The sequence below is a fragment of the Alexandromys fortis genome, unplaced genomic scaffold, assembly GCF_014885135.2.
Source record: "Alexandromys fortis isolate MF-2015 unplaced genomic scaffold, M_Fortis_MF-2015_v1.1 scaffold_25, whole genome shotgun sequence".
NCBI lineage: Eukaryota > Metazoa > Chordata > Mammalia > Rodentia > Cricetidae > Alexandromys > Alexandromys fortis.
In genome coordinates this window covers 3294013-3364757 of record NW_026067904.1, presented here as the reverse complement: position 1 = coordinate 3364757, position 70745 = coordinate 3294013, and the positions used below count along the sequence as shown (strand labels likewise).

Sequence of the window (70745 nt, the reverse complement as noted above, 5' to 3'; positions counted from 1 at the left end):
TTTTTTTTTTTTTTTTTTTTTTTGAGACAGGGTTTCTCTGTGGCTTTGGAGCCTGTCCTGGAATTAGCTCTGTAGACCAGGTTGGTCTCGAACTCGCAGAGATCCGCCTGCCTCTGCCTCCCGAGTGCTGGGATTAAAGGCGTGCTACTTGGATTATGTGTTCCTCTGATGACCAATTTCTAAGAGGAATTGAGAACTCTCAACAAAGGAATCTAAAATGGCTGAAAGACACTTAAGGAAATGTTCATCATCCTTAGTCATCAGAGAAATGCAAATCAAAAACTCCACTCTCTCTTCTATTAGGTTCAGTGTGGCTGGCTTTATGTTGAGGTCTTTGATCCATTTGGACTTGAGTTTTGTGCATGGTCATAGATATGGGTCTATTTTCATTCTTCTACATGTTGATATCCAGTTATGCCAGCACTATTTGTTAAATATGCTTTCTTTTTCCATTTGATAGTTTTTGTTTCTTTGTCAAAAAATCAGGTGTTGGAAGGAGTGTGAATTAATATATGGGTTTTTTATTCAGTTCCATTGGTCTTCCTGTCTGTTTTTATGCCAATACCAGGCTGCTTTCAGTACTGTAGTTTTTCTACATTTAGTTGATGTTGGCTGTTGGATTACTGCCTCACTAATAAAAGGTACCAAGCCATGTGGCTAACATAGACAAGAATTATGGGCTAATTTAAGTTGTAAGAGCTAGTTAATAATAAGCCTGAGCTAACAGGCCAACCAGTTTATAATTAATACAAGCCTCTGTGTGTTTTGTTGGGACCAAACAGTTGCAGGACCAGGCAGGACAGAAACTTCTGCTTACATATTGTCCTCTTGGCATCTGCATAGCCATTCACCCAGAAGTCTCTATGGTAAGTGTCTTATCATCAGATTCCATGAGCCTGGCCTGACTTCAGGAAAGGAGTGGCTTCCTTTGTAGGCATGTTAGGGTCTGTAAGAAGTAAGGTGCCTCTGATCTTTGCTCTCTGGTACCAGGAAGATTTAAAACCTCACTGTTTATACACTCAGGGTGGTGATTATTGTTTCTGAGTCTGGGATGAGGATGAGGCAAGAAGCATGAAGCCTTACTTATACTGCTTACTATTTTTTTTTACCCAAATGGCATCATTTAATTATTTTAATATTTTTTTTTGTTAAAAAATTTTACTTTTCATTTTACATACCAACCCTAGTTCCTCTTCCCTTCTCCTAATCCCTACCTCCCCTCCTTCACATCCCCCACTCACTACTCAGAGGGGGTAAGACCTTCCTTGGGGAGTCAAGAAGGTCTGGGATACCAACTTGAGGCAGGACCAAGCCCTATGCTGCTTCCTATTGGTGCATGTGATACACACTAAAGTCAAGTCTGAAGGGCCAGTCAGCCCTCAGCTGGTGGCTGAGTTGGCATGGTAACTTGGTAATCCCAGAGTTAGGGGTTCAATTTCCTTTAAGACTGCAAGTCCATGCACAAAAGACAACAGGTTCTCCACTTAGGCCATCAGGTGTTTGCTTCAAAATCCTAAGACATCCAAATATAGCATTCTGCCAAAGGCCCCAGAGAGCATCCCTATCTGCCACAGATGCCTTAGGCTGGGACATACAGCCAATGTAGCCACAGGAGCAGAACTTTGCTTTGTGGCCTGGGGATGCATATTGATTGGTAGACCAATTGCCTAGCAGGCATCAGTTCTTGGGTTTGGTTTCCAGCACGACATAAACTGCCACCAATAGCCAAGCTCAGTCCATGAAACAAAACTCAGAGTCTGGAATGTAAATTCTTAGCAGGGGAGGCTAAGGGACCCAAAGAGCATGCAAGAAGCTCAGAGGATCCAGACAGCCTCTTGCCCTGAGCTTTTATTAGGAACTACATGCAAAGATAGTATACAATCAGATGAAGGCACTGCAGAATGGATCACCACAGAGAACAAAGACAAGAAAGTACCATAGACAAATACATGGGAATGCAACAAGCCACTGCATCATAAGAAACACCATATGCAAGCTTTCTTGGGGCAGAGATGTTTGTTTTACAGATCATCTCCCCCATCCTTATTGTGTTAAGGGTCAGAGTGCTCTTAGATACTGAATATTTTTGTTTTTGTTTTAATCAGCTAAGGCTGACCTCAACAATAAAGCAGGTGTTATGGCACATGCATGGGGACTTGGGGGCAGGTGGGTAGACACAAAGAATCAGAAATGCAGTATGATCCTTGGATAGTTAGCAAATTCAAGACACACAAGACTCCAATTCAATAGAATACAATACAAATTTCTTCTGGGTTTCACTCAAAACTAGCAGCCTTTTTAAGTACCTATTAATGGCTGGGGTAATCAACCCAAGACAATATTGCCATGACAACTCATGAGGTACTGACCTTGTTTCCCCCAAAGAGGAACTAGATGTATTTCCTCGGCCTTCCCATTAGAAGCATTATCTCAGTGTACTCTAGACTCCACAACATTAACATTTGTTTTCCACTCTGTGGCATATTAATGTTTTAACCATGTGTCTGGAGTCATTGTTGCTTCTTATGAACAAGGTCCAACGAGCATAAATCAATGCAGTGGAGACGCCCTTTGGAAGAAAGGGAGGCCAAAATTCCCGTAAATGAACTCATGAGATACTGCTCATTACAGAAGTGTAATGCTGGCCTTGACAGCTAGAACCAAACTGCTTCTGGTGGTCATTATCCATGGGTAAAGAGGGGAGGGGAAGGTATTTATTAGTTAATCATTATATAGAAGGTATGGGGGATGTGCAAATTTCCCTAAGCCTTGGAAACACGTCTGACATGGCAGCTATAATTTGAGACACTGCCTGGTTAAGCTGACCATAATCCATTGTCATTCTTCAAGATCTATCATCTTACATGTATAAAATGAATACACTTAATGGGGTGTGGTGGGACTCATCAGTCTTGCACCCCCATACTTTCCACCTCAGCAATGAGAAATTAATGTTGCTTTACTATTTTTTTTTTTTTTTTTTAGTTCAAAACAATCCCTAGCTTCCTCTTGGTCTTGTTACCATACTGGTCCTCACTGTAGAGGTCAGAAAGCTGATGAGTGTTCTGTTATTTCTAAGTATGTGTCCAATCATGTCCTCCATATCTAGGTATTGAAATCAGTGTTCTATAAAGGAACAGAGCTGATAGAACGGATGAGGTCTAGGGTACACTGAGGTAGCCCTTCTAAAAAGAAGGTCAACGGGCTGATTTATCAGAGTGGCTTACAGGATGTGGTTGAAGAAATCCCACAATGGCTGAGAGTCCAGCAGTTGTTGAGTCTGCAATGCCCTGTGGTTACTGAAGTCGAGAAGGGTTTCTGGAGATGTGCTGGTCTCCACTGAAATCCTGCAAAAGTTGGAATTAATACCGGCGGAAGCAACAGGGGAGATGAAGTTGCTAGTGAGAGTGAGGGTAAGAGGCAAAACCATAAAGCTCCATTCTTCCAGGTCCTTTGATGTGGGCTGTTTTCAAACAGCATAACCCAGACGTGGGCTGTGTTTTCCTAATTCAAATAATTGGATTAAGAAAATCCCTCACAAAACCAGCTTCTGGGTTTTAGCTAATTCCAGATGTAGCTGAGGTGACAATCAAGAGGCAGCCTGGTTCTGGGGACTGATGAACTCCTCAAGGATTGAGCATGCCACGGACCACCTTTCTCCAAAAGCCCCACTCTGACTAGAGAGACTCAGTGAGACTTGGTCCTCCTGGGGTAAGTCAGCACCTGTGTCAAAAGTCTGTGAGTGTCCAGCTTCTTTTGCCTACTGCACATTGGCTTTGGAGTGGGCGCGGGCGTGGCTTGTCTCTTAAAGTGACGACAATCATAACAATGTCCATACATTTGTCCTTCAATCCAACATAAAGAAATACCTTCAGCAAAAGCATGTGCATAGGCTGAAGTAATGATCAGTTAGTGAAACTCAGACCACACGACCATGAGGATCTATAATCAACCCCCAAGATTCCATGGAAATTCAGGCGTGGCTGCACACACACACAACTAAATGATGGAGAGGTGGGAGGCAGTCAGACACACATTCCCACCCACTCGTACATCTATCCACACATGGATGTGCACACACAGAGAGTGTTCTTTCTGTTCACACTGTTGTATTGTGAGTGTGAGCCTCTGATAACTTCAGATTTCTAGAAAGTAAGAACCAGACATTTGCATATAATTCATAGAATTTTACCAAATAGAATTTTTCCCCCCATTAGACTCAAGGCCTTTGTCCGCTTCAGGAACGGTTGCATGTGCAGCTTTTTAGCTCCTGTGTATTGTTGATACATATTCCTCTCTCAGATACATAGAGAGGGAACTTTCTTCCACTCTGCAGAGCTGGCTCTTCATGCAATGAACTGTTTCCTTTGATGTACGAAAAGCTGATTGTTAATTCATGAACGACTGATACCCTATTCAGGAAGTGCCTGTATCTTGGGAATTTTCTGCCTCCTGTAGGAAATGGACGAAACCAGAGATAATCACATGGACTGAATTAAGCCAATAACAGAAAGAAAAATGTTATTTTTTTCTTACTTATGGCTCCTATATTTTACATAAATACATAAAAACATTTGTATATAATATTGACACAGAAGGGAACCCCATGGAAGGAGGGTCATCTGTCTATGTGTTACTCTCATTGGTTAATAAAGAAACTGCCTTGGCTTTTTGACAGGGCAGGATTTAGATAGGTGGAGTAAACAGAACAGAATTCTGGGAGAAGGAAAGCATAGTTGGTGAGATGCAATGGAGCCAGCTGCCAGGTCAGACATGCTGAATCTTTCCTGGTAAGCCACCACCTCCTGGTGCTACACAGATTATTAGAAATGGGTCAAGCAAATTATGAGAATTAGCCAATAAGAGGCTGGAACTAATGGGCCAGGCAGTGTTTAAATGAATACAATTTGTGTGTTGTTATTTTGGGTGTAAAGCTAACCTTGCGGAAGCCGGGTGGGACGAAAAGCAGGCCTGCTCGTCTCCTCACTACATCTCCACACTGACATCCAAAGGGGCTGTACCAACTTGCATTCCCACCAGCAATGCAGGAGCGCTCCCTTTACCCACATCCTCTCCAGCATAAGTTGTCATCAGTGTTTTTGATCTTAACTGCCTGCAGTCTTTGCTCTGTTGTATTCATCGGCCTCTACACCGCAATCCACCCCTTCTGTGGTGGAATGCTTTGGATTGTCAACTCGATGGAATGTAAAATTCCTGTGGAAAGAAGCTCTGCATGTCTGTGAGAGATTATCTAGATTCAGTTCATCAAAGTTAAAAGAAACACCCTGAACAGAAAGTCATCATTCTATGGGCTGGGGTTCCACATTAAATAAGGAGAAACCAACTCAGGCATGAATACTCCTCTCTCTCTGCTTCCTGACTGAGGGTGTCATATGACCAGCAGGCTTTGCTTTTGCTGCTGCTGCTTCTGCTGCTGCTGCTGCTGCTGCTGCTGCTGCTGCTGCTGCTGCTGCTGCTGCTGTGACTTCGCAATCATGATGAACCGTACTCTCCAGCTGTGAGCAGTCACTCTGCCTTCCGAGAGCTGCCTTTGTCTGGCATCCTGCTGCAGCAATGAAACAGTCAGCTAGTACTCCAGAGAAGGAAACCCATGTCGTAGCATTTAGGGTTTACATGGGATTGGAAGTTCAGGTAGAATGACCTTCTCTTGTGTCTTTGTTAGAGTTTCAATTGTGACAAAACACCATAACCAAAAGCATGTTGGGGAGGAAAGGCTTATTTGGCTCCCACTTCCACATTGTAGACCATCATTGAAGGAAGTCAGGATAGGAACTCAAGCAGGATCAACATCTTTGTGCAAAGAAATGTTAGGCTGGGGAAATATCTTGGTCTGTTAAAATCCCTGCTGTTCAAGCGTGAGGACCTGACTTTGATTCCCATCATCCATATAATGAGCTGGGCATGGTGATACTCCTTCCTTCCTTCCTTCCTCCCTCCCTCCCTCCCTCCCTCCCTCTTTCTTTCTTTCTTTCTTTCTTTCTTTCTTTCTTTCTTTCTTTCTTTCTTTCTTTCTCTTTCTTTCATTTTTCAAGACAGGGTTTCTCTGTAGCTTTGGAACCTGTCCTGGAACTAGCTCTTGTAGACCAGGCTGGCCTCAGACTCACAGAGATCCACCTTCTCTGCCTCCCGAGTATTGGGATTAAAGGCGTGCACCACCACTGCCTGACTGGTGACACACATTTTTAATTTCAGTATCAATGAGGTGGAGGCAGGTGGATCCTTAGGACCCTAGCTAGGCAGCCTATCCTAATTGGTGAGCCTCAAGCCAAAGACAAACTCTGTCTCAACAAAGCAAGGTGTATGGCCCATGAACAATGACGTCTGAGGTTGTCTGTCCTCTGACTGCCACATATACCTGTGCACTTGGGAGTGTACCTTCCCACACATATGTATACTTCACCCCCATTCTCCAGATAAAATATTCAAGACCCCCGAAGTTCCAACCTTTTGGTTTGTTCATGAGATTCTGGAGCGCGGGGGAGTCCACTCCTCCCTCCTAAGTTGTAGCTAGTCAGGGCCCGAGGTGAGATTTCTGTCTGAGTCTAGCCTATTTAAGAACAGCTCTCCTCTTTAACATAGCATCGATATGCTTAGTTGCAAACCTGCAAATGTATGCAGTTCTATTCCTGGCGCGGAGCCCGCTAGAATCCTGTTGGCCCGAAGGCATTCTGAGGCTCTGATGAGAAAATGTTCAGGAAAGGAATGGAAAACAATTGAGCAGCTTAAGTAAGATAAACGTGTCAGGAGTTCTTTCCAAGGAGATAAACTTCTCCTCTGGGATTTACACAGTGCTGGGCTCTGAGCCCTGACCCACTGTCCCACCTCCTGGAAAGGCTGAAATCCACTCCTGGCTTGACAGGATGAATGAACACCATGGAATCCAGCACCAGCAATGGGATTCATGGGAGCGGAATGTGAGCCTTGTTTAGCCTGTGTGCGTGCGCTCATGCGTGCATGTGTGTGTCTGTGTGTGAAGGTGCAAGTACATGGCATGTGTGTGGGGTCAGAGGTGAACCTGCAGTGTCTTATTTCCTAGGTTCTTTGTTTTAAACCCCTATATAAGTCCCTTCTCTATAGGCAAGGAGGAGAAACTCTCTTTGGAGAGTTGACTGTGTGCGCCCCACTTCCTCATTTCTGCAACATCTCTTTAAGAATGGCAGTGTGTTCTGGACCCTCTAATATCTAGGTTCAAGAGTAGCTTTCCTGTCCTTCAGGGATGAGGTAGGGGTGAGGGAAGGAAAGTATAAACACACTGTGTGGGCTGTCAGGAAGTTGGCTGAGTTCAGCTGTTGTATCGGAGCGGCTGGCCGCTTCCCGCCACCAGAGAAGATCTTAACCTGCGTCTGTCTGGAGTGGGAGAATCATGGCGACTCCTTACTCAGCTTCTTTCTCCCAGCATTCTGTTCTGTTTTCTCCGCCTACCTAAGGGTTGGCCTATCAAATGGGCCTAGGCAGTTTCTTTATTAATAAGAAATCACTCCCACATCATTCAGCCTTCATGCATTTGCAGTTACTGTCTGGTTTGAGCGTCAACCTCATTCCCTGTCTGTGGGATTAGCTGGTCTTTCTACTGTCCACAGGTTTTGTTCAAACAGCCATAGAGACGTGGATGCTTCGAAGACACTATTTGACAGCCGTGCTCTTTGAACATGCCTCCTACACTCTTTCACCCCATCTTTCTGTGATTTTCCTTGAGCCCTGGGGTTTGGAGAGTATGGCACAGATGCTTCATCCCAGGCTGCAAAACAAAGCTTCATCCCGCCTCTCTCTAACATGGGTTCTGGAGGTCAAATTTAGAGTCCTCATGCTTGCAAAACAAGTACTTTGCTGGCTGTGCTATTTCCCTACCCTCTTGCCCTCTGTACATTTCCATGGTCCATTCTGAGTCCTGTCTGATTTGGCTGCTGTCTTTACCTTATCATAAATGTCAACCATTATTTTAGTGGCTCCTGATTCATGTGTAGCAAACTCAAACTGCCTTAGCTTGGGCTCGGCTCCTCTATGGTCCAGCTCTTACCTCCTGTTCTGCTAACCCAACCTCCTTCCTCTCTGGGGCTCTTCATAAGCCTGCCTTACTCTTAAACTGTGTCTCTTTTTTTTTTCAGTTTTCAAATTTATCTGCCATCTCTTTGCTTTCAGCATCTGCGATACTTGAGGGCTTTGAACATTTGCACATTATTTATACATATTCTCTGTTAAGCCTCAAACTCTTGAAGGCAGAAATAGTGTTTCCAGCTCTGTAATCCGCAATTACACAAGTACCTAGTAAATGTGTGACTGTCTCTGTGTGCGTGCACACACACCTGCCTTTGAAGTTCCTTACTAAATACAGATGATTCCTGATCCTGGGTGGCTCTTAGTAGTTTTCTGCTGTATGGCCGGGTGAAAGTGAACACACACACACAATTCTGTTTTCTTCTGTTCTTGGCTTTCACTACAATAGCCAAGAAATTGCACACGGCAGTCAACACTTCATTACATGAAGGCACTGGGTTAGATGATTTTACCCAGCTCCGCTGCCAAGAGATGGAAGTGTTCTGAGTGCCCGTACCATACGGGAGGGTCAGCTGAGTGTGAGAGCAGGTGGACAAACTACGAGCTACTTCAGAGAAACCCTCCTCAGAACTAAGGGAATATATGATGTTTTATAAAGGTCCTAAGGAATAGTGGGGAGTTTTACACCATGGGATTTTATGTGACTCCTGGCACATGTGGAGCCAGGTACTTGATAGGACCACAAATTTATACTGAAGCCACTAAAGGGGGGAGCTTCAAGGCTATCACACAACTTCCTAACTATCTTTCCCAGAGAAAAAATGGAGCTACAGGGGCATGGCTTCTACAGGGGCATGGCCTGATTTCTGAGAGAGTGCTAAAGGTAAGTCATTTAAAGAGCCTGTGATGCATGTGTTTACACACATGTATGCATGTATTCTCTGTGTGTGCATGCGTATGTGTGTAGAGACCAAAGGACAATGTTGGGCGTTTTTCATTGGTTGCTGGCCAAGTTGCTATTTGAGACACAGTCTCTTACCGGCCTGGGGTCTATCCAAGTCATCTAGGGCTGGTGGTGAGCAAGCCTACTTCTCTGCCTTATACATCACCAGGATTATAAATGTACGCCACCAAGTGTAGCTTTTTAAAATGTAGGTTGTCTATAATCCACAGTCCCGGAGAGGCTAGATAGCAAGGAGGGCCAAAAGAGGGATGCAATGATTGTCCTGGGAAAGGGAAGCAGAAAAGATCAAGATATCCTGGGTAAACTGGGGGCGGGGCCATCTATTTATCCCCCAAAACACATTTTGACTTAATGAAATCTTCAGTTGACAATGGTTTTACAGAACCAGATCATACAGTAACAGGGCAAGGAGCAGCTGTGGTTTCGTTGCAGGATGGCTGTTTTTCTATAAGTTACACAAGCAGTTTCAAAGAGTTGGCACGGTTGCTCTGCCATACTTCCCATCCAGTGCTCTGTTTTCTTTGAATGTGAAACTGGGCTGGGCTGTCCTTAAATCCTGATGCATGATGGGGAGTTACTGATCCAATAGCTATTGTCATCCTCTTTGTTATACTCCCGGTGACAGCCCAGCTGCCCTGCCTGATGGTCCCCCTCACAGAGAGGTCTCCCACTCTAGGTCCACTCACACCAGAGATGGGAATGGTATCCTAGGATGACAGGTTTCATGGGCAAAGGGGCTGGAGAACAGACACAAGGCTTGGGGTGCTTGGCTGCTTGTTCTAGAATTCCAAGCCCCAGGTGTTCCTGCTCTGTTCTTTGTAGAGCCCCAGATGATCATCTTCATCCCTCTAAAAGAGGAACAACTGGGTCCTGATGTTCCTCTGTTGTTGGACGCAGCCTGACCTCCAGCGTCCATCTGCACCCGACTGCACCTTTTTGTTTGATTTGTTCTACAGTTGTTTTCCTAGGCTGTTGTCGTGTAGCACAGTCTCAGGTGTGGGCAGATAACAGCAGCTGCCCCCAAGCATAGGTCCGTTCTGAAGTTGTAATTACACACGGCCAACTGCCATCTGAGAACAGTAAATCAAAAACTCCAGAAACAATTCACGGTTTCAAGAATCTTTTATTCCAGCTTATGGTTATAATTATACCATTTTACTGTGAGTTATTGCAGTTAATTTCTTATTGTGCCTAATTTATAAATTAAATCTTAACGTAAGTGTGTGCAGAAAAGCCAAATACACAGGGTTTAATACTGCCTTTGGTTTCAAGCATTCACTAGGGGTTTAGCCCAGGTCTCTAGATTAATGGGCAACATCTGTGGCCAGTCTTTTACTTCATAGATGAGAACACAGACATCCACCAATCTGGGGACATCTGGCACTTGGCCAATCCCTGCTTCTCTTCCCCACAGCACTCCCGGGACTTCCAGCTCTTTCGGCTGGTGGCTATACTCGACTAAGCTTATGTCCTCATTAGATTCCCAGGGAACATGACATGACATGGGTCTTTTTTGATGGAGTCCAAGTGGAGATAGCACAGCTGAAGAGACTCCTGAGAGCGCCTGGGTATAGCAGGGGACAGTCTTTAAACTCAGCCACACTGGTCTCAGAGTGACTGCAGGGCCACTGGCAATCTCACCTGGACGGGCTTGGTTAATTAGTTCATTTTCTTCCTGTTGTTCATTTTAAATTGGTGGCTTCTCAGGACGTTTAGAGATGGGGCGAGGATGAATTCTCATTAGCCCACACAGGCAAGCCATGAATCTAGTGAGTTAATGACACAGGAACCCAGTGAGTGCCTGGTATCTGATCCTTCTGTTCCTGCCCACAAAGCTGGGAGTTAGGAAGCAGGGGTAATACAATTAGCAACAGTTCCACTTGAAAAATGCCAGCAAAATGCCAACATTAAGGGCAGAGGGGCCAACTTCATGATTTAAGTTCCCAAGACCAGTGCAGAGGAGCTAGGACCCAAACCCAGGGCTGATGGAGTTCACTCGTGGTTGTTGAACACAACTCTCGTCTTGGAATACTATTTATCAAGAAATCAGTGCTTCAGCCAGTGGCCGGTTACTGAACTTCATCCTTCCATTTGTTTTATATAGCTGGACCAGTGAGGGGAAAAGGTCATCCTTCCTCCTGTTTTCTTGCCAGAACTGGACAATTTTTGCCCCATGCACATAGATACAATGTTATACAAGAGAAAAGCCACCAATAGGTGGCATTTACTGTTTCCTAGACACTTGGTAAAGAATGCTCAGTTACATTTCAAATTTATTTGTTAACGTTTTATGTTGGGTTGATGGGAGATGAAGGTACCTTTTAACTCTGGCACCTGCCATTCTCCCCAAATGTCAAGGACTGACATTTGATGTCATTATCCCCAGTCCACTTATAGATGTCATTCTTCTGTTCATCTTAGGTCCAACCATCTCATGCGCACCGAGGAGAACTTTCATGGAAGTGAGATGAGACCTGCATTGTACAGGGAGACCTGTGTATCCAGATGTTCTCTATTCCTTGTAGAGCCAATGCCAGCCTCTGGGTGGCCATCGAGTCCCTGCAAGAGGTGTTCTGCACCTCGATTCTTCATATCTTTATCAGTTCCTGGCAGGTACCCAGTGTTCTGCAGTAAGAGTTTTGGGGTGCCCTTGAGGGCTTCCCGGTGCTGACAGTGGTGGCACTTAGTGGGTGTGCTTTCCCTCTGACAGCCACAAACACCTTGCAGGGAGGTGAAGACTGCTACCCCTCAGATGAAGTATTCCTTCTTGCTGTTGTCCCCGGCGTCCTGGAGGGCAGGGTCGCTTTGCAGGGCTGCATCGGCACTCTCGGCGAACTCTGTGCCTTTGGCTTCATTGGTGTGGTAGGTGCCCTTGTGCCTGTACAAGTACCGAAGCATGAGGAAGAGGAGGCAAACCAGGACCAAAGCCACTGCAGTGATCACAGCTGCAAGAAAGACAGGATGCAAGTCAGTCAAGGCAGATGGGTACAGTGTTGCAGTATGACTTTGTCCTCTGGGCATAACATCCTGCCATCTTGAAGTAGAGTTCACCTTGGCAAGGCTGGGTAGCCATGGCCAGTCAGTGAAATAAGGCAGTCATATCTAGGTCTATGAAACTACTGACCTTCCCTGGTTGACAGGGGAAGAGAGGATCCCAGAGGATCACCTGGGGGAAAACAATCTCTATTTGCTATCTTATGTCTATGCATGATTGAGCATGCATGTGATGAAAATCAGATGCATCACAGGAAAGGACATGCATAGCATACAAAGGCTCACATAGCCAGAGTCCATCAATCAACACAAAATTCACCCAATGACTGACCAAATGTGAGCTGAACAAGAATGCCTCCCATGAACTTGCCAAACTGGACTGAAATAAAAAATCTCATGAGGTCTCAACCCTACACAAAGAACTATAGGCAACTGAGGGAAGCTGGGAGTGGGAGAGGTGGCCTTCCTCAAGGAAAAGTATACCAGCTGGTTGATTAGTACCAAATGGTCAGCACTGAAATCATACGTAAAGTAACATTATGTGCACTAAACAGGTTATATTAGGAATATATAAATACACATGTGCATGCAATAAAATTAGTAAAATCAGAGGCCATAAATTTAAAGTGTGGGAGAGGTATATAGGAGAGTTTGGACGGAGGAAAGGGAAGGGAGAAATGTAATTAAACTTTAATCTCAAAAACCCAACATCCCCAGCATCCAATTCTCCTTCCTCTTATTCCACAAAAGGAAGATTCAGGCAGCAGTCAGGCACCCTTATGCAAATCTTGCTCAGGACCAACTATTTTCTCATGGCAATCACACTCTGTAATTTTTGCTTTCCCTTGGAATGAAAACCCTTGTTGTTTTGCTATTTGTGAGTGCTTATCAATTCTTCGCACACCCTGTCTCTACAGAGACCACCAGTAACACGAGTACTTGTACTGATTTGAAGTTGAAGGGCCCATAGAATGTAAGGTTTCACTTCTCCAGACAATCTCATTTCCACACGGGAATTTCTGTGCCCAGGTTAGGAGGAACTGATTACCCTCCATAGAGTCCGCAGGGGGAAAAGACAAGGGTAATTGGGTATGGAATGAAATGGGTGGAGGAGGTGTCCCTATCCAGTCTGAACCATTCATTTTGGGAGGTGAGGATTTCCAGGTCTCCAGGAAGAGGTGGACTTGGCCACGATGCTCAGATCAATGCCAAAGGTGTGCTACGTCCCAGCCATCAGAGAGGTAAAGCAGAAGGTGGGACAAGAGGGGTCAGATCACTTAGAAATTTAGAAGGTCCAAGGCAATAATCCCATGGAAGGTGTTTCATCTTTTCTCACTAGGTTTGAAGTTGTAGAATTTAACTATTTTTACTTTAGAAGGAAGGGTTCCTGGAGTAATAATGTTGGGCAATATAGCTCCCATGTCTCATTTGTATTAAATGATTTCCTAAGTTCCTTACGACTGTCACAGGAACGATTTCCTAAGCGCCCTGTGACTGTCGCAGGAACACTGCCTGTTAATAGTTCCTGAGAAAAGGAAGGGCCGAGGGTCCAAATGACGAGACAATGATCAGCTAGACGAAATCGACAGGTGTCTTTGATGGTTTCCTGTTTCTTCTTTATTTTTAACTGAAGATGATCTCTGAGCTGTGCACCAGCGAGTGAGAAGAGGGGATCACAAAGAGGGAGCAAAGAGAGACACATCCCAAGCTTGTTTGCTCTTGGGCCACAAGTGGGGAGCCACTAGCCCAGGCTCCAACCTTTGGGTGGAGGTGTGAGTCAGGTGGAGGTGTGAGTCAGGGCAGTGTGGGCTGAGGGAGATGTGAAGTCCTCAAAGCCTGGGCTAGCTTGTCGACAGGTACCTCAAACTGCCTTACAGGGTTAGGACACACTTGCTAGCTGCTTTCTTTTCTCCCAAAACCAAGCAACCCTCCTCTAGTCTCTCTCAAATGCAGACATGGAGAGCGGTCGAGACACTCACAAGCAGTTGAATCCCCTGCTCCTTTTGAATCTGGGAGCAAGCCTAGCTGATGTCCAGAACTCTGACAACCTTGGATTATAACCCCACTTTTATCTAATGCCCTCCTGCTTTGAGACTCCTGGCACACAGATTAGGTCATGCGGTGTGAACCTCTGCCTCCTTCCACCATCCCCAGACTCTAAGAGTTAGAACTACTTTTGTTTTCTGAAATTGGAGGCTTTCTCCCTTCAGAATCCCTACCCTGTTACACATGGCACCTCTCCCTCTCCTAAAGTCTTCCCACTTCAGAACCTCTCATGGGTTTATAGCCATGGTGCTCTGACCACATTACCCCGTATAAAGCTCTTCCATAATGAACTTTGTCCCAGTTTCCTTTTCTACTAATCTGGTTTTATCATTTTTAATTTGTAACACATAGATGGCTCATTCTCCAGCCTGAGCCACTGTGGTGGATACAAGGTCCAGAGGCAGGATGTCTTTTGATATATGTAGCAAGCCCCCTTTTGTTCACACTCCACCAGGAACCATATGTAACACTTCAAACCAGAAGTTTGGGAGTATTCCTTTCTATCCCCAAAGACCCCTCCAGGGGCGGAGACATAGTTTTTGTCAACCGGGCACAAGTCTATACACACTTAGGGAGGAGGAATCTCATTTCAAGAATTGCCTTAACCAGATTGGCCTATGGACATGTCTATGGGGCATTTTCTTGATTGCTGCTTCCACCGTGAGTGGTCCCATCCCATGGTAGGTTTTCTCTAAGAAACACAGCTGAGCAAGCCAGAGGAAACACACTGGTCAGCAGCTTTCATCCATGGTTCCTGCCTCTGCCCTGTTTGGGTTCCTGCCCTGGCTTCCCTCAGTGATGGACTGTGACATTGACATGGAAATTTAAGCTAAATAAACTTTTTCCTCCCTGGGCTTCTCTTGGTTGAGGTGTTTATCACAGCGACAAGAAGCAAACTAGAGCAGGAGAGAAGCACCATGCATTACCATCCCTTTTCCACCTAGGTCCTCAAGCCAGTTCTAGAAGAGAACTCCCGTGCCAGCTTACCTGCAATGATGGCGATCTCCATCACGCTGTAGGACATCCCTGGGTTAGGCTCTGTGGACAAAAGTGAAAACCTACAGTGAGAAAGGAAGACTCCCCACAATCAGAAACTAGTATGCACCCCCTGGTCACTTGTAAGCAGCTTGGCGATTGCCTGCAGAGAGAAGAACACAGTGCACCAGACCTCTTCTGGAAGGCATAGACCCAGTTCTGCATGCCTACTGAACCAGGCTGAGCATACCCCGTGAATCCCAGGGCACTCCAGAACCACGTCACTCCCCATTAAATCCCAGTACAGATGCCTATACTCACACCTTGTAGATACCCATTGACTTTTCCCCCTGGGTGTAATATATTCACCATCTTGGAGTGAAGACTACCTTGACCAGGTATCTATGGCAACACAATGAGCAGAAAAAACGAAGGTAGCTATGTTTGTTTATGATAATGGCAATGGGACTTTTGATACCCTCTAACAGAAGGAAGGAGCAGGTCTCAAAACCCTCAGCTGAGATCGGGTCTTTGACTCTCTTCCAGCATTTTCCACACCCAAGTGATCTTTGGAGATACTAGGACATGCACACAGGACACACAAGTGTTGTGGTATTTTGTCTGTATTCTGACAAATAAAGCTTGCCTGGAGTTCAGAGGATGGCGTTAGAGTTCAGGAGGTCTGCACAGGGAGGAGACAGGAAGTGACAACACGGGAAAGAGAGAGGAAGTGATAAGGCGGGGTGTAGACAGGATCTTGGCCCTGAGAATTCAGAGAGGTAAGAAGTGACTGTTCCTTCGTTCCTCTAATCTTTCAGCTTTCACCCTTGACATCTGACCCCAGGTTTGTATTGTTAAGACTAATTAGGATCACGCTTCATCTGCCGCCCAATGTAGGGAGCCATGTGTAACTAGACATTTCTCTCCCACTCGCCTGTTCCCAAATTCCCAGCAGCTATTTCCCAAATTACCACACAGGGGCTTAATATTACTTATAAATGCTCGACAAAAAGCTTGGGATTAATATTAACTAGCTCTTAAATTTTAAGCTAAACCATATTCCTAATTTACACTCTGCCACATGGTGGTACCTTTTCTCATTACAGCATGCCCATCTTACTTTCTCAGCATCTGGCTGGTGATTCCTGACTCCACCCTCCTTCCCATCATCCTTAGTTTGTTCTCCTATACGTCCTGCCTGGCTACTGGCCAATCATTATTTTATTAAACCAGTTCCAGCGACAAGTCATTATGGTGTACAAGAGGATTATTCTATAACACAGAAGGTTAACCAAAAGACTCCATGATACAGCTTCCATGAGTACACAATTCAAGATATGGGACTTTGTGGTACTACAACTGATTGTGTGTATGTGTGTGTGGTATGTGTATATGTTTGTATGGTTATGTGCATGTTTGTTAATAGGTACCTGTGTACTTGTGTGTGTATGGAGGTCAGAGATCTTTCTTGGTGACTTTGCACCTTATTTTTTTTTGAGACAAAAATATCTCTATCTATCATCTACCTATCTATCTATCTATCTACCTACCTACCTATCTATTATCTTTCTATCTATCTATCTATCTATCTATCTACCTACCTACCTACCTACCTACCTACCTATCACAGACCCTAGACCTCACTAATTCTGCTAGGATTACATACTGAGTTGTATGACTCCTCTTCCTCTGGCCCTCTAGTTTTAGGATTACAGATGCATCCTACCACACCTGCCCATTTTATGGATTTTATGGATGCAAATGCGAGTTCTTATGTTGGCACAGCAGGCAGTTTGCCAGCTGAGCCATCTCCCCAGCCTCTGATGTGTCTATTTTTGGGTTATCCACATTCCTTTAAGTAAACTTTTACCCATGCTCTTGACAAGAAGCCCCTCAAAACTCACTGGTTGGTCAAATTGGCCTTTGATGGAATCACTACTTCAGTCTGCCATTGGAGCCGTATCTGGGGCAAACAGACAACTGTTCATATCTTCTTAGGAAAAGTTAGCGCAATACCTCTGCATCCAATCACAGAAGCCCACGTTGGCTAGACACTCATCTGTGGTTATCTGTGGTGAGATAAAGATCTGCACCACTGTGTTTTTAACACAGGCCAGTTGATGGTCTGCTCATACCAAGCCTGGCTTTGTTATTGCCTTACACCTGCTCTCTCAGTGGTCCTCCTGAGAGATGCCGGTCATCATCGGCCATTTCACAGGTTGAAAATTCAAGCTCAGGCATATGACGTGCCTTTGGTCACACAGCTCATCCAGTGGCAGCCTGGGACTTCATTACTCACTTGGGGTATACTTTCAGTCTCTCCCCGAGTTTTCTCCCCAAACCCAGATCTTTGTATCAACTGTACAGTGGGAAAGGCCCATCCTATGGAACTATCCAAGTTACTGAAGTTGCTGCTAGTACTTGCCTGTGGCTTCTGGATCTGGCACACTGCAACCTCCTATAGTGCTTCCTCTAGCTACTACAAATGATATCTCCTCTCCTTGGGGACCCAGGGGAGCAGGGGATTTATTAGACTCTGGAGACAGCAGCACCAAATGAGAAATCTCAGTACAAGCTTAAGCAGAGAGGGACACACCAGGCTCAGGGAACCGTTGCAATTGTGGTGCAATGAGACCTTTCTCCACAGGGCAGTTACCATGTACTTGCCTGGATCTGGTAAAACACTGGCTGCTAGAGTCTTGGCAGGGTTGGACATAGCCAAGAGGGGAGCCTGGTGTCAGCCAAAGGTCCTGGGCAGGTCCGCTTCCCTGGCTCTGCCACCCACCTACCCCCACATACAGCTTGTCTTCTAGGCTCAGACTATATCCATTCCACAGATTCTTTCCTTTGTGGTCATCTCCAAAATGCTGGAAACTCTGTAGCAACTTGGCTACACCTTCACCAACATCCTCTCCCAGGCTCTCTCCAGGGGCTGTGACCTTAGCACATGGTGCCAAGACTCCTGTTCTTTTCAGGATCCCTTCAATCCTGGGGCTTTTACTGCAATGGACGCTGCACCTTCACCAGTGGTCTCTTCTAGCTTCTCACAGTGCCAAGTCTCAGCTGCTGTCCATGAGCAAAACCAGTAACCTGCTAGAAAACTCTTCTACATCACCAAGTTTGGCTGCCCGCAGGAGATGCAGCCTTGGCCTTTACTGGATCACAGTTTCTGTGTGCTGGCCCTGAAGGAATCCTTCCAGAAGGTTTTACCACAGAGATTCTGGTTTCATTTAACTACCACTCATTTCTCAACCCCAGATGACAAGCAGCAATTTTCCCAACAAGGCAAAGGTTTCACGTTAGTCGTTCTGGGTCTCTTGGAAGTCACAGCTGATTCTTCATTCCAAGCAGACCAGAACCTCCGATTCCTAATAGCACACAAATGGCCCTGATAGAGTGTTTGCTTCCCTCTGAACTTTACAAGGCAGACCTCCATCACCTGTACTGCTCTCAGTATTCTCCACGTTCCCATGAAACAGCCCACTGGGCTCTCAGCACTCACTGGATTTTCTGATCTAAAGTTCAAATGTCTCCACAGTCCTCCCCAAAACACACGGTCAGGTCTGTCACAGCAATAGTATGAACCTAGCACTGGTTTCTGCCTTAGGGTTCCTATTGCTTGGGACAGCCTGAGACTGTCCACTTGGGAAATACTGAATAAATATAAAACTAAAGCATGAACGGATGCATGCATATATGAGCAAATGGATTTAGTGGCTGGAATTCTGTGTGACCTATAAAAGTATATATTTATTTAGCTCAAAGTTCTGGAGGCTTGGGAGTTCAAGAGCATGGTGCTAACATCTGCTAAGGGTCTTCTTATTACATCAGTAAATAGCAGTAGGAATCTTATGATAATCTGCAATGTTATCCTCCGCACGGTACAGCCATCTTCACTATAGAAGCTGTGACTACTTTCAAGGGACCCTCAAGATTAGGTTTGTTGACATTTTCTCAGAGAAGCAGGGAGTGGGGAGGGTCGTTGGATTTTTGTCTGAATTCCAGCCATTCCCTCCTGTACCCCTATATATCTATATAAATTTTGTAAGTTGTGGTGCAACCCTGGGTCTCAGCAAAGCCAGATTGTCAAGACAGGTGTCTCCATTACGGGAAGACATAATCCTGTTACAGGGAGACAGAGGACACCATGGAGGAGATAGACTTGGGCTCCAAAGGTCATGTCGGGATGGGCATCCTTCCCTGTGTACCTGTTGTGGTTTGGATGAGAAAAATGTCCCCCATAGGCTCATGGATTTAAATTCTTAGTCCCCTGCTGGTGGCACTGTTTGAGAAGGTTATGGAACTTTTAGGATGCGGAACTGTGGGGGAGGAGTAAGTCACTGGGGCAGGCTTGGAGAGTTACAGCCCCACCCCACTTCCAGTACTTACTGTCTGCTTCCTGTATGCTGTTCAGATATGGTCTCTCAGTTCCTTGCTCCACCATGCTGGTCTCCTGCCATGCCTCCCCAACCACTATGGACTAGCCCTCTAGAACTGTCAACCTAAATAAACTCTTCCCTTTGAAAGTTGCTTTGGGACATGGCATTTTAATCCCAACAGAGAAATAACGAGTAAGTGTCACTTAGACTCATGCTCAGGAGGTTCTATGCCCAGGATTTGCTCACACGAGGACCTGGCGGGAGGGGCGGGATGCTATAACTCACAACTCAAGATTTAGGTGCCCGGGCTATTGCTACACGTTCTTCTGCTATTATCCTTCTATCCTCTCCAGAAGTTCTTTTACACCACACACACAAATGGCACTCACATTTACCTCACAATTGCTCAGCTTACTTGAGCGATAGTACATACAGAAAAGGAAGAAGGCTTTGTGACCATTCTTCTGACAGAGAATAAAAAAGCATCTTCTTATCCCGAGTCCAGGACAGCAGCCCTATACAACTGAAGGATGGGCAGTGTGGAGCCACTTCTATCATATAGGCTCTCCTCCAGGGAGGACCCGTGTTAAGGGTGGACTGTGAGGCATACAGGGTATTAAAGGCAGTAAGGGCTAAGGTGACAGTTCATCAGTGAAATCCTAGCCTCAGAAGCACGAGAACCCGAGTCCCATCCTTACTATCTGAATTAAACAAAAGGACATCCAAGCAAGCCCAGGTGTGGTGGCATCTGCTCAGAATCCCAATGGGGGGAAATGGAGACAGGTGCATTCCTAGGGCTCCTTCTTGGCTATCCAGCCCAATGGACTCGGCTGCAGGCCAACGAGAGACCTTGTCTTGAAAACAAACAAGCAGTGCATGGTAGCCAAGGAATGACAGAGTTGTCGTCTGATCTCCACATGCGCACATTCCCATATGTGCACCTGCACATGTGTGAACTCACACATACAAAGAAGGTGCCAAGTATTCTCATATATTCATGGAGTACTGTAAACCAAGAAGAAGATACTGTGTCCCCTAGCTCCAACCCCCACAGACATGGTCTGAACAGAATTTCTAGGAAACTCAAAGAGACGGAAGGAGAGAGAAAGGATTCCAGTAAATCTTTGCTGGATGTCAGGTTCCTGGGGGGACTGGGGGACCCGGAATCTGCTAGAGCTACAGCAACACCACACGGCTTATGCCTGTGGAAAGTTGGCCAGTACCATCAGATAACTGAACAGGGTAGATATCTGGACAATGCCAAGGCCACCAAGGTTCTTGGTGAACTTGTTCTCCTTTGGAGAAGGAGAAGCCCACTCCAGGAGCGGCGGGTGTGGCTTTAACACACAGGAATAGGGACATGGCAATGAATCTGCTGTCAAGCTGACAGATCACTACAGGGAAAGGAAACTAAGTTGTTGCTTGGGAGCTGAAGTCAGGGACAGCAGATGCCATGTGACAGGAGTGATCCACTGTCCATGCTTGGGAAAGGCCAACCTCCCTGGACACAATCAGAGAAGGCTGAGAGCCTGGCTGCAAGGGAGGACAGAAAGTGGGGAATGGCCAGTGAGATGGCTCAGTGGGTAAAAGCGCTTGCCACTACAAAGTCCGATGACCTGAATTTCATCCCTGGGCCCCACATGGTAGAAGAAGCAAACTGGCTCCTGCAAACTGTCTTCTTGTCTCCACATCCACAATATATGTGTGTGTATACACATATGCACAGATGCACACAGAGTAAATCACTAAATAAATAAAAAACTCAAAAAAAAGAGAAAAATGCAGGGCGCGTTATGAGGAAAGAGATGAACTGCTCACTATGGACTCCAGCAGAAGCTTTTCATCAACAAAACAAGAATTATAACATAGATCCTAATTTCTTACAGCCTTTCTCTTTTTCAGCTATAAACCTGTGATTCTTTAGAAATCTCACCAGAAAGGTTGCCTACAAGGAAAGGAAATGTATCAAACTATTTGTGCAACCTTAGTGGTCTCTGTTTTTTAACCTCAGCAGTTTACAATTCCATCCAAGACATCTCAAGAATCAGCTCACTTATCTATCTATCTATCTCTTAGCAAAAGCCCAAGAAGGAGAAAGTTTCTGAGCAATCTTTAGTGATTTAGCCTGAGATCCAGTAAAATGATGTGTATGGTATGATAGTTAATCTTGTTTCCCAATTCTCAACTTGACTGCATCCGAAATCAGCTAAACCTCAGGCAGCTCGGCACATCTGCAAAGGATTTTCTTAATCAGATCAGGCAGGGAGACCAACCCCAAATCTGGTCTACACCTTGTGGAGGTAGCCAGGACAGAAGGACATGGAAGAAGGAGACTATGCCATTTATCCAGTTGCTATCACTCTTGTTGGGAAGTCTATCTGTGATGGTGCAGCATCCATCACAAATACTAGAACCTACTTCTTTGGGATCTATGGTCATACTGGAGGAATACTACCTATGCGTGCTTGCCGGAGTCACCTGTGAGAGAGACAGCACATGGCGGTCCACGGGGGCCACTTTGTGCTTTGTGGAGGGAGGAGGAAGACATTCTACTTTAAAGAGCCCAGGAGGAATAAGAAGGCAAAAGACTCCCATAAAGTACCTACGGTAAACATATGCTGAAAATAGGAGGTACAGGGAATTTACAGGCACAGTTAGCTTAGACAGCAGATTGGGATTTTTATCTACTAAGAAGTATACAGGATCTGTACCTATGTAAAGAAAATTATATTGAGAAACAGCAAAGAATCAGGTGGATATACAAAACACACTCTTAGGACGGCTGAACGTTTAAAACACAGCATTCTTCTAATCTTAATTTTTGAGATTTAACAGAATTCCCCACTCGAATTTCAAGAAAGATTCTGCTTCCATCTTACCAATGACCTCCGGTGGAGTCTCGTTGTTGTAGAATATTATTTTAAGGTGTGTTGCTTTTGTTTATGCTTCATTTGTTTGACTAAGTCGGTGAAGCTGTGGTTCCTTGCCTGTCTAAAACACCTGATGGTCTAATAAAGAGCTGAATGGCCAACAGCAAGGCAGAAGAAAAGTTAGACAGGGTTGGCAGGCAGAGAGAATAAAGAGAAGGAGGACTCTGGAAGGAGAGAGGAGCAAGAGAACAAGGAAAGGAAGATGTCAGAGGCCAGCAATCCAGGCACCCAGACAGCCACAGAGTAAGAGTGAAAGTAAGACACACGGAAGGAAGAAAAGGAAAAAGCTGAGAGACAAAAGGAAGATGGGATAATTTAAGAAAAGCTGGCAAGAAATGAGCCAAGCTAAGGTTGGGCATTCATAAGTAATAATAAAGCCTCAGTGTAATCCGTTTGGGAGCTTGGTGGTGGCCTCTCCCCAAAGCCAAAAGAATAAAGAGTAAAAACCAAACATCAACATCTTACCTTCATCTAATGAGATTTTAGATGAAGTAAAGGATAATAATGGTGAAATAGATACATTAGATTTTTAAGGAATGCTTTGGAAGAATAAACCGCTGAGAACAGAACAAAATCATAGTAGAATTGCTACAGGAACCCTAGTGCAGCCAGTTCTAGCAAACAGAACCACCAGGAAGTAAGGGAAGTTTCAGGAAGGAGATATTCAAAGAGAGAGAATCTTAAGCTGTTTTAAAGTTCTGTACAAGTCATTGACTGGTCACCACCCTATCCTTTGTGGGACAAACTGGTCATAGGGCTTGCAGTGGTCTGAGTGGGAATGGCCCCACAGACTCCTGTATTCGAATACTTGGTCCCTAGTTGGTGGTCCCTAGTTTGGGAAGGATTAGGAGGTGTGGCTTTGTTGGAGGAGTTGTGTCACTGGGGCCCAGCTTTGAGGTTTTAAAAGACTCATACCATTCCCAGTGTGACTCTCCCTCTGCATCCTATCTGCAGAGCAAGGAGTGAGCTCTCAGCTGTTCCTGCCATCATGGCTCTGCTCTGCCATCATGGACTAAAATCCTCTGAAACGGTAACTCCTAAATTAAGCATGTGGTTTTATAAGTTGCTTTGGTCATGGTGTTTTATAACGATAATAGAAATGTAACTAAGACAGAGATGATAGTGATGAAAGAGATGAAGCAAAATATGAGGCTAAAGGCTCTAGTGGGGTGGGGAAGAGGAGGAGGATTAATCACAACTAAGGATGTACGGAAGGTCTTACTGAAACTCACTACTTTGTAAGCTAATTAAAACCTATATTTTTTAAAATGAATATGAGAGAGAGAGAGAGAGAGAGAGAGAGAGAGAGAGAGAGAGAGAGAGAGAGCCAGACAATGATGGTCAGTGATGGACAGGACCCCGCCGTGACCGGGACTGCTTAGTTCTGCATGCCTCTTGCCATGAACTTAAGTCTGCACCTCGTATCAGTATCACCAGAGGAAGAAGGCCATGTGAGGGTAGGAATCACTGAATCCCTATCTCCTTCGTCACAGAAATTGCTTTTTTTCTGCCCTTACTGTCAATTTGCCTCTTTAATTGGCTTAAGGAGAATAGGCAGAGCCTGGTGTATAGAAGCAGCTGAGACCCGGTCTCTGACTCTAGTAACTCCTGCACCGAGCTTTGGAAGGTTATATCTAGTCCTGGTTCCTGGTCATATGACCAAATGTCCACTTCACATATCAGCCGCTACCCTGCCTCCACGGGCCGCTCCCCCTGAAACTACAAGAGTAAAGAAACCTTGCACCCCTTAAATTGTGTCTTTCAAGTATTTTGTTACAGAGCTGTAAGGGTAACAAACACACAAACATTTAGGAAGGGAAAGCCTGCTCTTGGTTGGTTAACTGTAGGGATGGAGGAGGTGACTCAGTAAAACTTGCCTTGCAAATGTAAGGACCAGAATCTATGTTTAAAAGAAAAAGAAGCCAGATGCATATCTGTAACTCCAGCACAGGAATTCCTGGGCTTCACTGGCAGGCCAGCCTAGTCTACGTGCAGACTTCCAGGCTGTTAAGCCGCTGGCTCAAACAAAACTGCTTCCTGAAGAATGACACCCCACGCTGTCCTCTGGCCTCTCCAAGTACACGCCATACGGGGCATGTGCTTCACGGTAGGCTCTGTGCTTTCTGAGCTCCCGTAAGCACAATGGCAGCATTTCAAGGCTTAGCCAGACACTGGCCCGGTGACCAAATGAATGGCACTGCACACCATGCCTCTAGCAGTTCCCAGAGATCCTCCCATCATCACTGCTGCCGATGCAACTACTTAGCACACACTGGGATTCTCTAAACAGAGACCACAGGAATATTAAGCTTCCAGAGACACTAACGACCGCCATTTTTTAAGTCTTTGGCATGGGCACCGGCAGAGGTATGTCTTTTTCATGCACGTGTGCCTATGTGGGCTTTAAACACACACACACATGTGACTCAAGTACAAATCAGCAGCCCCTGTGCAGCCCGGAGTCACATCACGCTGCTTCCCAACCGGCTCTTGTGCGCTCATGCTTTTTGCCTCTCTAAAGGACTTAAATCACTTAAGAATAGAATTGCATTTTCAGCCTAATTAGGAACCTAATTACGTAATGACGTGGATTGATGTCCTTGATCAGACTGCAGCTGTAAATACTGATGATTTAGTTACCATGATAACTAACTCTAGGGGTCCATTTTGTGCACGCAGCCGGGGAGGTGTTCTTTCCTTCCGGGGCAGCAGCAGATCCTGTGTCTATAACAAGCAGAATAGCTGGGCAGGAGGAGGCGGAGAGGAGTTTCGCAATCTTCACTTGGACAGTGTTGTGTGTGTGTGTGTGTGTGTGTGTGAGAGAGAGAGAGAGAGAGAGAGAGAGAGAGAGAGAGAGAGAGAGAGAGAGAGTAGGCATGCATTTGGGTGGCTTGTAGGTCAGAGGTCAATTTTAGGTTTTATTCCCAGTACACTGTCGATGTTGACTTTTGAGGCAGGGCCTCTCACCAAGACCTCTGCAATTAGTTAGGTTACTAACTGGTAAGTGGGCCTCAAGGGCCCTCCTGACCCCACCTCCAATGCTGGAATTCTAAGTGTACACCAAGCCTGCCAGTTTTTCTACGTGGGTTCTGAGGAACAGACTCAGGCCTTTAAGCTCCTGTAGTAAGCACTTCAATAGCAGTGACCTCCCAGCCCTTGTATGGCATCAGGACAAGAGGCTGAGCTTCCACAGTCCAAAGCAGACAGCAGAGCTCCCACAGGCTGGGGAAGCAAAGGAGGGCCGAGTGCCCCAAGGCAGCAGGGCAGAGTGTGGCCCAACAGAGAAAAGTGCACTGGGAAAGCACCCTGGAGGGAAGGAAAGGCTGGGGAGCAGGAAGTGGGTGTCCTCCCTGTCTTTTCTGAACTGTTTCTCTTCTTCCTGTGACCCGGAGGCTCAGAGAGAGCGATGCTCATTGTTCTCGACACTGCTCAGACCTCCACACCGGAAGCCAATGCCTCCAAAGATTTCTCAGTTGAACTCAGCTTTCCTGGAAGACCTTAGGAAAAACATCCAGAATCTTAGGGTATTTTAGAACTGAATATTCAAGATGGACATTCATTTTGAAAAACCAGTGCTTTCTGTCATAGTGGCATCTCTGGGCAACCCCACAGTTTGGCTTACAGGCTACACTTGCATTTGAAACAGGTATGGCAGAAGACAGAGTGCATTTGGGTTTAAATATTGGGAGCACATTGGCTGGGTGCGGGTAAAGACAGCAATGTGCAAATTAAATCGCCCTTTCCAGTGGGGGACACAGGGAGCCTAAAATTTGGGGACAGGGCCTTGACTCCCTGTCCACCCCAGCCACATGGGCTCTGGTTTGCAGAGATGAAAGTGAGGATATCCCGAATGGCTCCCTTGGGGTGGCACTTACTACACGAGATCTCTTCTTATCCTCACGTGTGCTACACGAGATCTCTTCTTATCCTCATGTGTGCCCACGCGTTCCTAAGTATACACACACACGTGTACAACAGGGCTTCAGAAACCAGAAACCTGGGCTTTTGCTGTGGAGAACGCGACGACAGGATGTTCAGGGCCGGCGCTTCCTTATCATGGGGTCCAGTCGGCTTTCCTGAGTGTTTCCCATGGCGCTATTTACCCTCTCTGCACCTCCAAATCCTGTCTGCTAAGTATCAGGGCAGGAAAAACACCCATGTGAGTCACCAGTTCACTTCCTCTTTGTATCTGGGATGGAATCAGGAAGCGACCAGCCCATGGCCTCACCCCTGACCTGTCTTTTGTCTGCTTCGGGAGAGATAGGTCATTTCTCTCCCCCATTCCTGTTCCGCTAACCTTTTCCTGCCTCCTCCCATTCTTTCCCTAGCTGATGGAACGTGCGCTTTGAACTCCTGTCTCCGTCTGTCACTCTGGCAAGCTCCTGCTCCATCTTCCCCACTCCCTATCCAGGTCTTGTGATTTACATTTGCCCACATTAGTTTTTTAAAATCAAAGAAGCTACAAATGCACGTAAAATTCTTCCTCCTCTCAGCTGAAGTTTCACAACACAAACAAGTAGTCATATCAATTGTTTCAGTCGTAGAAAAGGATGGATCCCCCCAACTCTCTGCGCCGCCCCACAACTAGTCAGAGGAAAGTCAACAAATTTAGATCCACTTTCATTTTATGAATTTAAAGGCGGTGTGCTTGAGATCTGAACCCCCGGAAATGGGCAGACTCATACAGTTTCCCGCTGCAATGATGTATCTATCCCTCACCACTTAACCTTCTCACTCCTCGAAGGCATCTTTGAGTCCTGACACATTCGCTCTGGGGAAGGAGAGTCATGGAGACACCATCTCCCAACAGACTGCCATGATTATTTCTTTATTAAACATGAGATTTTGTTTCATCAAACTAAATAACAGAATAAAATAAGTTACCAAGAAAGTCACTAGGCAGCTGCAGGATTGGGTTCATTATTCGATCAAGATTAAAGACTCCTGATGGGGAATAATCTAAAACAGAATAGATTTCACATTCTTGTATTCTTTTAAAGTACGGACATTTTCACACAGGAACAAATTAATTTTCTATCCTATACCTTTCAAATTATTGCTCTTGAATTTTGTTTTGGTAATTAAAAACTGAGACTTTAGGAGGGAAGAACAAGAAGATATGAATGGTAGAACCCAAAACTACCATGAGCTCATCTTCCTCCCTTCCTTTTTCTTGTCCTAATACTTATTCCACTATCACTATCGTGCTCGGTGTTGTTAATACGTTTTTACCATTTGTCTGCCTGGGGGAGTGATAGACAACAAAAGATCCTGAAAGATACGAAAGCTGAGTCTTTTCATGTGAGCAGTGAGCAGATGTTGTGGGAGAGAGGTTCTAGAAAGAGGGTGCAGCAGTTTGACTAGATGGTGGTGCACGCCTTTAATCCCAGCACATGGGAGGCAGAGGCAGGTGGATCTCTGTGAGTTTGAGGCCAGCCTGGTCTCCAAGAGCTAGTTCCAGGACAGCTAGAGCTGTTACACAGAGAAACCCTGTCTCGAAATAAATAAATAACTCAGAAAAAAAAGAAAGGCCTCCATAAACTCATATTTGAATGGAATGACACTATTAGGAGGTGTGGCCATGTTAGAGTAGGTATGGTCTTGTTGGAGGAAGTGTGTCACTAGGGGTGGGCTTCGAGATTCCAAATGCTCAATTCAGACCCTGTATCTCCCTCTTCTTGCTGCCTACAGATCCAGATGTAGAATTCTCAGCTACCTGTCCAGTACCATGCCTGCCTGGGTGCCACCATGCTTCCCATCATGACAATAATGGACTAAACCTCTGAACCTGTAAGACAGCCCCAATTAAATGTTCTCCTTGATAAAATTTGCTAGGGTCATGGTGTCTCTTCACAGCAATAGAAACCCTAAAACAAAGGGATTTTTTATTAATGCTGGAGAAGAGGTAACTACAATTAGGAAGAATATTTCCAGGGTCAAACAGAATAGCTAAGTAGGTAAAGGCATTGCTACCAAGCTTGATAAACTTGATTTCAACCCTCAGGACCCACATGGTGGGGTCAAGGCCACAGGAAGGAAAACTTTAACACCTCTAAAAGGTCAGGAGTCCAGGCCAGAAGTTGTAGCAGGATTGTGATTGGAAGTTAGTAAAGGGAATGTCCATGAAGGGGGAGAGGCAAGAGGATCATGAATAACTTATTCTATATTTCTGTAAATGGAATTATTAAATCATAATAATCATTTCAAGTATTAAAAATGAAGGTGGTATTTCAGATTTTCAAATTCACATGAAATATGTTACTATGGATGGGGGGTGTCACTAAGTGAGAATTTTGGTTGAGCACATGTGAGGCCCTGGGCTCCAGTCCCTGAAGTGAACTCAACAAATGATAAGACATGCTCCCCAGAGACTTGCTTTAGAGTACCAGGGAGGCTTCCCTGAACTGGGGGCTCTGTGCCTGGTGACCTGGACTGGGACCCATGAACAACACACTCAGAAGGGCAACTCCTTACTACCTGCTCTCCACTCTGGCTCCACACACGTTACCTAGAACCCTTTCACAAACAACTGTGCTGGGCTGTATATGAGCTTAGTGGTAGAGCATGTGTTTGGTGTGTATGAGGTTCTGAGTCCAGTCCCTGGCACCACTCAACAAAGAAAACAAACACTCTGTCTACGTTCTATCCTATTAGGACTACTGGCTGAAGTTGCAAGATTCCTGATAAGCTTAATATTAAATAAACAGGACAGTCTCAGTGTCAGTACTGTCTGCTGGACCCACAGACGTTCACCTGAAATCCCTAGATGGGCTAAGTCGGAGAAGGTTGGAAGCTAATGTGAAATCTGAAGATAGTCTATGATGTTGTCAAAGCAGGGTGTGTGTGTGTGTGTGTGTGTGTGTGTGTGTGTGTGTGTGTGCGTATGATGGGCCAATGAAAACTCTAGTTGGCCCTCTATGACAGGGGAAGTCAAAATGGGGGCCAACCAACATGGCATCTAATCTGATCATGAATGAATGAAATGAAATTTATGCCCTGGCAATGCTGAAGCATGCATGGACAGCCCATATATGGTGGCTCTGTTGAACTTGTCCATATTGGGTTTCATGTTCTAAGTTGATGAGAACAACTGACCAGGTAGGTGAAATACCTTGACACCTCTACAGGAATCTAACGTCTCAGCACTAAAATGGGGATGGCAGTGCCAGCTTCACAAGGAATTATGAACAGTTCACACTTCACAACCAACCCCGTGATCCCATTGGGTCCCCATCTATGTCATGCTGGCACCCAAGAGCCCCTCAGTACCTCTGCTCCACCAAGGATCCTGGCCAAGTCTTTATATGTTCCTAAGCACGCTCTGCATCCAAGGCCATCAGCAGCTCAGCCTGCTGTGGTGTGCAGGAAATGAATGAGATTTCCTGGGTCTGAGTCTCCTGTTTCTGAGAACTGAGACTCTAGGGACAGGTCCAAGACAGCAGCTGCTGAGTGTCTGGCCCAGGCCCACTTTATCAGCGCCCAGTGTGCAGCGCAGAGTCCCTATAACCCCCTGCTGCTGCCTGATAAGAGGCTCAGCTACTATTCCAGACTTATCAGGGGCAGACCTAGGTGGAGGGGCCGCTTCCATCAGCGGAAGGAGGGAGGGAAAAGGGCCCTCTGAAGAAACCTAAAACCGTCTCACTCACACACTGGCATGGTGGCTGTCTGTCCCTGTGGCTACCTTCTGCACCTGGCAAGTGCGCATGATCCATCTCACTTTTCACTTGGCTACAGATCACTCCAGACCCTTTCTGATAAAGTGACAAGATGCCACCTGCATCCCTACTCAAGAAGTAGCTGGGCTTCAGAGCCACTTAGGATCTGAAGCCCAGCGGTGGCCAAGCCCTGCAAGTGGAGCCAGCTGAGTCTCCTTAGCAGCATGAGTGTGCATGCATGCATGAGTGTGCACAAATATGTGTAGTGAGGATACATGTATGTAATTGCCGTGAAGTCATTTGCCCTTTTATACAAGATCGTCTGAAGCACACTGTGACCCAAGGGAAAGAACACACACCGTGGGCAACCTGTGGATGACCTACTTTGTGGAAAGCATGAACTCCTATTAGGTCTCCCACTCGGGGCCCTGCCACAGTTGCTCTCTGCTTCTCCCGTGTGGTACCAAATTTATAAGGACCTGCAAGCATCAGCCTTTATCCCTACCACAAATTCCTGAAGAGGAGAAGTTTAGCCGACTCGCGGGTTTGGGAAGATTTGGTCTTCCATCAGTTGTTTCATTGTCCTGGACCGATGCTGTAGCAGAGTGTTGAGCTATACAACTGTCTCCTCTCTGTGAGGTCATGCTGTATAGACCCAGTGCTTGGCTCTTTTTCTTCTTTCAGATAGATCTTTCTCAAACATCACCTCCCCTGGTGACAGAGCCTCTGACCATACTCTGGACAGTGGCACTCCATTGGGGAGAAAAATGGCTCAGTTGGTAGAGTGCTTGCTTTCCAAGTGTGAGAACCTAAACTGGATCCCTGGAACTCACATTTAAAGAAAACTATGGTGGTGTTCCTGTAATCTCAGGGCTCAGGGAGCAAACAAGCATATCCCTGGGGCTCTAAGTAGACAGTCTAGTCTACATGGTGAGATCCAGGCTGGTGAGAGACCCTGTCCTACTCAACCAAACCAAAACCTAAGGTGGATGGTGCCGGAGAGAAGACAACTGAGGTCACACTATGACATCTACATGCACATGCAGACACATGCATGCACATGACCATTCACTCACATTTACACACACACACACACACACACACACACACACACACTAGCATCCCTTTTCTTCTCCATCTTCTTCATTCTTTTGGATTGCATGTCCTCTCTAACCCTTAGCATGACCCGATGGACTGAACCTTCCACCATGTGTCTGTCCACGCTCACTAGAATGTGAACTCTTCTTAAGGATCACTGCCGGTTTGCTCATTGTCACATCTTGGGGGCCTAGCCTCAGTATGTGGCTTCTGGGCCACAGGCTTACTGGTGCTGGTTGAAGAGACAAGAAAGGAAACTGATGGCAAACCTGAATAGACTGTGTGCTCTTATTCCTAAGCCATCCCTCCGCACCTACCCCACTTATACCAGGGACTGCTCTTGGGTGGATCTAAATTTTTTTTGGTAATTCTATCTATCTATCTATCTATCTATCTATCTATCTATCTATCTATCTATCTATCTATCTATTATCTATATAACACCTGTCTGTCTACCTATTTATCATGTATGTGTAGGTATGGACATGCTATAGAACATGTGGGGGTCAGAGGGAAATCTGTAGGCATTTGTCTTCTGCTATGTGGGTACCAGAGATTGAGTTCAGTTTATAAGGCTTCACTTTATGGTAAGCGCCTTTCCCAATTGAGTGATCTCATCAGCCCTTGTGTGAGTTTAAAAGTCATCCATCCTGGCAGCCGGGAAGACAGACCCGTGGGAACAGTGCTTACAGTGCAAGCATGAAGACCAGAGATTGGATCCTAGGATCCGTGTTAGGAAGGAAGTGTGGCTGCTTCTGTACCTGTCCCCTCAGTTACACTGCCGTCCACCACTGCAACTCCAGGCTTAGTGAGAAAGCTACCATGAAGGAGTTAAGACAGAGAGTAACCGTGCAGGTAGCTGTCGCATTCCTAGCCTGCAGGCATGCACAGGTGCACACACCTGCACACAGGTGTATATACAGCCACATATTTCAGATGGACACCTCTATCGTGTGGTTCAGGGTGGTACCTGTAGATGAAATTCCACAGCATATGCCCAGACCATCAGTGACCGCCTGACCTCCAATGGCCTGCCTGCCCTCACTCTTTCCTCAACCCCAAAGTATCACTCTACTCTACCGTCCGTAGTCTCACGTCAGACTGCTCTCCCGTCTCCATGCATGGATCTCATGAATAAACCTGTGACACTTGTCACAACAGGGATGACACACGGCGTCACAGGCACAACTGGCAAGACAAGTCCAGTTCAAGGTCAGGAGGAATCTATTTGTGCTTGGGAGCCATCATTTGATAACTGGCAGACACAAGCACACTTAACCTCAGAGTCCTCACTTCCAAGTCTGAGGACTGCTTCCTGAGTGGGCGTTCCTTTCAGTAGGAGACATGAACGAACCCTGTTCTGGCACCTTCCATGTGGAAAGTTTGCCCACACTGGGGTGACCAGTACTATTTTGTGAACATGGGAGAGGGACAGCAGAGCCCCAGCTTTAGGGTTGGGGGAGCCTGGCTGACAGGCAGTACCCCCGCTCCGCAGTTCCTCCTGAGCCTGCTCTGGTGAGGCGAGGGTTCTTTGAAGGACAATGGCAGAGCGTGTTTCTGCAGAGGAGGTGATGGGATGGTCCAGGGGTAACTATAAGAAGGTAGACCTTGGCTGGCAGCCTGGGCAGTGCAGATCAGGGAAGGCATCGATGTGTTTTGGGGACCAATTAGCCAGATGTAGCCTGGGCAGCGTTAGGCTGCTGCTTGTAGCCTGATCTCAGCTCCCTTCCACAGTTCCCAGTCCCTGAAGCTGGGCTTCTTGGAGAGCTGCAATGGGCCAGGCTGCATCTGGACTTGGAAGTTATAGCCCTCTGTTAGTTTAGATGAGGAGCTGGCAGGTTTGTTTGTTGTTTTTTATTTTTTTTCTACAGAGCCAGAGAATGAACAGTTTGAGGCTAGGTCAGTGTGTGGGCAAGGGTTCAACTCAACCATCACAGTGAAGCAGTGTGACTGTGTTCTAATAATACTTTACAAAGACAGGCAGCAGGGCTTGGAGGATGTCTCAGGGGATAACAGCTTACCTTGCATACACAGGGACTTGAGTTTAATTCTGGAACCCAGGCAAAAATGGTAGTACATGCTTGTAATCCCAGAGCTGGGGGAGGGGGAGTGTCAGATCCCTGGGGCTCTCTAGCCAGCTGACTTCCTAACTGGTGAATGGCAGATCAAGGAGCTACCTTGTTTCAAAGGAAATGCATGGTATTGCCAAGAATGAAACCCAAGACCGTTCTCTGGTCTATATACATTGAGTATACACACACATGCACCTTCACAGAGGAGCATACACACAAACTTGCCCCCACACATACATTAACAACACAAACAAAAGAAACAAGGCAGTAGCTGGATTTGGGCCCTGGTCCACAGTTTTAGAGATCTCTGGTTTTGGGTCCCACATCTCTTTGTCTTTTGCCTGTCATAGTAACAACCATTGAGTATGCGCCAGGTGGTAGGCCCGGCCTCTCACCTGTGCCTTCAGAACAGAGTGTTCACACTGCAATCTTTAAGCCAGGCCTGCCTGCCTCCAAGCCTGAGGTGTTACAGCTCGGGATCCTAAGTGGGAGGTGTGCTGCCTCAGAAGGGGCTACCCCTCTGTCCTGGGGAGGGCTCCACACGGAGGGAGTTCTTAGAAGAGCCATCTTCGGGTATCCTCAGGGCTTCCCAGTACAAAAGGCAGGGTGGAAGAACCAAACTGGCTTCAGCCCACCGAGCTGCTCCTCTGTTCTCACAGTCCTGGGGACCAGGCGGGTGACATGTGGCCAGGGAGGGTTCCATCAGAGAGAGTTATTTATCAAGAGGAACCCCCGGGGCTGGCGGCTGGTGCATGCTCAGTGGATAAAGCGCTTGCTATGCAAACCAGGTGACCTGAGTTAGGATCCCTACAGTCCATACAAAGCCAGACAGAGCAATGCACATTTGTGACCTCAGTGTTGTTAAGGTGGGATTCGGAGTAAACACAAGAGAATCCCAGGAAACTTGACCACTAGGTAGTCTGCTGGATGAAGAAGGGAAATAGCACACAGAAACGGGGGGGGGGGGGGGGGGGGGGGGGGGGGGGGGGGGGAGGGGGGGGGGGGGGGGGGGGGGGGGGGGGGGGGGGGGGGGGAAGAGGAGGAGGAGGGAGAGATAGAGGAAGTAGAGGAGGAAGAGGAGGAGGAGATAGAGGAAGTAGAGGAGGAAGAGGAGGAGGAGAAGGAAGAGGTAGAAGAGGAAGGAGAGGAAGGAAGCACCAGCCTGAACAGAGGGAGGGAAGAACGTTAGCTGTCTCCAAGGAAGGAATACACTCTGGTCAATGAAGGCTCCAGGGTGCTCATGAGGGCTCCCAGGGCATCTGTGTTTAAGACACCATCAGCCTCACCCGCCTTTGACTGTGAAGCCCTCAAAGATGCATTTCCCTTCCTTCACCACTGTCTGTATTCTCTGTGGTCAACAAACATCATTTCACTCAAATGCTTAAAAATAGACTGTTTTGAGCCAGCTCTAAAGGATCTGAGATTCTTGAGTAGGAAATGACCCAAGGGTTATTACCAAAGCGGGACACAAACAAACGTACTTAGCTTGTGTGAGGGAACTTTCTTTCAATCTTGTTAACGAAAACTCCTTTTTCTAAACCTTATTTCCAGCACACGTGAGGGCTGGTGTTGTGGAGGGGTTCAAAGACACTCAGGGAGTTTGCGCTGAGTTCAGAGGGGTTCTGTGCTCCATCAGAGGGTACCACATAAAGCACCCACCAACTACATAGAAAGACAGGCACCGTGTCGCTGTTTCTGGAGGCCAGGCAGCTTCTGCACAGTGCAAGGACTTGGCATGCCAGTCCCAGCCCCTTTCCTGTTTGGTATCTTTCCAACTCATCCTGACTTCAGTCATTCTCCAAGTTACAACATCAACCAGCATAGAAGAACTGAAAGCTTGTTTCTTCAAACACAAGGGGATTTGTGCATGTGTGTACATGTGTGGGGGTGTGCATGTACACGTCGGGGTATGTCTTCAGGCCAGAGGTGACCTGAGATGTTGTTCCTCATTTGAGACTGGGTCTCTCCCTGGCCTGGGGCTCTTTTCTCAAGCGTGTGAGGTTAGCTGGCCAACACGCCCCCACGAAACCACTAGTCTCTGCTTTCCCAGCACTGGGATTACAGATGTGTACCACTGTATCACGCTTTTCTAAGGATTAAAGTCAGGTCCTTGTATTGCATAGCAAGCGCTTTCCCTAGTTTTCTGTCTCCTCAGCCTCCACACGCCAAGCTTTGATTCTGATAGGTTAAAACTGTATCACGTGAAGAAGAGATTCAGGATAACCCAGTGTTAGCTAAAGTTGGAACCCGGGTGAGTACACTGCATGGAGTCACTTTTCAAATACCCGGGTTCCTGTGTAGCGATGAACTCAGCCACAGGGAGATGGTAAACAATATGATCCCAAAGCTGAGTCTGTGTGTATTTATCTACATCAACTAAGACGAGATTAGAATCGCCACTGTTGGTGCTGGAAAGATAATGAAACATAGAAACAGCTGCAGTGGAGATTTGAAGCAATACCATCATTATTGGGACTGTGACGTTGGGTGGGGACCTCAGGAGCGACGCCATTCTTTTGAAACTGCAGGGACATGTGACCAGGAGAGCCACTCTGTTAGATGTGCCTGGAGTGGGGGAACCTGTGCCAGCTGTTCCTGTGTGATACAGACCTCCTTGGTTCTCTCATGGTTTTGGAGCTTGACCTCCTGACCAGGCTCCAGCCAACAGTAGCCACGTGCCCCTGTGTCTCCTACAGTCATCACACAGAAAGGACCCGCTGGGTCAGAGACATTGTTCTCAACCTTGGGAGATGGTTCAGTAAGTGAAGTGCTGTTGAAATAGGAGCGGCGGAGCTGCATCCCCAGCACCCCGGCCGCTTGGCTAGCTTATGCCCGGAAATAACAACACACAAATTGTATTCATTCAAAGACTGCTTGGCCCATTTCTATCTAGCCTCCTCTCGGCTAACTCTTGCACCTGGACTAGCCCATTTCTAATAATGTGTGTAAGCACCCCAAGGTGTGCTTACCGCGAAGATTCTAAACTATGTCCATCTTGGGTCGGAGCTTCATCGCGTGTGCCTCAGAGAGCAGAGCTATCTGGAGAGCGGAGCATGGCGTCTCTGCTCCAGAGCAGAGCTGTCGAGTCTACCCGGGAGAGCTGAGCATGGCGTCTCTGCTCCAAAGAGCAGAGCTGTTGGGTCTGACCTCACTTCCTCTTCCTCCCAGAATTCTATTCTGTTTACTCCACCCACCTATGTTCTAACCAATAAAATGGGCCAAGCTAGTTTCTTTATTAGCCAATGACCTTCCTCCATCAAAGTGCTTGCCGCGGAAGTGTGAGGACCTGTGCTTGAATCCCCAGCACACACATAAACTGGGTGTTGCAGCATGTCTGCAAGCCCAGCTCTCCTGCAATGGGAGGAAAGGTCGAGACGGAGGAGGCCCTGGACGCTTGGAGCCCAGCTAGCCTGGCATGCACTGTGAAGACAAACAAGGGACCTTAACAAGGTAAAAGGTGAGGACTGGCACCCGAGACTGTCCTCTGATTTACACATCTGTGCCACTGCATGCTGTCACACACACTTACACATGGCCACACAGCATTGCATGTAGTGGCCCTGGGGTGGAGGTATTCCAGGAACAAGCAGAGGACATTCATCTCTCTAGACAGTAACCCTAGCGGGCAGCTGCCCACCGCTGCCCCCTTAGGGCACAGGGGGTGGACTTATTGACAGGACCCACACATAACTACAAATAGTCACTGTGTATTCTCTGCAGACAGCACTGACATGCTGGTCACAGATGGACAAGCCAAGGTGAGTGCAGGAACAGAGGCACCTGAGTGATGTAAGTCGAAGTAAGGGTTTTGTTTTGTTTTGTTTTGTACTGTGACTGGTGGCACTGGCTTCTTGTCTCAGCTACCTGGCAGGTTGAAATAGAAGACTGTCAAGTTTAAGTCCTGCCTGGGTGAATTGTTGAGACCTTGTCTTAAAATTTAAAAAAGGAAAAAAAGAAGGTTGTGGGTTCAGCAGGTGCCTAACATGCACAGGATCCCAGTGTCACAAGAAAGGAAAGGGCTCAGGAGACAGCCGGGTCTATAAGGTGCCTGCCATCCACACAAACATGAGGTCCTGGTGTTGATCCCTAGAACCCACACAGAAAGCCTGTTGTGCACATGTATAATCCTGGCACCAGAAGGCAGCAGATGGCGCTCTCCAGGGACTGCAGCAAGCTAGTCTAGCCACATCGAGTCTAAGATCAATGGGAGCCGCTATCTTGAAAAATAAAGAGGAAAGGATTGAGGAGAACTGAAATCATCGACCAGAGGCTTCCACAGGCACATGAGTACACACACATGCCTTCATACACGAATCCATAAACACACGTACACCACAGCTCACCCAAAGAAAAGAAGAGAAGATGAAGAAATAAAGGCCTTTCCTTCTGGGGATATGGGAACGACCTTGGGTCTTACTGAAGCCAAGCAGAAGGTCCCAGCATGGCGGCTAACCAAAGAAGCTCTGAGTAAGCGGAGACACATCTGACATCAAGGCTGGAGTGTTGACGATACACGGGGGACATGGGAGATACTGTGTTTTGGATCCCCAGCTGCCGCCATGATAACCTGGACTTACGTTCTATGTAGATGACTTTGTGGTTGAATGGAGGACTGCATGTGGACCCTTAAGCCAGACGGCGTGGGCCCTTGCCACGTGCCACTCTCTGCCTTCCCTTGTGTGCACGGGCTAAGGTCCTGGCCTTGGGCTTTGCCTGTCTCTCACTGTGATGATTAAAATGTGAATGTCCCCCACAGGCTTGTGTGTTTAAAAACTCTTGGTCCCTCATTGGGGGCACTGTTTTAAGTTTGGAAAAGACTGCCTAAGGTTTATAAATCCCACTGAGGGACTGCCTTGAGGTTTACAGCCTGCCCCACTTCCTGTTTGTGCTCTGCTTCCTGACTATAGTAACAGCATGAAGCCTCCATGCCTTCCCCACCGTGACTATAGTAACAGCATGAAGCCTCCATGCCTTCCCCACCGTGAGGGACTAATTCACCTTGAACTGTGAGCCCAGTAAGACCTTCCTCCCTTAAGTGACTTCTTGTCAGGTATAATCATAGTTCCAGGAAAAGTAACTAACACCCTAAATGACACACCAAAGGCAAGTGATCCGTGCAACCCCGGGCCAGTGGGTCTCTGCTCGGGGGCCACAAACCCTTTGGGGGGGGGGGTCACACATTAGATATCCTGCATAGAAGATACTTACATTATGATTCACAACAGTAGCAAAATTACAGTTATAAGGTAGCAATGAGATGATTTTATGGTTGGAGGTCACTGCAACATGAGGAACTAACTGTATTAAAGGGTCCCAGCATTAGGAAGATTGGGAATCACTGCCCTAGACTGTCCATCAGGATTCCCAGCTAGTCCTTTCTGTTCATCTTCTCGTGCCACTGTCTCCCCTGAAGAGAACCCTCTTAGACCATCTTCCATCCACTGACCTACAGTTCTTCAGCGAACACCATTGCTTCTGGGATAATGAACCACAAATCTCAAACTTTTGAATGAAGATAACCCAATAAAAAAAAACGACATCTTGAACTTTGCAGGAAAATGGATGGAGCTAGAAAACATTATTTTGAGTGAGGTAACCCGGACACAGAAAGACAATTATCACATGTACTCACTCATAGGTAGTTTTTAAACATAAAGCAAAGAAAACCAGCCTAAAAAATCATAATCCCAGAGAACTTAGACAACAATGAGGACACTAAGAGAGACTTACATAGATCTAATCTACATGGGAAGTAGAAAGTAGAAAAAGACAAGATCTCCTGAGTAAACTGGGAGCATGGGGACCTTGGGGGAGGGTTGAAGAGGAGGGGAGAGGCAGGGAGGGGAGCAGAGAAAAATGTAGACCTCAATAAAAATCAATAAAAAATACAAAAAAGAAAAAAAAAGAAAGAAAAAGAAACCAGTGGAGGGGCTGGCAAGATGGCTCCGTAGGTAAAAGTACTTGTAGCCCTAGCCTAGTGAGGAAAGTTTAGATCACTGGAATCAACAAAAAGACAGATGTGGTGGCTCACATCTGTAATCTTGGCACTCTCACAGTGAAACAAGAGGCAGAGTGGCAGCTGCCCCGGAGGCTTCTGGACCTGCTAGTCTGGAAGACAAGGAGCAGCAGAAATAAGAGAGCCCGTGCCTCAGTGTGTGACTGGACAGAAGTGACTCTTCAGAGTTGTCCCCTGACCCCCACACGGTGTCCCCTGACCTCCACACTGTGTCCCGTGACTGCCACACGGTGTTCCCCGACCTCCACACGGTGTTCCCCGACCTCCACACGGTGTCCCCTGACCTCCACACGGTGTCCCCTGACCTCCACAGGTGTCCCCTGACCTCCACACGGTGTCCCCTGACCTCCACACGGTGTCCCCTGACCTCCACATGGTGTCCCCGACCTCCACNCCCCTGACCTCCACACGGTGTCCCCTGACCGCCACACGGTGTCCCCTGACCTCCACACGGTGTCCCCTGACCTCCACACGGTGTCCCCTGACCGCCACACGGTGTCCCCTGACCTCCACACGGTGTCCCCTGACCTCCACACGGTGTCCCCTGACCGCCACACGGTGTCCCCTGACCTCCACACGGTGTCCCCTGACCTCCACACGGTGTCCCCTGACCTCCACACGGTGTCCCCTGACCTCCACATGTGTGTTGTAACATGTTCCCTCTCCAGTAAAATCTACAATGAAGCTGAAAGAGAATGAGATAGAGACAGAGGTAGGAATACAGACAGGTAGACAGACAGACAGATAGTTAAGTGGGGTATGGCAGCCCAGCTTTTGGGCCACAGGGTGCCTACTATTGGGCCCCAATTCTTTGATCTTGGGGATCTTTTCTTTCCGACAAATATTACAGATAGTATTTTCTAGCTGTAAAGATAACCGCACTCTTTGTCTTTAACGGATCATTCTCTTCCTTCTGATTTTAGTGACCTTCAGGCAGTACTGTGAATTTGAATTCCGGGTTCTAGGGGCGGGTGGAGCTGGCTGAAGCCCTCCTACACACTCTCAATGTAGTGGGTTAGGAGACAGGAAAAGAGAAGGAGGGGACAGGCAGGCTGCCTGCGAAGTCCCCGTCACCTCGCTGGTTTCAGTGCCATTGCACGCAAAGGGAGATAAAAATACCTCCCCTGAGGCTGCTCGGGGTGACAGGAGATAACTCAGGCTGAACACACACTGCTCGGGGTGACAGGAGATATAACTCAGGCTGCACACAGGCGCTGTCTCCTCTCTGCTTTGAGTCATGGAACCAGTTACGGTTAGAGGAGGAGGAGGGGTCAAGAGAGGAACAGAGTGGATGAAAAGTGAAAACTAAAAGAGATTATGAAACTGACGGGGAAAACAAGGGCACGCATAGCTGACATTAATTTTCCTAAAATGACAGGTTCTGCAGAAATGGAAGGAGAGTCGTTCAGAGGACATACCAGCCCCAGGGCAGGAGCCAATAAAGCAAGGGCCTGGCTTTCCTCATAGGAGCCCTCAGGGACCTGGTGTGTGGACAAGAGGAGGGGAGGGAGAGGAGAGAAGGGGGAGAGGGGGGGAAAAAGAGGAGGGAAAGGAGGAAAGGGGAGGAGGGGGAGGGGTAGAGGAGGTGTCATTTCTCAGGAAGAAGACGAGGAGGAGGAAGATGTATTCTTCACAAAGAGGCAGAGTGGCCATTCCCAAAGGGAGGCGAAGGAAGAAAGGGAGAAGGAAGAAGAAGAGGGGGAAAGGGGAGGAGCGAGGGAGGGAGAGGAAGAGGCCTGCCTCTGGAGAGAGGGAAGCCAAAGTCTGAGCCACAGCTGTGGACTTCTCAGAGGGTAACACAGAGGAACAGAGAAATGCTGCTTGAGAAGACACTCAAGGGCAGAGGTTCTCGAGGTCTGGAGCAGGGAGGAACCTTTGCTGTGCGCAGGCTAGGAGACACCCTAAAAATTAGATGGCAGGTTAAGAGGCAGAGCCAACAGTTGCTCACAGTCTATTCGGGGGGGGGGGGGGCACTGAGAGGCAGGGTGATGCATAGGATTTATGACAGCCTCCAGAGGAATGATGCTTCCTCCTCACAGAGCTGACTGACAAAAACACGAAGGGGCATGCTGGGAGGCTGCTCTCTGTGCCATGCTGTGGGAGGAGGGGGACACTGGGGGAAGGCTGCTCTCCTGGCTCAGAGGGAGCACTGTGCCACTCCATGGGAGGAGGGGGACACTGGTGGGAAGGGCTGCTCTCCTGGTTCAGAGGAAACATTGTGCCATGCCGTGGGAGGAGGGGGACACTACGGGGAAGCTCTGCAGAACTTGACAGTTTTTGCTCTTTCCTTGGAGGCAGGATGTCAGTAAACGGCCATACGGAAGGGTGGTGTGGAGTGTGGGGGGCGAGGAGGCTCTCATTCAGAGCGATCATGAACCTGCCCTGGCATCATTCTGTGCGAAACTGTTTGTGTGTGACTGTGTACAGGAACACACTTGCACACATCCATGTGGCAGTCACAAATTAGCTTTAAGCATTGTCCACGGGTGTCTTTTGAGACAGGGTTTCCCACTGATCAACTATCCAGAAGGCTAGGCTAGGTGGCCAGTGACTCCCAGGAGAGGTATGCCTGGTTCTAGCTCCCCAATTTCAGCCACCATGTGTTACTTTTCTTTTCTTTCTTCCTTCCTCCCTTTTTTCTTTCTTTCTTTTTTTTTTTTTTGGCATGAATTCTGGGGAATCAAACTTATGTCTCATGTTTTCAGGACAAGCATTTTAACTGATGGTTTATCACCAATCCTAGGGGCCATTTTATCTGTCAGGAGATACTTGGTACTCAGAATATACCCTGTATATAGAGATAATCATTATCCCCTTACAAAGATCAAGATTAGCTATGAAATGTCAGGACTCAGTGCAACACGACAATGTGGACCACTTGTTATACACGAAGAAAACAGAGAGAGTAGAGCAGGAAGTACATTGTCCTCGACGTTCAGGTCCTATGGCACTGCCAGGGTTACATAAAGAGGCCAGCAACTTGCCTAAGTTCATTGCTGGTTCACACCAGGTCCAGATTCCAATCCCACTGCTAACTTCCTCATCACTAACACACTGATGAAATCTATTCGGGCTACACAGTATTTTTTAAAATGACTGAAGAGAATTTGAGAGATGGCCCAGCAGGCAAGGAGCTTGATCTCAGTTTGACAGTCTCAACCCATGTAGAGAAGAGAGAAACAGGACGAGATGGCAGGTGCTTGTGGCTCCAGCTCTAGAGAGGCAGAGTTAGGAGGATTCCCAGGGCTCCCTAGTCAGAGAGCCTGGACTCATTGGCTCTAGGTCAATGAGAAGTCTTGTGGCAAAAAACAAGATGGAGACCAACAGACAACCTATTGGGTAAAGGCATTTGAACCTGGACCCTCACAGGATTCACACAGTGGAAGGAGAGAACTGGTTCCCCCAAATGGTCTTCTAACCTACACACACACACACACACACACACACACACACACACACACACACATACAAGGTAGGGGTGGACAAGAATGATGGCACCCAAGGAACGACACTTGAGGTTGCTCTTTGGCCTCCACACACATACACAACACACTATACCTACATGAACTTTCAACCCCTCACACTCATGCAGCCTCAGCTGCTGAAGAGGAATCAGAATCTGAAGCCTCTAGCCCTGAGAAGCATCGCAAGCCTCTCTACCGAGGGAGGATCCCTGGCAAGTGAACTCGCTGCTCAGTGGACACTGAAGCTGCAGACGCGGGGCCCAGATGAAGGGCAGACAGGCACGGCTGCTCTACCGGGTCTGCTGTGGGTAGCCATCCTATCTTCCCACATGACAGACTCTAGTGCCCGTTTGCTACTGCTGACATGTGATGGTTCTCCAGGCTAGAGTTCCAGGTGGAGCCGGGCTTGCAGGTCAGCTGGAGGAGTGGGCCCTCGGGAACATGCACCGCACATGAAGGAGAAACGTGGGAATTTAGGTGATGGCTCTCTGTGAAAGGTGCCTGTCAGCAAAGTATAGAGGTGGCCAGCTAATGAGCGTGTGCCGGGGTGGAAGGGGATACCTGGGCAGTGCTGCCGGCCGAGGGCACCACAGGAGACCTGAAATAGAAATTCCTTCTCTTAGCCCTGAAAAGGAGTCAGAGAAGGAGTGTGTGATTTAATACAGAGGGAGAGGAGCAGAGATTGGACTGCACACAAGTATCAGCAAACGGTGTCAGTGAGGGGCTAGGAAGATGGCTCCAGCGTGTCAAGCATCCCCAGAATGTATGCAAAAGTCCTAAACATCAGGAGCAGTGGTGTAGGCGTCTGCAAATCTACTGAGGCTAGTGAAGTGAAGACCAACATCCCACACTGTCCTCTGACTTCAACATATGCACCACGGTATGCATGCATATTACTGCACGTATACACACTCTGACCTCTAAATACACACCACAGTATGCATGCATATTACTGCACATGTACACACTCTGACCTGTACATACGCACCACGGTATGCATGCATATGTACTGCACATGTACACACTCTGACCTGTACATACGCACCACGGTATGCATGCATATGTACTGCACGTGTACACACTCTGACCTGTACATACACATCACGGTATGCATGCATATGTACTGCATTAGACACACACACGGACGGAGGGGAGCGAGAGGGGAAGAGAGAAGGAGAGGGACGGAGAGCGAGGTGAATGAGAGGTAATAGAGGTGAGGGTGTGGAGCATCAAGGCGAGAGAAAGAACAAGGACCTCAGGGTTAGGTCAAAGGAACAGCAAGTCCTTTCCCAAGCTGGGGGCTTCCTGTGGCAGGGAAGCAGCTGTGCACAGGGCTCTCTAGCAGCTGGCACGAGGCCTTGTCCAATCTCCACCTACCTCCAGATGGAATCCAGAGCCTTGGGTTGGGCTCTAGCCAGCAGGCGGGAAAGAGGCCATTGTCTGTTACTACAGGGGCCAGAGGGTTGTACAAAAAACATTGTTTTAGAAGAATGTATAAAAATTAAAATTTATAAACCTGAGGGCAGTGGCCAGCACTCCCCCAGAAGGTCAGATGATATAAGGATCTAAAGGAAGCACCAGGCCAAGCTGAGAGGTGGCAGGGGAGGAGGAGATAAGAATGCCATTCAGCTGTGCTCTTAGCATGCCGTGTGTTTGGGGCCCTCTACTTGCTTCAAGGTCTCCTTTACTGGCCTTTTAGCATACATCAATTTAGCATTGGCCTGGGAGCTATAGGGGTGACTTCTCAAGGACATTTCTCTATAATCACCACCTGTTTCTGAATGGCTCACTTAACAATTCATCATGGCAGGCCCTAAGGAGGAGACAGGGGTTTGGGGAAGGGTGTGGGCCCAGAGTCACTGAGGAGGTCAAATTCTTTTTTTTATTTTTAAAGATTTATTTATTTATTATATATACAACATTCTGCCTCCATGTATGCCCGCACACCAGAAAAGGGCACCAGATCTCATTACAGATGGTTGTGAGCCATCATATGGTTGCTGGGAATTGAACTCACGACCTCTGGAAGAGCAGTCAGTGCTCTTAACCACTGAGCCATCTCTCCAGCCCAGATTCTTGAGAGGGGGCAGATGCAGGACCCACCGGGACTGCCAAGTAGCCTCGTTGTAGGTTTGTTTAGTGGATGACTTTCCAAGCCTGTTTTGTTTTGTTTTTAATGACTTGGGCTACATAAACAAGCCCTTGACAGACACGCAGATGCATTCAGGGGAGGGTAGCTAGACATCTAGGAGCTGGATACAGGTCAGAAGGGTGAAGGTGGAAAGGCAGGCAGAATTGGCAGACACATGAGGGCCATCAGGGAAGGCTGCAGCAATAGTGGGGCAGGTCTGACCACAGGAACGGAGAGACAGTGTTAGTAGGTGGTCACGGATCATGGCAGGAACCCAGGCCTGGCTGAGGAGTTGTGGCATGCCTGGTGGCTGTCACACAGGGCTCTGGGTTGGTTAACCAGGTACAGTCCTTGCAGTGAGCAGAATCCCTTGCCTTGCACACGCTCACTGCCAGCAGGCCACTGACTCCACAGGTGGACCTCGGCTGCCTATGTCTGACAGCCTCCATTACCAGCCTGGCTTAGTACTTAGCAAGTTGGAAGCCTGAACCAGGCAGGCCTCCCTGATCCTCCATTGTTCCCTTTGTCAAATACCAAGCATGCTGGGGTGATCCAGGCAAGGTCCACACCAAGGCTTGGCATAAAAGCACTAATAATACTGTTACACTGTCAAAAGCAAGAAATAACAGCCTTGCCACCTGCTGCTGGAGACTGAGTGAGGGTACCCACATCTGCAAGTCAGTTTGCTTTCTCCTAAACCAGCACTGCTAGGCACGGCTCCAGGTGACTTCTGTCCCCCAAGCCGTTACTGTGAGGCTGATTGTTAAACCCACCAACCGGAGAGAGAGCTGAGGCCCTGAGATACTGGGATTCCCCCGAAGCCGGTAAACGCCCAGGCCTGACACCACACAAGGACAGATAGACGAATGGATGGACTAGGCTCTGGCAGGCACTCCCCGCCAAAGTAATAGCGTATCTTATCAGTCATAAAACATGCTTAGAGTCTCTTGTAATTAGAGAGGCATACTCCAAAGTGACCACATTTCCTACCCATCAATTCAGCTGAGATGGTGAGAGTGAGCAAGTCTGGGGGTGATTTTCTGTCCTCATAATGGTCACGAGCATTAGAAACTGGAGAGGTAGTTCAGTCCATAAACTACACAAGGGAGAGCCCACGTTTGATCACCAGGACCCATGGAAAAACGCTGGGTGTAGTGGTACGTATTTGTAACCCTAGTGCTGGGGAAGCAGAGATAGGGAGGTAAAACTCACGGACAATCAGCCTAGCCTATTCAGTGAGCTCCAGGACAGCAAGAGACCCTGTCAAAACATAAGGTGGTAAGGACCTGAGAAATGACATCTGAGGTTGCACACGGATCTGTATGCATGACAGCACAGATAGGTGCACACTCAACACTCATGCACACGGACAAACATGTACATATGCACACGCACACACGTGTGCATCCCCATACACACAACTGGCACGATCTTCTGGAGGACAGTGTCTGAGAATTTAAGAATATTCTAAACACACAAAATATTTGTCTCATGGATTAAATCCCGGAATAGGACACTTTATTCTGAGCTCCTACAGTCACATATAGGTAAAACTCCACATACAAAGATGGCTCTGTCACCCACAGATAAATCCATTCGGTTTTCTTAACCTCTCCCCACTCACTGTGAAAACAGTTACCTACTTCCACTACACACACACACACACACACACACACACACACACACACACAGTGCCTCTTACTCCACAAGCCCTCTGCTTCCCAGAGTGTTTTGCAAGTCTCTAACTTGCAAACTTGCCCAACTGAGGGTACCCTGGGAAAGGTCCAGCTGCTTACTTGTGCCAGCCCCACAAGACTCCCAATGTCCCCAGCATCTAGAGGGATTGCACAAGGGTTGAGAGATATAATTTCATTTGGCACCTCTGGCTATCCTCTCTGCCTCTGCCAGCGACAGCAAATTCTATATAAAGCTGCCAAACCTGGCATCTCTATGCTAAGCAGTGACCCTTTTCATCCAAGGGCAAGGCACCAGACCGCCCTGCATAACGTGTTGGTAATGGTGACAACCAGGCCTACAAGAAGCCTAAACCCTGCTGGATCTAGGCAGACCCGACACGGAAGTCAGTTCTCTCTGCTCCGACCTCAGGCACTGAGTAGCTACAGCTTCATCATGGAGACAGAATGCAGACACATCCTGTCTGAGTTAGCAGCAAGAAATAGGGCTCCCATAGCAGGGACCCTGCCACAGATCCAATGGGGGACAGTAACCGGGAGGACTATCTGAGCAAAGGCAACCCCATCAGCCCTGGAAGAGAGGTGTTTGCAGCTGTTGGCCAAGCAAGGTCTGAAACTGAACACACGTGCTCGTGCAACCACAAACGAGAACCTGGGTCAGCCACAGACTGAAACAAACGCGTGTGAACCTGGATGCTAGGCAGCCTCAACTCTCAAGCATTTGCATGCATCTCATTCTTACAATCCAATGAGAAACGCTCCATGAGGCTTTCTCACTTTGTGGATGCCGAAACCGGAGCTGAGACATCACAGTTCCATTACAGGCAACATGCAGGATAGCATGTGCTGGTGACAGAGGCGGGCACACAGTCACAGACCACACACCACCAATAGAAGGTACCTATCCAAGCCACACAAGACAGGGGCCCCGAGGGGCCTCCATCGCCAACATTTATAGGACTTAACAAAGAGTGGCGGCAGACCAGGGGTGTAGTTCAGTTGGTAGCATACTGGCTTAGCATGCACGGAGAACAAAGTTCCCCCTTTAGTATGGCATAAACTCCTGTGATCACAATGCTTGAGAGGTGAAGGCGGGAGGATCAGAAGTTTAAAGACATCTTTGACTACATGGCCTGGTCCAATTTACAAACTAGCCTGGATTACATAAAACCCTGCCTCAAAAATATAAATAAATAAAGTGAAAAAGGCCTCTGCTATCCCTTATTGTCTTATTATTGTGCTAGAGAACGCCATGTAATTCCTCTGAAGTAAGGGGTAAAACAGATAAACAGTTGTGTTCTTTTAAAAACAACATTTTAGGTTGCAAGAGCCCCAAAGCAGAGGAGGGCAGGCGCGGAGAGGCCCATCAGTGTTTCCGACATCCGGAGATTCTCACTGACTGCTCTTGTCACCAAGAAGTTAAAGCCTTTAAAAAGACGGCCGTTTTTGTTTGTTTGTTGTTTCGTAATCCCAAAGAGTCTAGGAGAGGGGATCTCGCAAAGTTTTGTGCCTGTCCCTGGGCCAGGAAGAACTGTTGGAGGTTTTTGGAATTTTCTCGGAGTTGGCCCGGGTTCTCTGGTGCGAACTTGACCGGACCGCGGCGACTTGCCTTGGGGTGGGGGTGAGGAGTTCGCTTGGGGGTGGAGTGTGTGGTGGGTGCCTGGTAAAGGCTCGGCCTCTCCCTCCCTCGGGTCCCGGACCCTTCCCAAACCCCACACAAAGAAACAGCGCGCCACGGCGGGACTGGTGGCCTCTTTGGGCTGGGGGCCAGCCACCATGCCAGCGGGCCCGGCCTGCGGCTCCTGGACTCGGACCCCGCGCGCTCGGTGCGGTGCTTCCCGGGTCAGGCGGGGATCCGGGGCAGTCCCGCTACTCACCGTGGTGCGGGGGAGGCGGCGTGCTCTCGGGGCTGCTCATCGCCACGCGGCGGGGGAGACACGCGGTGGGCGCACTGCGGCGGCGGGGGTCCCCAGCTCCTGGACCCTGCCTCTCGGTTGTAGCCGGGACTCCCACTCCGCGCGCGCGGCGAGCAGAAGGGAGGGGCTCCGCCCCAAGATAGGCACACTTCAACTTTTTTTCTACAACTTGGCCATGAGGTTCCCACCCATTTTTTTTTTAAACACACACCCGCCCACTTCCGAACGTTTTCTTCTGCGCTCTAACTTTCTGCTCAAAGCTCACAGTTCGAGGTGTTTCTGTTTCCATCTGCCACTATCAGAAAGCTTGGGGTTAGACAGCCCTCCCTCACTCCCCTCTCCCGCTCCCACCCCCGTGTGAGCACTGGAAAAGTCCCACGTGAGACCCAGTGGCCTGGCTGGGCACTATCCAAATAGGGGCAGACAAGCGTTTCAAGCCGTGGCTTGGATGCTTGGTTCTGTGCAACCGGAACCAACCTAAACATTTCTTCCTTTTTAAAACGATTCCTCTTAATTAACATTAATCGTTGTATATATATTTTCAGGGCTGGGCACGATATTTCAGGGCGTACATAGGCTGTGTACTGATGCGGTCAATTAGCATTTCTAACTCTTTGCCAATCTTTTACTTTTGGAGGTATCCAGCTCAGTGTGTGTGTGTGTGTGTGTGTGTGTGTGTGTGTGTGTGTGTGTACCACTTACCCAGTCTTGCTCTAGTTTCCTGCCTGTCACTGGTCACTAATAATTGCTACTTTGAGATGACACTGTAGATTCCACAAGACAGGTAAAGCGTGTGCTTGACGCTCTGTGTCTGGCTTAGTTTCCGCCACCCTTTCTGTGAAGGGTGGAAGGCCTTCGGTGTCACCTGACGGTGTCACCAGCTTGTATCATTATCTAAGTAGCTGTCACCTTGCAAGCATGAGGAGGACCAGAGTTCAGTTCCAGTGTCTTAGTTACCTTTCTTGTTGCCGTGATGAAATAAGGTTTATTCTGGTTTGCAGTTTGAAGGTACAGTTTATCATTTCAGGAAAGGCATGGCAGAGGGAGCTTGAGGCATCTACATGGGGAAGCAGAATGGAGGCGGCAGGGGATGCTAATACTCAGCTCACAGGTGGTAGCCTAATCAATTAAACAACAACAAAGCCAGTGGAGCACACTTGTCAACCCAGCACTGGAGGAGTGGAGGCAGGTAAATTCCTCGAGTTGGCTGGCCAGCTAGCCTAGGTTGCTTGGTGAGGTCCAGGTTATTGGGACACCCTGTCTTGAAAACCGAGGTAGATGGTATCTAAGGACCAGCAGCTGAGGCTGACCTCTGACCCCCACACGCTGCCCCATGTGACCTGAAGTCCCTTTATCCCACGTCTTTCCGTAATTCGTCACCCCACATGTGGTATGGCTGCATCAGGGTTAGAAGGATGTTTCAGACTTTTGATGTGCTCAGAGCCGTTGCTGTAGCCATTCAAGTTCCAAGTCAAGATGACCAGCGGTGGCCTTGGCGCCTCTTCCCAATATTAAGCCCTAAATTTCAGTCTGGTGTTAATTCCGAGATGAGAAACCATTGTAGCTGCATCTGTCTCTGTCCCTGTAGCGGTGATACAACATCCCGACAAGTGCAACTTAAGGAGGGAAGGCACCGTCATTCCTGGGAAAGCCTCGGTGGCTGGAGGAAGCACCAGGCCCCCTGGGGAACTGGATCAACAACCTGGAAGCCGTGAGTCATGATGCTGGTGCTAAGGTCACTTTCTCCGTTTCCTGCCACTCGGGACCTCTGCTCGCAGGGTGGTGCTGCCTAGGGTGGATCTTCCACACCTCTGATTAACCTAACCTAGGTACTCTATCGCAGGCATGCTCAGAAGCCCAACTCCTGGTGACTGATTGTATCAAGCTGGTGATTGACACTAACCACCCTACAGGAGAACTCATCAATAATAATGCTATGCTAGATCCCAACAAAATAATACTCTCAAAGTGACAGCCGGGACGGTGGCATGATGTTGATCCTTAAACCTTACATCCGACTAAGGGATAACTTGGCTAGGACAGGTCTTCTCCTGCCTCATTTCTGGAGATTTGAGATAGACATGCTGGCTTCTCACACAGAGCAAGCTGTTACAGGCCAGGATACAGTAAAGTTGAAGAGTGTCGAGGGGGTAGAACCCCATGGTGGTACAGGCCACTGTGGCCAGGCCTGAAGACAGTGCAGGGCTTTAAATTCGGTACCAGAGGCTGGACGATTAGAAGACTGGTCAACTCCTAGGAGGAAGTCAAAAGAACACTGCAGAGATGAGCTGGGTCACTATGAGGTAGGACATGCCTGAGAACCGTAATGATGTCTTCATTGCTTTTCTACAATAAGAAAAAGTGAAGAAAGAAAAGAAGCAAATAGCCAGAAAGGTGTGAAAGGAGCTGGAGATACTGCTTGGTGGTTGAAAGCTGAAATCGTGCGTGTGGATCCCAGGGCCCACAGAAGCCTGGCACAATTCTGAATGCACTCATGACTTCAGCTGTAACCTAGGCACAGGGTGTTAGGAGTGTAGACCTAAACGACTTCCCTCCCTGACTCCCTGCCTTCCTCCCTCCCTGCCTCCCTGCCTCCCTCCCTCCCTGCCTCCCTGCCTCCCTCCCTCCCTGCCTCCCTCCCTGCCTCCCTGCCTCCCTCCCTCCCTCCCTCTCTTCCTCCCTGTGTGTGGATGGAGAGCAGAGGTCAACCCTGAGTGTCTTCTCCAGTCACTTGTGAAACAGGGTTTCTCAGCGAATCTCACTGAACCTGGAGATTGCTGATTTGATTAGACTAATTGACTGTAAGCCCCAGTGATCCTCTCGTCTCTGGTTCCCCAGAGTTGGATCACAGTCTGTGGCCCTGCACCCAGCTCTCATGTGGGTGCTGGGTGCTAAACTCAGGCCCTCATGCTTGCATGGCAAGGCAAACACTTTACTGACCAAACCATCGCCCCAGCCCCAGGAGAGGCTTTCTGAAGGGGATTTCCGCTATTGTTATTTTTGGAAGCAGGGGATTGGCTGGGCAGAAATCCTAAGTTTCAACCTTGTTTTGATTAATGAGTTCATTAGGGTAATTCCAGTTCAGAGATGTTGCCGTAACTACAGCCGAGGCAAACAGAATTTATTAGATACTACCAGACTGTCTTCCAACATGTATCAGTTTCTGTTGTCGTGAGACAGGCATGGGGTCCACAGTGTTTTATCTTCCAAATATTTGGTACTGTGGTTCTTTTTTTTTTTTCTTTGGTTCTTTTACATTTTCTGACTATGTTGGGTATTGGTCTTAACTTGGCACAAACTGATACCTGTCAGGTAGCATGGCCGATGAGGTGAATGAAGTACTTGAGATCAAAATGGGCTCCTGGGCTATTAGACGGACTGAGGAATTTGGGCTTTGGTATTTTGGTGGCTAGTTTAGTTGCCAGTTTGATAGAACCAAGAATCAACTGGGAAGCAGGTGTCAGCGCGGAATTCTCTTGATCGTGTTGCCTTGTGCACGTGTCTGTAGGGAATTATCTTGTTTACCTAACTGGCACAGGGAGCATCATTTCCTGGCTCGGGGACCTGAACTGAGCAAGAGCAGAGAAGTCTAGCTTAGTACCAGGCATGCGTACATTCACCCTCCCTCTGCTCCTGGAGGTGATATGACTTGTTTCTCCGCATCTCTGCCTTGGCTTCCCTACAGTGATGAACTCCAACTGTAATCCAAGTGTAAGTTGATCTTTCTCAGGTTGTTTTAATCACGGGACAGAAATGAAATCAGGACAGGAATGGACTCACGTGCTAATACCCGGTTTGTTTTTCTCTCTTCTGTATGCAGTTTTTTTTCTCTTTTTTGGAATGTGTCACATAGAACGTGGCTTGGAAGCTGAAGGTACTCGATAAGTGGGGGCTTATTATTATCTTTATTTTTGCTTGGTGGTTTTACTCATTGATGGAAAAAAAAAACCCACCAAGTCAGAGTAATCTGGCAGAGTTCTGGGGAGCAGTGAGTGTCAGGCCTAATGGAGAGTTCCCTGCTGGATGAACCCCCGGGGTGGTTTGTTATATCATCTACCAAATATGTACTCTTCCTGTCCTCAGCATGAGTCTGCAGCCAGCCAGTGCTGCCAGAGAGCTGCTGTGTTTGGAGGAATATTAGAGGCTCTCCCTACTGCTGCATCTAGCTGAAGCCTGGAATGTTCTCATGGGGTGGAGGGGATCTTGGTCGTCTGCTTCAGCCCTTCGCAGGGTGCAGAGGTCACTGTGCACTGTGGTGGTCAGTTTCCCTAGCCTACACCGTTCTGACTTGTATATCGCTCGCTCATCAGGACCTGCTGGAAATGACACTCTGGGACATATCACAATTTTATTGTCTACAGCAACAGTAGAAACTGCTGACTATGAAGTGGAATTTCTTTTCTGGTAAGAGTGGATCTGACTGTGGACAGATGCTTAGACGCTCATCCCTGTGATGAGTTTTTCTCTGAAGAAGACAGTGTTTGTTTTCTCTGAAGCATGGGACAATCAATACAAAAGCTGCTTCTACTCTGAAGGAAGACAATGACACTGAAAGGAAAAAAGACTGGATGAGAACCATAGTTTTCTGGCTACTGGTACACCTGAAGTGTGAAGACCAGACTAGAGTCTTGAAGGATGGAGGCAAGCTGGGTGTGAATATAGAAATATTTACGAAACAGTAAACTATAGATGACATTCTTTGTACATATAAGGAGAAGGTTTATACGAGCTGTGAAGAATTCCGTTCTTTTTCCTCCTGCCCGCGTATTCACTCATCTGTCCATACAATTATCCTCCCATCATTTATCCGACAGTTATTCATGGGCAACCCAGGGTACTCATGGGGACAAAGGAGGAATAATATAGAGTTGCCTTGAACACGAACAGAGTCAGCACTGGAGATAGTGACTTCTCAGAAAAGAGAGATTGTCTTGCTGATGCTAACTGAAGAGGGACTATCCACTCTAGCGTGGACTGTATAATTCCATGCTTGGGATCATAGAATACACAAAAGGAGATGGCTAAGCACCAGCCTTCATCTTTTCTGCTTCTGGCTGTGGATGCAATGTGACCAGGCACTGTGCCCTCCTGCGGCCATGCCTTCCTTGCCATGATGGGCTGTACCCCCTGAAGTATAAGCCGAAATAAGCCCTTAAATTGTTTTTGTTTGGTATTTTGTTGCAGCAACAACAGGATATACCAAGACACCAATCCTCTGAACTATGTCTGCTCTATACTCAATTGTTTTTACATTTCAAGAAAAAAAAAAGCAGAAAACAGTCTCTACTGATGGGCATCTGAGGCAACAGCACATTGTCCCGTAGCCTAGTCCTCTTCTGGCTTTTTCTGCCTTTCTTAACTGAAGTCCACAGTGGACTATGTCTACTATCCCTGTGTCACTGTAAGAATTGACGAGGTAACTCATACAAACTGTGAAGAATGATGTCTGGCAAATAGTGGCATCTCAACCATGTTTTCAGTAGCAGGACATCTTCATGTACTTCTGTGGGGACTTCAGAAAGACAATTAAACACGGAATTGCTAGGCGAAGGGTAGAACTCTCAGACAACTGGTAATTTTTATTTTGTACTTTTCTAGCATATGGAGTTTCCAATTTGAGGGACTAGGAAGATGGTTCAGTGGGTAAAAAATTTATTCATACAGTGTGAGGACTTGTGTTCACATTCTCAGAGCCCACAAAGAGCCAGATGCAGAAGCGAGTGCATACACAATCCATGGGCTTCTGTGGCGAGAAGGAAGGCTTCGTGAGACACCTCGTGAGCTTGTGGGCCAGTTAACCTGGTGTGCTGGACTTGTCTTAGAGGAGGTAGAAAGTGAAGCTCAATGCCTGAGCTTGTCCTCTGACCTCTATATATGTGTTATGGTATGCATGTGCCTGCATACACGCAAGCATGCATAGGATACATACATCGCATGTGCATACATAAAGTATAAAAAATTATGACAGACACAGCATTAAGAAAATTGGCTTGACATTATAGAGAATTATTAAGGCAGGCTATTTTGAGGGGCTCAGTTCTGCAGAAGGAACTGATGACAGGGAGAGCTGACACCGACATGGTTTTTCTGCTGAGGCTTTTGCTTGTGGACACTCACAGCTGGGGGGTCTGAAAAGAGTTAACGGCATTCTTTAAAGGCTGAAGAGAAAAAGGAATTCAGGACCCATGGGGGAGGGAGCTCTGGTAAGACTCCAGCTTGTGTGTGGGTGTTCAGAGCTGTTAGTGTGCATTAGTGTGCTGTGTGGGCTCTCTGACTTAGTGTGCGGTGTGTGTGCTCTGACATGTTAGCGTGCATTAGTGCACTGTGTGCTCTAACATGTTAGTGTGCATTAGTGCGCTGTGTGCTCTGACATGTTAGTGTGCATTAGTGCACTGTGTGCTCTGACATGTTAGTGTGCATTAGTGCGCTGTGTGCGCTCTGACATGTTAGTGTGCACTAGTGCGCTGTGTGTGCTCTGACATGTTAGTGTGCATTAGTGCGCTGTGTGTGCTCTGACATGTTAGTGTGCATTAGTGCGCTGTGTGCACTCTGACATGTTAGTGTGCATTAGTGTGCTGTGTGCACTCTGACATGTTAGTGTGCATTAGTGAACTGTGTACACTCTGACATGTTAGTGTGCATTAGTATGAGGTGTGTACTCTCTGACATTATAGTGTGCCCACCTCTGTTTTGAGATAAGGCCTTTCACTGACCTGAAACGCATCAAGTAGGGTAGACAGACCAATGAGCAAGCAGTAGGGCTCTGTCTGTCCCACCTCCCGGGAGCTGGCATTCCATAAGTGTATCACCACAGCTGGCCTTTTAAGATGTATGTTCTGGCCATCAACCTGAGGTCCTTCTGCTTGCAAAGCAAGCACTTTACTGACTAAACCATGCCCCAGCCTAAATGCATTGTTCTTAGCCAAGTCTTGTTTACTTAGAGGTAAATGGTAAGGGAAGGTGAACCATCAACTGTGTCATGAAGTTCTTTAGGCTTTGGTGAATACAGTGTCGTGTAGCTTTGATTACAGTAAACAATAGTCTCGCTGCCGTGGGCCTGCCATTTTTCACCTGCTCTTCCGTCTCTCCGGAGCTGTTGGCAGCCTCTCATTTTTCTCCCATCCTTTGGCTTTCTGTGACTGAGACAGTCTTACTGAAAGGCCAAGGATGACCTGAGCTTTTCACACAGCCCAAGCTGTCTCCAAGCTCCCTATTCTTTTTCTGTCAACCACCCCATGCTGGGGTTGCAGTATTGTACCATCATGCCTGCCTGGCTGATTGCTGAGTTTTAGGACAATGGCTGATCTACTTTAGCAAATAATTGAACCCAAAAGAGAATTATGAAGACCTCTGACTCATAGGTAATTTGGGTAGGAATGGTGGGCAATCTCAAAACATCCTAGGACTGTCAGCATCTGAAGTGGGATACATCCCTGTGAGACACTGCCGTAGGATCTGTACTCGCCAGGAAGTAGCAGAATCAAGCTGAATTGGGCACAGCTAGCTGTAGCATGCAGGAACTTGGAGAGTTACCTGGGTTGGGCTTAAAATCCATGTTTCTGGTCAGTGTTTCTGTGTTGAATGTGAATATATAGAAAATATCCTTTTAGCTCTCTTCCCTAACAGTCTTCCAAAATCTATCTTTATTTTATTTATGAACCGATGTGTATGTACATGGCCCATGGGGGTCAAAAGAAAGCATCAGAGCTCCTGGAGCTGGAGTTGTAGATGGTTGTTATTTGTCCTGTGGGCACTGGGCACTGCAAGAGCAGCCAGTGCTTTTAACCTCCAAGACATCTTTTTATCCCCAATGCTACCAAATTTCTGATCTCTCTAATTTTCCTTATTCTGAATAGCTTTAAAAACTTCTCTTGTTTTTCTGTGATACCTTCCTTTAGCCTTTGTTTATGGAGAGATATCCTTTGCTCCTTTGCATTTGTACGGATTTGTACGGTCGTCTGATCAGATGGATGCTTCTCTTCAGCTGGTTCAGCAGCTTGACCTCACACCCTCTTGATGGTTTCCCTCCTAGAGAGAAGCCTGATGTCACCCTCATCCTTGTTCCTCTGCAGACAAAGTGTCTCTCCTGCGCTTTCTTTCGAGAGGTTCTGAACTGGTCAGAACCCCACCTACTCTGTCTAGAGCCTGAGACAGGGGGATTCCAAGGTCTGGGTCATTTGGGTTACAAGGGGGGCGGGGTTTAAGGGCAGTTCAAGACATTTAGCAAAACCTACCTCAAAATAAAAAGTAAAGAGGACTGGGGATGTAGCTCAGTGATGCAGATTACCTGCTTAGCACGTCTGAGATCTCAGATTCCCAGTAGCTTATCTTGGCCTCATGTTCTGTGGTTTGGCTATTACAGACCTTTATCTGTGTGCAATGTATCTATCCTTGGTGTTCTCTCTCTTTACTAGACCAATGGCTTGGTGCCAGTCCATAATTATGAAAATTTCTCAGGCATTATTATTTCACATGACCCCGCTATTCCTTTCTGAAGAATATTTTATCCTTGAGGACTACACTGTATTTTCATTAATATCATTCCTAAGTATTTAATTATGTTTTGACAAAGGCTAAATTTTCTTCTTTTCTAATTGCTCATTGCTAATCACAGAAAGCCAAATTATTTCTTGGTGTGCCCTCGTAGCTTGCAAAGAGCCCCGCTCAATTTTTTTAATTAGATATGGAAATTCAGTATAATTTTGATTCTGTGGTTTTAATACAATTTTCTTATTTTTTGACTTTTTAAATAAGTTCATGTGTGTGAATGTGTAAGTATGTGTGAGTAAGTGTGTGTGTTTTCCATATAGCAGTGTATATGCATGCATGTGGAGGTCAGAGGGCAACCTGGATGTTACTCTCAGGAATGTCATCCACCTCCTTTGAGACAGCCTTTCATTGACTTGGAGCTTGTCAAATAGGCCAGCTGGTTAGCAAATCTCAGGGACCCACCTGTCTCCCCCTCCACTGCTAAGATTACAGTACCATTATGCCTGACTTGTCCAAAACTGGGGCCTTGTGCTTCTAATTACAGTATTTACTGCCTGAGCCAGTCTTATTAGGGTTTCCTATGTAAGTCATTATATTTGCAAATGTCTGTCGAGTATTTTAATTTTAATCAAATGTTTTCTAAACCATTTCATAATAAAACAAGTGAAGATGTTAGTCCATCTGAAAGCCCCCCTGTAGCCTGTCGAGACTGTTCCACGTTATCTGCATTACTTGCATGAGTCTGCCCCTGAAACAGTATGGTGAGGTATCCTGTGAATGGTGCCCTTCAGAGCAAATGTGTGGACAGCAGTGAACCCGCTACTAACAGAGGAGGAGCTCCTTGGTGTCTGCAGTGCCTTGGGAATCTTGGAAAAGTCTGCCTTGTCTGTCTATCAGGTTTGTCCTTTGACGGTCTCCATTTGATGTTAACATGGATACAGCAAAGTTATCCTGGTGACAGCCAGGTATTTGGCTGGCTGAAACAGGAAGTATTGATGTATTGTGGGTTCAAAGCCTTCCTCAGCTACAGAACCATTAAATAGCTACCCTGGGAAACTTACACACACACACACACACACACACTAGTGCACAAGCATATGTAACAATAATCAAAGAAAAAGAGGCCATCAGTTTCACAGGGAGTGGGGGGTGTCATGGAAAGAGAGGGGAAGGGGAAATGATGTAATTTTATTTTAATTAAAAATATACATTTAAAAAACATCAAGAATCAAGATGTAAATATTAGGGTAAATCATTCTGCCCCCTCTTCTGCAGGCTGGGGAGGATCATGATGGTGGTGACGGTGATGATGGTATAGATGTCGCATTTGTAGCTGAGCATTCTGTTGACCCTTCATCTCCACGTTTGGTCAGTGGTGAGTTTCTGCACTAACCACCATCCGCTGCCTGAGGAACTTCCCTGATGAGTCTGAGAGTTGTCCTACTCTATGAGTATGGAGACACAGCTTTCAAGGACAGCTTGATACTCTGTCCACTTAGCAGAAAAGTTGGAGTAGGTTCCCCGCTGGACCCCAGAAATTTATTTCTATAGTTGTGCAGATCATGAAGCAGCACAAGGGTTTGTTCTGGTCTACAGTTCAAGGAGGTTGTTCCATCATGATGTAGAAGACACGGCAGCAGAAACAGGAGGCAGGCCGTTCATATTGCAAAGACATTCAGGGAGCAAGAGGAAGCAGGAAGTGGGGCCAGGCTGTGAAGCCTCAATGCCTGCCCACAGGGATTCACTTCCTTCAGTGAGGCTGGATCTCCCAGAGGTTCCACTGCCTTCCCAAGCAGCGCCACCGACTGAGTGCCGTCACATGAGCCTGTGGGGACATTTCTCCTTCACACCGCAGAGCCGTCTCTGCGTCAGTACACATTATTGTATTAAAATTCAACAACAGACTTGAAAGTCGGAGTTCACAACTTTGCCGTTTTAAAAGATTTTTTTTTCTATTCTAAGTATTTTATGTTTCTATGTAAATGTTAGGGTCAGCTTGTCAATGTCTTCAGCACAGCCTACCCAAGTCCTCATTGAGACTGCAGCAGATCTACAAGAATATTTAGAGTGTTGGCATCTCAGGATCTGACCTTGTCTTTAATGCCCACGTCATACCACGCTCCTTATTTAACTCTTCATTAATATCCATCATGAATGTTGTATTTCTTTGTCTAGACTTCTTAGCATTCTCCCCACTAAATTCATTTTTAAGCAATATGTGTCTTTATATAGTCAAAAATAATATAGTTTGAAATTTGATATTTTTGTCACAGAAGAGAGCTAAATCAGAGAAGTAATCTATAACTTGGAGAATAATCTCAAATATGTAATTAATTATAGCAATGAGATATAATGTAGGGTCATTAAGAAGCCTGTCTGGGCCAGGCAGTGGTGGTGCACACCTTTTCTCGCAGCGCTCGGGAGGCAGAGGCAGGCGGATCTCTGTGAGCTCGAGTTTGAGGCCAGCCTGGTCTACAGAGCTAGTTCCAGGACAGCCAGGGATACACAGAGAAACCCTGTCTCAAAAGAAGAAAAGAAAAGAAAAGAAAAGAAAAGAAAAGAAAAGAAAAGAAAAGAAAAGAAAGAAAGAAAGAAAGAAAGAAAGAAAGAAAGATTTGTCTGGTACATACCCTTGGATTTACAGGACAGGGGTGAGGAGTGAAGGAAAAGCCAGACCCCATACTCACAAAACAGAACTGTGTGACACTGACCGACTGTCCCCTCTCCCCCACAACACCCTGCAGATCCACTCATGAAGCCTGTGATGGTGAGAAGAGTGATTGTCAGCTTGACAGGATCCAGACTCCCCTAAGGGACAAGCCTCTGGGCATGTCTGTGATGTGACTACATCTTTAAGTTCCTGTTGCCATGACTTCCCAACAATGATGAACGGTGGCCTGGAGTCCTGAGCTGAAATAAACCAGCTCTTCCTTAAGTGGCTTCTGTCAGCAGCAGGGAATGGGACAGGGTTCTGGGCTGAATAAAAGGGGAAAGGGAGCAGAGCATCAGCATTTATCTCTCTGATTCTTGACTGTGATGGCCACGTGGCCAGCTCCTCGTTGCCATGCATTTCCTGCCACAATGGATGGACTGCATTCTTAAACTGTGAGCCAAAACAATCCCTTCCTTCCTTAAGCTGTTATTTTTTTTCTTTTCAGGTATTTTACCATGGTCACAAGAAAAGTAGTTGATTCAAAGCACTAACCGATGCAGTTGCCTTTGGAGGAAGTGCGAAAGGTTGGAAGAGGTCGCTTCATCAGGGATGGTCCTAGGTGTGTGGGTGATAGTTGTATATAAAGAAGAGAGATGAAGTTATACCTTTTTTTGTTATATAAGGACAATACAAGGAAGCAGCTGCTGTCTGTAAGCCAAGGGAAGAGGTTTCATTGGAAGCTGAACATGCCAACTCTCTGACCCTGGATACCCAGCTTCCAGAACAGAGAAACAAGCCACCCACTTGACAACCTTTTGGTATGACATCCAGACATGATTAGAACACACAGTGACATTTTCATTGTGACTTTCAGGTCAAGCCCGTTTCCCTCCCCATGTGACTGCATTCCCATATACGGAAAAGGCTGGATAAGCTCCAGTCCTGGCTGCTGTTCCCTCCGGTGTGAACATCATCAGCTATACAGCAAACACCAGCTCTAATACCCCCAGGAGGTGTTGAGTGTGTAAGCAGCACACTTTCGCCTTCTTTAAAATATAAAAAATGCTCTTACCCCCCCCCCCGTGTGCACATGTGTGTGTTTATGTGTGTGTGTGGTATGCACATGCGTGTTCAAGGGTGTACAGATTCACATATGTGTATGTGCACGTGCAGGCCAGAGGGCAAACTTGGCTGCTGTTTCTCAGATGCCATTCACCTGTTTTTGAGACAGGGTCTCCTACTTGCCTGGAAATTGCCAATTTGGTTAGACTGTCTGGCTAATAAATTCCAGGGACACAGTTATTTCTTCTAGGATTATGAAAGCTCACTGCATCTATGACTTTTCCTTTAATATAGACATACAAACAAACAAACAAAAAATCTGTGGCTTCTGTGGCTGGGAATGAGAGCTTTGTACATGTAGGAGGCTAATCAAATATCACACAACATAAAGGCAATACATATTGTTGACAGAAAGGTAGAAATATGGCTTATATTTTTACACTGATTCTTATCATACCTACTTTATAAATTGATTTATTTAAATTTTGGTGAATTTTTAGGCTTCCTTTTGTAAAACTTTCTTTTTAAAAATTGAAAGTTTTTTTTTTTTAGTAAAAATTTTCTCTCAGGGGCTGGAGAGATGGCTCAGAGGTTAAGAGCATTGCCTGCTCTTCCAAAGGCCTTGAGTTCAATTCCCAGAAACCACATGATGGCTCACAACCATCTGTAATAGGGTCTGGTGCCCTCTTCTGGCCTGTAGGAATACATGTAGACAAAATATTGTATAAATAATAAATAAATAAATATTTTTTTAAAAAACTTATTGGCTAGCTCTTACATATTGATCTAACCCATTTTTAATATTCTGTGTAGCACCACGAGCTGGCTTACCAGGAAAGATCTTAACCTGCATCTGTCTGGAGTGGGAGAATCATGGCGACCACCTGACTCAGCTTCTTTCTCCCAGCATTCTGTTCTGTCTACTCCGCCTACCTAATTTTCTATCCTATCAGGGCCAAGGCAGTTTCTTTATTAATTAACCAATGAAAGCAACAGATAGACAAATGACCTTAACCAATAGACAGATGACCCTTCTCCATCAAATATTGTATACATAATAAATAAATATTTTAAAAAATTTTCTCTCATACATTACATCTCTATCACAGTTTCCCCACCCTCCACTTCTTCCACTCCCTTACACCACTTCCCATCTCCTCCAGATGCATTCCTTGCCCCCCCCCCCAAAAAAAAAACAGAAAGCAGGCTTCCTAGGAATATTCACTGAACATGGCATAATAAGTTCCAATAAAACTAGGCACAAACCCTTATATCAAGGCTATCGAGAAAACGTAGTAGGAAGAAAAGGGTCTCAAGTTCAGCAAAAGAGACACATACACCCCACTCCCACTGTCAGAAGTCCCAGAAGAATACCAAGCTACACAACCATATGCAGAGGACACAGCTCAGACCCAAACAGGGCCCACGATTGTTGCTTCGGTCTCTAAGTCACTATGAGTCCTGCTTAATTGGTTCTGTGTTCTCTTGGTGTCCTTGACCACTCTGGCTCCTGCAATCCATCCTCTCCCTCTTCTGCAAGGTTCCTCTGGCTCCACCTAGTGTCTGGCTGTGGGTCTCTGTATCTGCTCCCATTGGTTTATGGACACTGCTCCTCTGATGACAGATGGGCTAAGAAACAATCTATGAGTTATAGCAAAATATCATTAGGAATCATTTCATTGACATTTTTTAAATCAATCTTGTTTGGTTCTATCCTGGGTCTCTGGTTTATCCTCTTCTGGTTCCTGACCATCAGGCAGTGTCAGGCCTGGGCTCCTTCCTGTGGCATGGGCCTCAAGCTGGACTAGTCATTGGTTGGCCACTCCCACAAGTTCTGTGTCACCATTACTCAAGCACATCTTGCAGACAGGACAGATTGTAAGTCAAAGGATGTGTGGCTAGGTTGATGTCCTGGTCACACTGCTAGGAGCCTAGTTATAGAGATGGCCAAATTTGGCTCCATATGCCCCATTACTCCTCTTTGCTAGGGTCATTCTCATAGATTCCAGAGATGCAGGGCTGGTTCAACATACAAAATCTATCAATGTAATCCATCATATAAATAAACTGAAAGAAAAAAACCATATGATCATTTCATTAGATTCTGAAAAGGCATTTGACAAAATCCAACATCCCTTCATGATAAAGGTCTTGGAGATATCAGGGATATATAATATAACAAAAGCAATATATAGAAAGCTGACAGCCAACATCAAATTAAATGGAGAGAAATTCAAAGCAATTCCACTAAAATCAGGAACAAAACAAGGCTGTCCACTCTCTCCATATCTCTTCAACATAGTTCTTGAAGTTTTAGCAATAGCAATAAGACAACATAAGGGGATCAAGGGGATTCAAATTGGAAAGGAAGCAGTCAAACTTTCATTATTTGCAGATGATATGACAGTGTATATAAGTGACCCCAAAACTTTACCAGAGAACTCCTACAGCTGATAAATATCTTCAGTGATGTGGCAGGATACAAGATCAACTCAAAAAAAATCAGTAGTCCTCCTATACTCAAATGATGAAGAAGCTGAGAGGGAAATCAGAGAAGCATCGCCTTTCACAATAGCCACAAATAACATAAAATATCATGGGGTAACACTAACCAAAGAAGTGAAAGACATATTTGACAAGGACCTGCTAAGTCTTTGAAGGAAGAAATTGAAGAAGATACGAGAAAATGGAAAGATCTCCCATGCTCTTGGACAGGTAGGATCAACATAGTAAAAATGGCAACCCTACCAAAAGCATTCCATAGATTCAATGCAATCTCCATCAAAATCCCAACACAACTATTTACAGACCTTGAAAAAAACAATAATCAACTTCATATGGAAAAACAAGAAACCCAGGATAGCCAAAACAATCCTGCCAATAAAAGAACTTTATTGTTACAAGAGTGAAAATAAAAGGATCCCTTTCCGGGAAATGCCCCTGGAGAAAATCGACAGACTGCATGGATCCAGTTACGGATCATTTATTTCACTGGTGTGTGTGTCTTACCTTGTTTTCAGTATCCCATTGTCTTCTTTAATATGATTTTCTTTAATCTGATTTTCCATTAAGTCATATTAATGAGCCAGATATCGAGAGTCCTCCACATTGGTTTTACTTTTATCAACTGTTTTCAGCTACCACAATCATATTCTCTTTCTGCATATGTTTTATAATGTAGTTTTATTTCTAAACAACCTGTTGGAATCTTATCAGAATTCAGTTGTGTTTATAGTTGATGTGAGAGTAATCAAGAATATTTATTCCAACTCACCAATAGAAATATCTGATTGTTTAATTATAACTGATTCATTCTGTAGTTTTTACATAAAGTTCTTGAATGATGTTGTTAGATTTTTACCTATTTCATATTTTGAAAGAGCTCTAAATAACAGTAAATGTTTTTTGATGATACACAGAAATGCAAATGAATTTTGTGTATTTAACTTTTAAACTAGAAGTCTCTCTAAATCCACCCATTGTTCACTTGTTTCAGGGAAAACTTTCCATTTTCGTAAGAAATAATGAATAAAGGGAATTTTATTTCTTCATTGATTTTCTTTCATCATTTATGTTTCTTGCTCTCCAATGCTGAGCAGGATATTGGTTAGGATGTAGAAGGAGCTTTAAGAAGAAATAGCGCCACCTCCATCACCCGTGATGCTCACAGGAAGTAGTACCATCAAGAAAGCAGCTGTAGCAAAACGAGCAGTCAAGGCACACCGGACAGTGCCTTTAATACCCAGACTGAGACCAAAGATGACCCTAACAATTGAAAATAAAACCTTTAAATGCCTGATAAACAGTGGGGCTTATCGCACGGTCATCAAAAAAGAGGAGACCCCCCACTCTTGGCAGCTAGTTCGGGGGCCACCTCTACTTGGTGTGGGTGGACAGTCTACATCATAGAAGATGACCAGCTGGCTGCCTTGGACTGATTCTGATGGCAATCGAGGGGAGGTGCGCCCCCTGGTGGTCTCTGGCCTAACTGCCAGCCTCCTTAGCCAAAACAACCTCCCGGAGGCCGAGGCTTATTATCACTACTGACCATAAGGCCTTTTACACTAAAGAATATGAGCTACAAGTTAAACAGGGACGAGCTGCCCATCCTAATGACAGAGATGAGAAATTCAGACAGGATTTTTTTTTCCAGGTTTACCCCCAATCCCACTGCTTGCTCCCCGGTGCCAAAAATCCAATGGGTACCTAGAAACCCCGTTTGGGTTGAGCAGTGGCCTCTACCTTCTTTTAAACAATAGTGGTTATTGGGGGCATGTCCGGCCATCTATGATAAAAATGTTTGCAGGGAGTGTCCCACCCCAGAGGATTGCTTTTCTGCCTCTCCCCCAGAGAAAACCCAAAAGACATCAGAGCCATCCTGGCCCTAAATAAGGTGCTGTTTTTCCGGCTGGTGGCGGGCCCCACTCAGCTGGCGACATGGGTGGTGGCGACGATGTGGTGGGCACCGGATGGGTGAGGAAATAGCCTCCCGAGAAGTTGAGGTGCTATGCCTGGAAAAACGCTGGTTTATACTGCAGAGCGACCAGATGAGTGACCACCCGGACCTACTGGAATACTACAAGAATGAACACTCCAAGAAACCCCTGCGGATCATCCGTCTGAACTGTGAGCAGATGGCTTCAGGCCTGACTTTTCACCATGAAAGAGGTGCAGGATAGTTTGTGTTTGACATGAAGACCAGTGAGCGCACTTTCCACCTGGTGGCCGAGACAGAGGCGGCCATGAATAAGTGGCTCCCCAGCATCTGCCAGATCTGCGGCTTCATGAGCACAGACTCCCTTAGAAACCTTTCTTCAGCCAGTCATGGTCCCTGCTCTTCTCTGGCTTGGTTCAGCAGCTCCAGTCAGCACCTGCTCAGAGAAAGGAAGTCCTCTGCCCCTTCCTACCTCAGCCTGCCTTGTTCGCCAGTGCCCCTCAGGAGTATTTCCACCCACACCAATTGCATCAGCCCAAGGACAGAAAATGCGAGGAGTGCTGGCTTCTCTCAGGGCGCCTGACAGAAGAGTGATCCAGCCATACAAAAAATTGCCCAGGGCAATAGACACTATCAACAGAGCCAGTGGTCAAGTCCGTGGCTTCTACAGCCTTCCCAAGCCAAGCCGACACAATACCAAATTCAAAGACAGTACTTATGACCTCCTCCACAGTGTGGCTTCACACAGCCACACCAAGGGCAGCCTCGCAGGGTCTGAGACAGATGAGGATGTGTATACCCTCAGGACATCCAGCAAGACCGTGTTGGGAGTTTGGAGACCTCCTAGTGGATAATATGGATGTTCCAACCACTCCTCTCTCAGCCTACCAGATTCCTAGAATAGTCACACTGGAGAAAAACCTCAATGCCATGACAGTGGCCACTCCTGGAGACTCAGCCATAGCTCCCCCACCCTGGTCCCCCAAGCCAAGTCAGTCAAAAACACCTTGGTGGGGCAGCCCTCAGTAAAGACCTCCAATCAGCAAAAATAGCAAATTCGTAGCTGCTACCATCTCCAGGCATAATACCCTTCACACAAGAGCCGACTCTACCGAGCTTCTTCCTGTGAGAACTATGAGTACCCAACACAAAGTGAACACAGTGCTGGTTGGTGCCGAATCTCCAGGGAAGACTATCGTGGGCCAATCAGACAGTACCAGCTCTGATGACAATTATGTGCTCATAAACCCAGGTTCTTCTGCCCTGTTATCTATGGAACAAGCAAGGGACATTCCCATGAGCCCAGAGCCCCATCACCTTGACCAATCCACTGCCCTTCCTGTTCACAGAGGTCCCAGCCAAGGAAGTGAGATTCAGCCACCTGAGTCCATCGCAACCTCAAGCCTGACCGGAAAGCACAGCCAACGCCTCTTGACCTGAGACACAATGTAGTCATTGATGAGTTCCCCTTCAAGTCACCTATCACGGTGTCTTGATACTGCTGTCCCATCTCCATACAAAGCATCACCAGCACAGACTTGGGAGCTGCATCTTCCGTTCCCAGCGGCACCAATAGCCGGGCTCCGAAGAAGAGCACTGGCAATGTAGATTACCTAGCCATGGACTGTGATGGACCAGCTCAGCAGGGGCACTGGGACCAATGGGACAGGGTCTCAGCAATAGGTGGACAGGAGTTGGTGAATGACAAACAGACACAGGACTCAAAGGAATTGCATCTGAATGCATCTTTACTAGGTATGAGACTCATCCTTTATACAGAAAAAACTGCTTAACAGCTATATTATTTTTTTCATGTGATACAGATTATTTTTAGAATCATTATATCAGATACATGAGAATAGAATTTCATCAGACAGATGTCCCCAGTGTGAATCTGTGGTTGCTCATGTTAGACATAGTTTGGCATTAGTTACGAAATAAATCTTTATCTAGGCTATGAGTTCATGACATTTTGAGTTCATGGCAAGTGGTTGTGGTTAGTAGGCACACAGTCTACAGTCTTTTTAAATAATTTCTGCAATCTATGCTGAAGAACTTCTTTTCTTCTCCTTCTCCGTATCTCTAACTCTTTTCAAACCTTGCCCCAAACCAATCTCAAGACATTATCTCTCTCTTCTATCCTTATCCCATCTTTGCTGAATCTGTCTTAATTGCTTAATTAACTTTGCCTTTTGTTCTTCATTTACTAAGCACTGGATTAAACCTGGAAACCCTTTTGCCTTAAATGTTAACCCATCTTCATTAGCATCATATCCTCCTGTATATGGCAATGTCTCATCAATAGACTCTGGAAACTTAAGCATACTCTCTTCCCTTCCAGAAGAGACCAGACTGTATTCCTTAGAACATAACAGGTAATGCCAAAAGTGCAAGGGCTCCAACGCAGGAAGCACAGCACACACACCTTCTCTGCAGGCACTCTTCCTTAAAGTTTGTGCCACAGCCTACTTGAGAGATCATGCAGACTCCGCAGGAGGTGGCGTGACACTGGACCTTCAGCTGGGCTCCCCGAGTCCTCATCACAAGTCATCCACATCATCTGTCACATTGGATAAGAAGACAGACAATGTCCAAGTGGACAAAGAGAAGACGCAAGCCCTGCAGAATGCCATGCAGGAGTGGACAGATGTGAGGCAGTCCTCAGAGCCTTCCAAGGTGTGATGGGGGGGCACCAAGCTCAAGGGCCATGAGGAAGCTGCTCAGAGCTGGCTCCTTGTCACCTCCTTCTCCATCCCTTCCAAAAAAGGTGGGGGATCCTTCCGCTTTGGACCCATTTGTCTGCTGCTTGGACTCAGAGAAAGGGCTAAGGCTCTGAGCTAGGCTCATGTTTCATGTCTGCTCACACACTCTACCCTCTACCTCAGGGCTGCTTCTCCATCCCTTGAGGATGCTAACCAGGGTGTGCAGTGTCCTAGTCCTGCAGTCCATTGCATCGTCATCTCCCACTGGGTGGTCAGCTGGTGCGCGGACTGCGAGGTCTCTGGGAAACAGCATCCCACTGCAGCCAGTGCACCACAAGAAGCGGGTGGACAGCAGGCTGTGCACGGGGTGCTTTCATCCCCAAGATGAGACTCAGTGCCCTCTACACCTACTAGGCTCCTGTTGGTGTTGTTCGGGTGTGTAATCTATGCAATAAACAATCCTCAGCTGCATTAAACTAAGAAAAGATAAGAGCTAGACATTATTGGTGGATGCCTGTGATCTTTCCTATAGAGCCCCCTTTCCACTTTCACCTGTCTTTGCCCCCTTTTCTTCCCACTGTGTGGTTTCCCACATGGGAGCCCACACATCATGAACAGCAAGTCGGTAGCCTGATGGACGTGGTTTGGAACCGTGATTTTGTTAGTGCGTAGATGAGCGACATATGTGTAGTGTGTACACTGACTATTCTGGTCTTAGTTTTACCTCTGTGCCCCAGGGTAGTCTCATCAAGCTTGCGATATGAGACACTACACGAGAAAGGGACCAGCAGAGAGTCTCCGGTGCATGTGGTAGTTTCAAAAAGGGAGAAGTGAGACCATCTAATCTGCTGTGTATTAAATAACTGGGGGGGGGTAGCAGTTCACTTACTTGTTTGCACATTAATGTACGCAAGTGTCATAGGTATTCAGCAGGGTTGCTGGTCATTCGTGCCATCGTTGAGATGAACAGAACAACTGCCTCCTTATCCACAGCCTGCCTCTTTCCCTTGAGCATCCTTGGCTTGGTGGAGAGAATCGAAAATTAGTCTTGGCTGATTATATTTTCCTGCTTCTGTGAAAGAAGCAGTAATCTACATGGATGTCTGTTTGATTGAAGTTTTTGGTCTCCAACTGTACTCCGTCAGACTATTGATAAATTCCTTCCTTCCCTGAGGTGGGGGTTCTGTGTGGAGTGAGCTTAGTGTGCCCCCGTGTGCTCAGACTAACCCTAACTCATGGCATTCTTCCTCGTTTAGCTTCTCAAGAATTAGGATTACAGATCTAGACCACCATACCTGGATTCCTTGGGGCTCTTGTACTGCTATGTATGTGCTAACTGTCCCTTTGTCCCTTTGGTCACTGACTTGGCTGTTGGCATTTGCAGTTACTCAGCTGGGTCATGGAACTTTGCATCATAGGATGCTCAGGGTGGGTAATCACCTATTCTGGGTTCACACTCGGCACCCACAGTGTGTGTCATCGTTGAGGACGAGTAGGGCCCCTTGGTAATATATTAGTTACTTTCCTCACCATTATGACGCTATCCCTGAAAATCACGGCATAAGGAAGGAAGTGTGTGCTTGGCCCCACAGCGTGGGAGTATAGCTCATCATGGGGGAGGGGCAAGGTGACAGAAGCATGAGGCAGCTGGCCACATTACATCAGCGTTTGGGAAGCGGGGAGCGATGACTGATGATGGCCAGCAAGCACACTTGGTCCTTCTCGTTCAGTCCAGGACCCCAGTTCATAGATTTGGTGCCACAGACATTTAACGTGAGTCTTCTACCTCAGTTAACCCAACCTATAGACTCACAGATATTCCCAGAGGCCTCTGTCCTTGGAGATTCCAAACCCTGTCCAGTTGCCAATCAATCATAACTATCACACTTCAGCTTGATAGCCAGCTGATCACCAGCCTCTGAGGTAATTCTGGTGTGACTAGGGATAAGGAACTAGAGAACAGGAAGATTCCTTTGGGATCTTTATTTATTTGGGCGGGAATTAAAGAATATTTGGAAATTAATATATTTCTAAAAAGTTTATTGAGAGAAGTCAGAAAAAAAAACTCCATTCAGCCAAAGGGACTCCTTTTACCCAATGGAGTCATGTAAAAATTTTATACTTTTTGGATTGAAAGAAGCCTGTACATCCCTTTTGATCCGCACTTGAATGTCATGTGCCAAAGGGTCTGGTGTTAAGAAAAGATGTACCCAATAGATGAATGGATGACATATTTCCACCATAAGTGTAGCAGAAAATACATACTGTTCATCTGGTTTTTAAAATATGGAGCTGTAATTTTTGTGGTTGTCAAATACATCTTGAGTAGCCTGTAATTTCTTAGTAGGATCAGAGGAGATTCCTCTGCCTGAGAAATGAGAAGTTGTTCTTCTGGTCTTCACAAGAGTCTTGTTTGGGGATCAGGGGGATTGATCTGCAGTCCATTACTCATCAGTGCTTGACAGGGAATAGCACTAACAGTAATCCATGAGAGAAGTAAGTTTTGTCACTTGCTTCTTTGCTCAAGTGGTGTTGAGAGCTGTGTGGACACGGCGTACTGAAAGCACACATCCACACAAGCCGTATGTCTACATGAAGAAGGAATTTAGATGTGTTTGTCCGGGCCTTCGCAGACCGCTTGCACTCACATTGCAGGGACAGAAGAGGTCTGAAGTTTTTCATAGGAACATGCTGAAAGAAAGTGGAGAACAAGGTGCCTTGGTGCAGGGCACTGCGGACGGCACTGGGAGCTAAGGGGATAGTTTGGTCAGTTGGCAAAGAGCTTGCTTTGAAGGCATGAGGACCCAAGTCCTAGAACTCACATTTATTTTATTGATTTTATTGAGCTATACATTTTTCTCTGCTACCCTCCCTACTTCTCCCCTCCCCTTCAACCCTCTCCCATGGTCCTCATGCTCCCAATTTACTCAGGAGAGATTATCTTTTTCTACTTCCCATGAAGATTAGATCCATGTATGTCTCTCTTAGGGTCCTCATTGTTGTCTAGGTTCTCTGGGATTGTGATTTGTGGGCTGGTTTACTTTACTTTATGC

At 46.8% G+C, this 70745-nt stretch overlaps 1 protein-coding gene and 1 pseudogene across 2 annotated transcripts; one reads left to right on the top strand and one right to left on the bottom strand.

The window, feature by feature from the left end:
• Positions 1 to 10083: 10083 nt before the first annotated feature.
• Gypc (glycophorin C (Gerbich blood group)) lies at positions 10084 to 48649 on the bottom strand. Of its 2 annotated transcripts, XM_050134948.1 has the most exons (4): positions 48418 to 48649; positions 48312 to 48387; positions 15008 to 15058; positions 10084 to 11925 (listed from the first exon to the last, which is right to left on the bottom strand). In XM_050134948.1, the coding sequence occupies exons 2-4, from the start codon at positions 48349 to 48351 to the stop codon at positions 11729 to 11731; spliced, it is 288 nt and encodes a 95-aa protein (XP_049990905.1). In that variant the 5' UTR covers positions 48352 to 48387; positions 48418 to 48649; the 3' UTR covers positions 10084 to 11728. The 2 variants fall into 2 exon arrangements, with proteins under 2 accessions (XP_049990905.1, XP_049990904.1); XM_050134947.1 differs by having other exon boundaries at positions 48312 to 48646.
• A 16343-nt stretch (positions 48650 to 64992) lies between these two features.
• Positions 64993 to 67672, top strand: LOC126497051 (GRB2-associated-binding protein 2-like; annotated as a pseudogene).
• Positions 67673 to 70745: the final 3073 nt, after the last annotated feature.

Bases quoted from the DNA above. Each gene is read 5' to 3' on its own strand.
- Gypc (XM_050134948.1), bottom strand. From the start codon at position 48,351: ATGAGCAGCCCCGAGAGCACGCCGCCTCCCCCGCACCACG. The intron at 15,059-48,311 runs GTGAGTAGCGGG...TTTTGTCCACAG, and splicing joins GCCGCCTCCCCCGCACCACG to AGCCTAACCCAGGGATGTCC. The intron at 11,926-15,007 runs GTAAGCTGGCAC...TCTTTCTTGCAG, and splicing joins GGAGATCGCCATCATTGCAG to CTGTGATCACTGCAGTGGCT.